The following is a 72,089-nucleotide window of genomic DNA, read 5'->3' on the forward strand; positions in this document are numbered from 1 at the left end:
CAATAACAGTGAGTATTCATGGAGTAAGAAGAAACTAAGATTTATTTCTCTGTATCTTGGGAATATCCCCCACTAGCTTCCTAGTTGCTTGTAAAGCATGATGTACCTTCCATGGCTTGAGATCTTTATTTGCAATAGTCTATTGATGGTCTTGCAAATAAAATTCAAAATATGACTCAAAATCTAATCCAAAGAGTGTGTAGAAACATTTCGAAGGTCTACCTTTAGAAGAGGTGAAAAAATGTGCAATTGGTTCCTCTTGGAATGCATGCAAGGGACCGTCAAACTTATCATTTTGTTGAAAATGTGAAATTGGGAAACACTTTTAGCTTGTTTCTGACATATAAAATTGTGATTTTTTTTATGTTTTTTCAACTTCAATTGTTGGAAACTCATATTTTCTTTGAGAATTTTTCTTTGTAGTAAAAACAAGATTTGTAGAGAATTGTCTTGCCTGTGTACTCATTTTTTTTCATTTTTTATGGACATATAATTGAAGCAATTTGGTGTTTACTAAATGCATATACTTGAAAATTTTAGGCAAGTATAATCAGTGACTTAACTACCCACCATGGTTTGTAGATAGTAATTCATTTTGAGAAAACAATTATACTATCACAATCTACATAGATTTCACTCAAGCATGGAATATTTTTGGGGAATTTTCAAATCCATTCACTATGATTTATGATTTAATGAAATATGGTAAGACAAAAAAAATGGTGATTTTTAAACACATTTGGTAATCCATCAATTTTCATTTTAATGTGATCGTCAATAACTCAATTGAGAATACCATTTTGAAGAAGACAGGGAGAGGAAGCACCAAGTGAATATTCAAATGATTTGGTGTTTTGATTTTGAGGTTATCAATTTTTCATTTTCGGTAATTTTACGAAGTCTCAAAATCTGTAGTGACACTGTTTAGTATAGCATTATTAATAAATATCAATTATACACGAAAATGAATAAAATATATATCATTTGAAACTAGATTCAGAATTGAATCTAATGGTACCAAAGGCATCACCTACTCTTAAATGTTGTAGGGATTCGGCTTCTCTAAAGTAACCTTTCCTGAAAATCTCCAATTTTTTCCTAATTTTCATTGACCAAAAGATCTCAGTTGAGAAAAAATCTTATCTGAGAGATCAAAAAGACTCTCAGAAAAGAACTAAAAAACCCTAGGTCAAGAGTTTATTGTATCTCTCATTTACATTAACCGCCTAGAGTTTTCTTTGAACTAACTCTCAGTCGAGAAAATGAACAACTTTCGATCGAGAGATTGGACACAGAATCTTTCTTTGCCCAAAGTCTTGACCAAGAATTTAGTGCTTTATGAACTCTCAGCCAAAAAATTAACAAGTTCTTAGCCAAGAGTTATGGAAAAGAATCTATACTTTGAAAAAACTCTTGACCGAGAGTTTAGTGCCAAGAAAACTCCCCGTTAAAAATTTACAAAACTCTCGACCAAGAGTTTTAGCGGAGAATCTACCCTCTAGCTGACCTGATAATTTTATTAACCGACACCCCTATTCATTGTACAAAAATTTCTGTTGAGAATCATATACATTCTCAGTTGAAATATTTCTTTGAAGAAAACAACTTGTGAAGTACGGAGTGCAGAGCGTGGAGTGCGAAGTAAGAAAATAATTCTACTCAAGGTATTTTAAACATTGTTTTTTTTTATAAAAGAAAAAAGAGATGTTTTTTTAACTATCGGAAAAGGATTTTTTTTTGGAGAAGGGGATTTATTTTATTTATTTTCTATGGAAATTGAATATTATTACTTTTTCTATAGAAAATAAATATTATTTTTTTCCTATGGAAAAGGATATTTTGAATGTTTTTTTCTAAAGTACAAACATTGTTATTTTTTTATGAAGGAGAAAAAGAGAATATATTTATATATATAAAGAGGAGAGCACTAAGGGAAAATAGAGAAGCTGAAAGAAATGTGGAGGTATCAAATAGAGAGCCTGAAGGAGATGTGGAGGTACCAAATAGAGAGTTTCAAGAAGTAGGGGTACAAAATAGAGAGCCTAAAGGAGATATGGAGGTACAAAACATAGAGTTTAAAGGAGATTTTGATTTACATGGGAATGATGAGGAAATGATATATGTTGAGGAAATTGTCAACGAGAATATCAGTAGTATTGGTGAGTCAATTAATATTTTAAATTTTTGAATTTTATAATATTTAGATTAAAATATATTTCAAAATCATCGTTATAATGTATTTTAATAATGTTCAATGCACACATGTCAACAAAATTACAAATTTATATTTTTTTTGTAGGGACAACATCTAACCCACAAAAAGACCCTACCACATATAAAAAACACGAAAATTAATTAGAAGTTACATGAACATTTTCTTCGATGATAATTTTCTAGAGAATATGGATCCAACTAAAATGGAAGAAATGGGGCCATCAATGAATGAACGAACAACTTGAAATAAAGTAAATGCGGTGATCAATTTTTTTTTTGAAGGTAAATCTATCATAGCACAAGCTCAAATGTTACATAAACTTTTAAAACACAAAGCTCTAAGAAATGCAATTCAATTACTGGGCATTAGAAATTCTAAAGAGGTGCAGGTAAATGAGTTGGTATCAAAAAATATGACATCGAGCCTTGGCACACTTGCAAAAAAATTGATTTCATGATGGTAGAAGTTCTCATATAGAATTGTTAACTGGTATTGTCAAGAAAGAGACTGCATCAAATCAGTCGATGTCAATGGTAGCAAGAATGTACAAAACATCAAGAAAAAGTCCATGGAGGCATAAAAAATTAGGATTCAAGTAAATGAGAATTATGATCTTGTATGTTGGACTAATATATGTAGGCAATCCCATTAAGATAGACTTCTCGATAATGTGAGAGACGGGGTGAAATATTTTTGGGAATTGAATTCCCGTGTGTCACGAAATCAAAAGGATATTGTGCGCCATTATATATCTAGATGGATTTACGATACTCATGCCAAACATATAACATGGCTCAATCAAGTGGAGTTATTATAGAATTTTATGGAGAGTAACATTGATGTGAATATTTTCCTTAACACATTTATGAAGCTTAAACCATGGTATGCAAGGCTTTTCATTATTTGTGACACATGTTGTTGTTAATAACACGTAGAATTCCAACTATATTATGAGACATTTCTAAAGCTTGGCATAAATATTGGTTTAATGATAGAAATCCTCCTTCAAGTGTCCATGAATTTTTATCTAAGATATTATTTGCACAAGAAAATGACCAATTATTTTATAAGAAAGAATGTGTTGGTGGAAGAAAATGAAAAATATGTTTTCATTTGGAACTCTTTGATTCTAAGTATCACATTGATCTAAGTGATTTGAAATTGTCAAATATCATTGTGAAGTGGAAAATATATGAATATGTTACATACATTATCATTACAAATTCAAAGAAAACATGAAGAAAGATTAAGTTACTTGAAAAGGTCATTTTCGTGACATATTTTATGGAGAAGTTCAAGGAGAAAATATATAAATATATTAAGCACTATCATATAGAAAAATGGCAAGAATTACATTTCAAGCAATCACGTAATGTTGGGAACAATATTATCATTGGTTGATTTTGTTGAGATTTACATGTTTTCTCCCCAAGGGGAAATACAAAGTGAATATTATCATTTAGACCAGGTCTCTATACCTATGCATATTTTGTATAGGCATGCAAAGCTTGGTATTGATGGTTCTAATAGTAATGAAAATAATTGTGAAGTGATTAAAGAGTATCATTTCTACATCAATGATGATCATACACACGCATGTCATGTTTTTCTCAACATTGTTTTTATATTATTTATAAGGATTTATTGAGACGGAAGATAACTTTTAAAGAGCATTGGGTATGGTCCAAAGGTTGTGCTAGTCAATTTAAATCATCATGATCATTCTTATGGTTGTTTCTCCTTCATAAGAGAACCATCATTCGTCATACATGGAATTTCTTTAAGATAGGGCATGGAAAAAGAGAGCACAACAATGTTGGGGCATGTGTAAAATGTGCACTTAAGATAGATCAATTGAATCGATAGTCTTCCAAACTTGTATATTCAAATGCTATTGTTAACTGGTGCAAACAAAGTTTAAGCCATGTATCGAATCCAAGGATAACTCATGTGCATAGGTAAGAGTGTGTGTGTGCGTGTGTGTGTGTGTGTGTGTGTGTGTGTGTGTATACATGTGCACATGTGTACATGTGTGTGGGTGTGCTTTTCTATCGAAAACATACATTTATAAATCTCTAACTTTGACTTACATGAGTTTTTGTTTTCAAGCATATACTTTTGGAATATTTCAATGGGTGATGTTAATAAATTGCTACCATATAATTATCAACAAATCCATGGAATAAGAGGTTTTCACTCCATTAGAAGTGAGAATATGAAAAATGTATTCTCAATTCAGAAATGAAAGTATTATTGTTTTTTTCCTACATGTATTGATGATATAGGGTCCACCAATGAGTGTGTAAACCATGATAACAAATATGTCAAACTTATTGAGCCTCAAAATTACTCTTTCCCTAGCAACTCTTCTCATTCCTTTTCTTTGTTTTTCCATGAGGAAGATGCATTCTCATTACCAATGACTAGTATATACTGTCTTGAGGAGGACATTTATTGATTTACATGTTATGCTTTTATGTTTTGTTGTTTGAATAAATTTTTGTATATTAGCTACGGAACGTAGCCTATTCTGCAGCTAATCGAATGTTCCGCAACTACCTTCATGCTCTAACAAGTTCCAGATGTCAGAAGGAGAAACTAGCTACATGGGCAACTTGGAAATCATCATGACATGGACCCTGTCCTATTCACTTAGCCCAGGTCGACAAAGAAGATGGCATAAGACTACGGTCAATGGATAAGTCAAACGCAAAGACCAAAGGTAACATGACTCTGTTTTGTGGTTAATTAACACATTTGACAGTGATGGGAAGCGTTATCCGGAACAACTACCTGTACCTACGAACTCCAACAACCACCAGTACAACCGAATCCAACAGCCACCATGTCTTGGATTTATGTCTCCTGCAGCCGAGGAAGAAATTCCGCATATCTGTCTTCTACGTGTTTCGATGTAGCATTTTTTTCTCCACAAAAAGTTATGTAGTTTTTCTTATAAATACATGTGTAAAGGACCAAAGAAGTTAGTGGTAATATTGATAGTTTTATTGTGAAATCGAAGTTCTAAACTCTGTAATTTCTGGGCATTTTGTGTCCCTATTTTTAATATGAAGGCTGCATGTTTTATGAAAATCTGAAGGAGTTTTCTTGGAGTTGATTGAGCAAGCGTAGCCTACTCAGTTGCAGAGGGCCCCTGCACTGAAGAATTTTTCATTTCATTTTATTTTTCTTCTTCTTGTTAACTATAAATTCATCATTTTCTTTCACAGTGTTTATAATCATTTTCTTGCTAACAATGCTTATAATGCAATTTTCATCATTTTCTTATTAATAGTGTTCATAATTCAGAGTAGCTTCCATTTTATTGATATCTTTCTAATTTTTATTAGTAGTTAGAAGATGAAACTCAGTAATGTAATCTAGTTTACTTCATTCACTATTTTACTAGTATTTAAATTCTCAATTAGACTGATCAGTGCCATTTACTATCTTCGCCATTTTATTTTTAGTTTACTGACTCATAGTATTAATAAATGTTTCTGAAAAACCCTTCAAGTTGAAAATCATCCTAAACTAGGTGGTTGAACATTTCATTTATGCAATGAGTCTTTGTTGCATCTTTGTATTTGTTTTCTCTTAGATTAATGAAGTACATAATTCCTCAAATTTCATCCCAAGGAGACTTTCTCCCAAAATTTAGAGGCAGAGTAACTAAGTATTTCATTTAGTTTTATTTCTATAATTAGTTAGACATCAGTTGCAAATTTCACTTTCAATTTTAATTCATGATTTGGAAATAATGGTAAAACAAGAATAGAAACTTTGTTTTCACTTCTTTCTTAAGTTTTTCTTCCAAGTCTTTCTTAGTTGTGTTTTCATTTCTTTTTTTAAAAAGCTCAATTTTCATTTTTATATTTTGAATAGTCATTATGAAAGTTAGACTTAATTTTTTGATAATTACATTGTAAATCATTAGGAATTAAAAGACCAAAAATCCCCAAAACAATATAAAACACAAAAACAACGAAGTAAGAAGGGTTATCTAGCACAAACAATGCACTACACTTCATTAGTTTACGATACCCGGATTGATAATTTATGTAGAGAAATTTAGGACACTAAATTGACCAAACATTTTGGCGCCGTTGCCGGGGAAGTGTAACTAGGTAGCCTTGTCTCTTACATTCAAAAAAAATTACATGCATAGAGAAAGAGACTCTAGGGGTAGATTTATAGCTAGAGGGAGAAGTTCAATTCCTATAACACCACCTACTCCACCAAGAACAAGAAAAGACACACCTCCATCCCAAACTCATACTCCCAACCATAGGAGTCTTGGAATTCCAATGGCAGAAATCCAATCAAAAGAATCTCCTACTTCATCTACCAAGTCAGTCCTAGGGGAGAAAAATTTTGAATCTCCAACAGCAGGAATAACCTTTTTCACCTCCACAAGAGAACACAATGTAATTGAAGAATTAGGAATACCTGGTGAGGAAGAAGAAGTAGAACCTCTCTCCCATATTCCATTAATAGAAGAACCAGAGGAGGAGGAATTAACCTTGCAGTTTGAACCCTATACTAACTCTGAAGAAACTATAATGGCAGAAGAAGAACAAGATGGATAATTCTCACTGTTTGGAGGAGGGGGTAGACGATGAGGTAGAGGAAATAATGGATAAGGTAGAGGAAATAATGGAGAAGATGGAGAAAATAATGGAGGAGGTAGAGGAAATAGGGAAATAGATAATTCTTTTGGATTCCCTATAGTGGATGAGGAAACAAATGCCACAATGAAAAATATTTCACCTTCTGCCCTCCCAAACTTCTATGGGTTGAAAAGTGAGGATCCTGAAACATTTTTGTTTGAGTTTGAAGTCTTGTGCAGAACTTATGACTATCTAGAAGACTCTCAAAAACTTAAATTGTTTCCTTCAACACTGAAAGGAGCTACTTTGAAATGGTTCATGGGGTTAGTCACTAAGTCCATTAGAACATGGAAGGACATGAAAAAAACGTTTTTGGATAGGTAGTTGGATTATTGAATGCCTACCAATCACAAAGATGTAGTGTTCAAAATGATGCAAAGAGAGGATGAAAACTTAGAAGATTTGATTGAGAGATTCAACTATAATTTGAAAAGAGCAAAGATGAAAAATTTAGATGAAGAAACCTTGAAAACTCTTTTATTAAAGGCCATCAAAGATGAGTGGATAGATATCCTTAACATGATGGGGAAGGAAGATATCTCTCAACTTCCATTAAATGATATAGGAGAATTGTGTGTTCATCTCTCAGGAGGGAAATCTAAAACAGGGAAAGGGCCAAGAGATCCTTCTCTTGTTAAAGTAAACAAATCTGTAACGAGATATGTAAGTAGGGCAGAAATTGGTAATATGCTTGATGAATTTAAAAGTTGACATTCTAGGGAGCCTTAGTGAGCAATTAGACACCCTTAAAATACAAAACAAGCAGAAAATCGAGGCTGATGCTTTAGCCATTTTTTGTCCAAAATGCAGGAAAAAAAAACATGCTCTAAGGGAATGCCCTTTAGATGAAAAAATTGTAGAAACTTGTATGATTTTCTCAGAAAGCCATGAGACCAAGGGTTGTCCTTCAATCCCAGGTCTTAAGGTTGTCTTTCAAGAGGAAACCGTCACAAATTCTGTAGAACCTCTTTGTTTTGTTGGTAGAAGACCTTGGCAAGGACCACAAAATCAAGGATTTAACAATCAAATGTATCTTCAGCCCCCACCAAACTAGAATTCTTGGCAGCAACCTTGGCCTCAACCTCAATCTCAATCTCAACCATGGGCACAAGGAGTACAAAATCCTTATGGGAGATTCTCTCAATATTACCAATACCCTCCATCACATCAAAATTATCCTCCCCCACACATTCAACAACAAAATTAGCAGCCACAACTTCAAAATCAGAACCCTCAACTTTCATTTCCATTTCCACAACAACCTCCAAAGTCCTCAACTCTCACTGCCATTTCAGCAGAAACCAAATTAGATACCTGCCCAACCATTACCAAACTCCAACAATAAAAAACCTCAGAATGCTTACATGATAGAAGGACAACAATTTCCAACTTACATGATTACTCCTCTAGATTTTAATGATGTTCAACTAAGATCTGGAAGGATATTAGAAAAGGAAACACCCTCTGTAGTTATTTAGGAACAGGACAGTTCTGAGGAAGATTCTCTAAAGGTCAATAAAAGTTTTGAGGGAACATCTCTCCAAAACCAAAACATCGAAAAAGAAAAACAAAAAGAATCAGTGAACACAACTCCTATCATTGAGTAGCCAGCATCTACTTCTACACCTCCTTTTCCTGAAAGACTACAAATTGATAGAGGGGTAGAAAAATAGATCTTGTTGCCCAACTATGATTTTCTATATGAATTGAAGAATGTCTATATCAAATTTCCTTTGCGACAATCCATTAGAGAAATTCCAATTCTAGCCAAAACAATAAAGGAGTTGAGCTTAAAAAAACTAGGAAGGAAAGCAAAAGAAACAAAAAGAATTTAATTGCCATACAAAAATATGTGGATCCAAGAAGTCCAATTGTGAAAACACATATCAATGGAGTTGAAATTCCAAATACATTGATTGACTTAGGGGCAACAATAAACATCATGAGCAAAAAAACTATGGAGCAGCTCAAGCTTCCTAATCTGCTCTACACACCTACCTTACTGCAACTAGCAGATAGATCAGTAATCAAACCAGATGGTGTGCTAGAAGATATTTTAGTATCCTTAGATTCTTGGGAATATCCTATTGATTTCATGATCTTAACTCCCAAGAACAATCTAGGAGGACATCCACTCATATTAGGAAGCCCTTGGCTGGCCACATCTGATGCTTTTATTAGTTGTAGATCCGGTGACATGTATATTTCTGATGGTAATTCAACAAAGAAATTTACTCTATATCCTCCAACAAAAGCAATCACAGAAATAGATGACAAATAATGGATTGATAATGAAAATGATATTCAACCTCTCTTTACTATTTCATAAATTAGTAAAGATAGTCAAATTTTGAATACATTGGAAAATTTTGAATCATCTTTAGAATATGACCTTGAGCAATTTCAAGAAAAATCTAATGTTGAATATTTATCATCTAGGCAGATGTCTCTCTATTCTATGGAAGAGTTTGGTAGCTTTACAATTGAAATTTTTCTAGGTAGGACATTGAACATAAACAAAAATTTGGAGAAACTACAACAAGAAGAGCTAATCAAAACATTACAAAAAAATTCTGCTACATTTGCATGGGAATACACTAACATGAAAGGCATTGACCTAATACTTGTATCCATCACATCTATATTGAGGAAAAATGTAAACATATTAGAGAACCTTAGAGAAGGATGAATTGAAATCTTAGAGAGATTGCGAAAGAAGAGCTCCAAAAATTACTGAATGTAGACTTCATTTACCCAATTTCAGATAGCCAATGGGTTTCTCCTTTGGTAAGTGTGCCTAAAAAGAATGGTAAATGGAGGGTGTGCATTGATTACTGAGAATTGAATAAAGAAACCCTTAAAGATCATTTTCCTTTGCCCCTTATAGATCAAGTGTTAGATACATTAGCAAGTAAGAAGTATTTCTCATTCTTGGATGGTTTTAGTGGTTATAATCAAATTCAGGTAGCACTTGAAGATCAGGATAAGACCACATTTACTTGTCCATGGGGGAATTATGCCTACTGAGTACTTCATTTTGGGTTATGTAATGCACCTGCAACATTCCAAAGAGCAGTACTAGGAATTTTTTCTGATCTGATACATGATTGTGTAGAGGTATATATGGATGATTTTACAGTCTATGGAAATACATTTGAAGAAGCTTTGGAAAATTTGGAAAAAGTTCTTAAAAGATGTAAGGAAACAAACCTTTCACTAAGCCATGAAAAATGTTTTATGATGTTTACAGAAGGTATTGTTTTAGGACATCACATTTCAGGAGATGGGATTAAAGTTGACAAATCTAAAGTTGAAGTCATCTCTAAATTATCAATTCCAAATTGCCAAAAGGATGTTAGAAGTTTTCTAGGATTTACAGGGTACTATAGAAGATTTATAGAAAACTTCACTAAAATAGCATCCCCACTCTTCAAATTTCTTACCAAAGATTGTGAATTCAATTGGAATTTTGATTGCCAATTGGCATTTGAAACCTTAAAAACAAAAATTTCTGAAGCACCCATTTTAAGAGGTCCAGATTGGAAACTCCCTTTCCATATTTCAATAGATGCTTCAAATATAGCTCTGGAAGTTGTATTGGAACAAAAAGATTTTATTCCTTATGCCATTTACTATACAAGTAATAATTTGACTCCCACTGAGTTGAATTATACTGTGACTGAAAAGGAATTTTTAGTTGTTGTTCATGCAATTAACAAGTTTAGACATTATATAGCAGGCTATAAAACCTTTGTTCATAAATATCACTCTACAATTAGATATTTGATGAATAAACCTATTACTAATGGCAGAGTTACAAGATGACTTTTACTTTTGCAAGAATTCAACATTATTGTGCTAGATACACCTGGAAAACAAAACACAGTTGCTGATTTTTGTAGTAACTACTCAAACTCCTTGGTTTACAGATGTTGCTAACTACTTGGTCACAGGAAAGTTACCTTCACATTTGTTTCCTAGAGAGAAAAGAAAAATTATTCAGGAAAGTGCAAGATATTCATGGATCACTAACGGATTGTATAAAACAGGGCCAGATCTTATGATCAAAAGGTGTGTCAGGGAAGATGAAATGCCTGAGATTATTAAGACATGTCATTATGAGCCGTGTGGTGGACACTTTGCTGACAAGAGGACAGCCTATAAAATCCTTTATTTAGGATATTATTAGCGATCCATCTTCAAAGATGCTAAAGAATATGTTAGGAGATGTGACAGTTGCCAAAGGGTAGGGAAACATGCTCCCTCAAATGAAATGCCATTATAAACTCAGGTACTCATCGAACCTTTTGAAAAGTGGGCCTTAGACTTTATTGGACCAATTAATCCTCCATCTAAGCAGAAAAAGTATATATTAGTATGCAATGATATGTCACTAAATGGGTAGAAGCCAAAGCATTACCTTTTGCTAATGAAAAATCTGTAGTTAATTTTATTTTTGAGGACTTCTTCACTTGTTTTGGTGTTCGAAGAGAAATTGTGATAGATCAGGGATCTCAATTCACATCTAACATGGTGGAAGGGCTTGTGGAATAATACAAGATTAAGCATAGGAAATCTACTCCCTATCATCCACAAGCAAATGGTTAGGTGGAATCTACAAATAATGTGATTGAAGGAATCTTCACCAAGACCGTGCATCTACATAGAAGAGATTGGGCAGAAAGGCTTCCTGAAGCCTTATGGGCCTATAGAACTACATGGAGGAACACAATGGGACATACACCCTATGAACTTGTTTATGGGAAACAAGTCCTGTTCCTTATAGAAGTCCAAATCAGAACTTTCAAGATGGCAGTCCAACTGGGACTAAATTTATCAGTGGCACAAAAGCATAGGCTGGAGCAATTAAATGAACTTGATGAAATTAGGAAAGAGACAGTTCAAAAGACTGGCATAGTCCAACAATAGAGGGCTAAATGGCATGACAAATATATCAAGGACAATAGGTTTCAAGTGGGAGATTGTGTGTTCTTATTCGATTCAAAGTTTAAAGATTTTCAAGGGAAGTTTCAAACTCATTGGCTTGGGGCATATGAGATTGAAAAAGTCTTTAGTAATGGAGCAGTGAGGATCAGAACAATAGATGAAAGTAAAACCCCTATTCTTGTGAATGGTCATAGATTAAAGATATATCAAAAACCAATTTCAAAAGAGGAGTTCATCAAGATTTTCCAAGACAACTCTAAAATGAAGTTAGTGAAGAAGAATCCTTCTTCTCCACTAACTTAATCTTTATTTTTCCTATGAAAAAAAAACTATATATATATATATATATATATATCTATATCTATATCTATATCTATATCTATATCTATATATATATATATATATATATATATATATTGTATAAGGTTGAAAACCAATCATTGATTGACATACTTATATAGAAAATACAGGGTGAAAATCAGAGGTTTCTGACACCCTATATTTTCCATTTTCTTTCTGTAATAAATAGTGACAAAAAGCTACAGTCACTCTATAGTTTAGATTCTGCAAAATTCATCATCTCATCTCACCTCACTCCGTTTTATTTTTACAGTTTCACTTCATCCCATTGTCATAATTTCATCAATAAATTTTTCCTTTTTCAATATTCATTCCATCTCAATTTCATTTATCATCTTGTCTTACATCTCATTTCATTTCACTTACATAGCCATTTCCATTTCATTCATGATCCATAAGCCATATTTCACTTTTTGTTTCATTTTCTGCAGCTGATTCTGTTCTGTAGCTAATCTGATTCTGCAGCAAAATTTTTTTTATCACTTCAGGAACAAGTGTACAATTCATAATAAAATAATTTATGCAAGGAATTAAAGAAAAATCAATTTTGAAGACCAATCATATTCAAGGTACTTGTGGATCAACATCAAAAAAAAAAAAATTAGCAAGCAGAAGGTAAAGGTTCCAAAGGTAAATGCAAAAATTTATTTCAAAAAGCAATTTGAAAACATAAGTTTGTATAGTATGTATAATCACATGTCTCCTTAACCAACCATCATTTGATTTGACCGCCACGGTGTCTCCAACATATCTTCCAATTTTAATGACAAATGGTCTTAATGATTCTTTCATAACAAATCTCTGCTTCAAACTCCATGACCTATACTCAAACGGTCCTCCACAACTACACCTGTTAACGGTCAAGATAACGATGTGACCTACCTATCTACGACTCTCTAAACCCTTACTTTCTATTTATTACATGCCAACTCTTAAGTTTTTCTCTCATATTCACACAGCCATTTCATATACACAGTCTTTCCATTTTCTATACACACAGTCATTCCATTTCCATACACATAGTCATTCCATTTCCTAAATAGAACTCGTTTTATAGACAATGAGAGTAATTTTGAGGTTAGTAAATTCTACAAAACAAAGACCATGGGACTCATTGTCAAGGCAAAGCCCGTAGGGGAAAAATTTATGGAAGGGTACCCCCAACTCAAGGAGATGCTACAGAAGACTGGATGGCTCAAGTTCATTGAAAAAATTGATGGATATCACAAGGAGATCACCAAATCTTTCTCTAGATCATTTTATGGTACAAAAGTGGAGATTAGGGACATTAAGTTTGCAATAACAGAATATTACATAGCATAGGCTACAGAACTGCCAAGACTTGGTGAGAGGTGGTTCACAAACAAAGAATTTCACAGTGAATCATGGAAGGTATTCCTTAGGAACCTAGGTATGGATGTCACTGTGTTTAGGAAAGGAATCCCTGTTTCAGCACTCAAAAATAAATGGAGAAGCATGCTTTTAATATTACAAAAATTTATTACCTATGAGGGAAGATTTGGATGTATGTATGTTTATCATATACATTTATTGATGAACTTTCTAGATAATGAAAACATCGACCTCCCTTTATTCCTTCTAAATGGTCTACGGAGAATGGCTTCAAATGTACAGAAGAAAATAGAATTTCTAGAAACAACCATGTACCACCATGGATTGGTCAAAATCCTGGTTGAATATCATCTAAAGAAAATAGGGGACACTTGGGAAAACATTCTGATAAGAAACTATTTCCAAGGGACACCAGAATCTCCTGAAAAATATAGTGTCAAAAAGAGTATGAGAAAAAAGACTAATCTCGCCATTCAAAGAAACCTTGAGCCTTTAGTACAGAAAAATGATGAAGAAGAACCAATCTTTGAAAAATTAACGAAGATTAGAAAGAAAATCAACCATAGGAAGAAGATAAAATAGAAAGCTGGTGGAATTACTAAGAACACACCTAAATCTCCATTACAACCAGATGACGAATAACCAATCTCTGAAAAATTGATAGAGATTAAGAGACAAATCAAGGGGAAGGAAAACATAGGAAAAGAGAAAAAGGGTGCAAAGGAGGAGAATATAAAACCCGTTAGAAGAAGCTCTAGGCTCAGAGGAATGGTAAAGAAGGTATCATCAAAGGAAACAGAGTTCATCAATCTAGAAGGAGAAACCCCAATATCATCTCTTGAAAATATTACATTTACATACAGTCCTCAAAACTCTCCTAGACAGTATTTTCAAGGTAGCCCCAGTAGAGGATTAGATCCAATATAACAACAAATATATGATTACATAGAATCACTAGAAAAGAAAAATGCCTCAAGGGATCCATGTTCCTCAGCCAATCCAAAACAACTTGTCAATCCACAAGAACCTTTGACTAACTCACTCAAACAAGAAATCTATGAGTTAGAGATATTGACCAGCCATATTAAGAAATAAAATGAAGCCCTAAAGGAACAAAGAAAATTGGATAAAGCCATTCATGACAATACCATAATACACCTAGGCCTATGGTACAAGAAAAATAGGAAGTTGTAGATAAAGAATAGAAACTTGAACAAGATAGTGATCAACCTTAAATACAGACTTCTCATGAAGAAACCAAGGATGGTTGTCACTTCAAAGATGAGCAAGAGAAGAAAGTTGGATGTGCTGGCAAAAGTGTCAGAATAGATGCAATAGGAGAAAGAAGTTCACATTTTTGAAAATTGCATGGGGACATGCAATGATTTTGCAATGGGGGTATGTTGAGCCTCAAAATTACTCTTTCCCTAGCAACTCTTCTCATTCCTTTTCTTTGTTTTTCCATGAGAAAGAGGCATTATCATTACCAATGACCAGTATATACTATCTTGAGGAGGACATTTAGTGATTTACGTGTTATGCTTTTATGTTTTGTTTTTTGAATAAATTTTTGTATATTAGCTACGGAACGCAGCCTATTCTATAGCTAATCGGCTATTCCGCAGCTACCTTCATGCTCTAACAGGTTCCAGGTGTTAGAAGGAGAAACTAGCTACATGGGTAGCTTGGAATTGTGACATGGACCCTATCCTATTCACTTAGCCCAGGTCGACAAAGAAGATGGCATAAGACTACGGTCAATGGATAAGTCAAATGCAGAGACCGAAGGTAACAAGACTCTGTTTCATGGTTAATTAACACGTTTCACAGTGATGGGAAGCATTATCCAGAACAACTACCTATACCTACAGACTCCAACAGCCACCTGTACAACTGAATCCAATAGCCACCATGTCTTGGATTTATGTCTCCAGCAGCCGAGGAAGAAATTCCGCATATCTGTCTTCTACGTGTTTGGCTGTAGCATGTTTTTCTCCACAAACAGTTATGTGGGTTTTCTTATAAATACCTATGTAAAGGACCAAAGAAGTTAGTGGTAATAGCAATAGTTTTGTTGTGAAATCAAAGTTCTAAACTCTGTAATTTCTAGGCATTTTGTGTCCTTGTTTTTAATATGAAGATCGCCTGTTTTATTAAAATCTGAAGGATTTTTCTTGGAGTTGATTGAGCAAGCATAGCCTACTTAGTTGCAGAGGGCCCCTACACTAAAGAAGGTTTCATTTCATTTTATTTTTCTTCTTCTTGTTAATTTTAAATTCATCATTTTCTTTCACAGTGTTTATAATCATTTTCTTACTAAAAATGTTTATAATGCAATTTTCATCATTTTCTTATTAATAGTGTTCATAATTCAGAGTAGTTTTCATTTTCTTGATCTCTTTCTAGTTTTTATCAGTAGTTAGAAGATGAAACTCAGTAATGTAATCTAGTTTACTTCATTCATTGTTTTACTAGTCTCTAAATTCTCCATTAGATTGATCAATGCCATTTACTATCTTTGCCATTTTATTTTTAGTTTACTGACTCATAGTGTTAATAAATGTTTCTGAAAAACCCTTCAAGTTGATAATTCATCCTAAACTAAGTGGTTGAACATTTATTTATGCAATGAGTCTTTGCTTCATCTCTGTATTTGTTTTCTCTTAGATTAATGAAGTACAGAATTCCTCAAATGTCATCCCAAGGAGACTTTCTCCCAAAATATAGAGGAAGAGTAACTAAGTATTTCATTTAGTTTTATTTCTGTAATTATTTAGACATCGGTTGCAAATTTCACTTTCAGTTTTAATTGATGGTTTGGAAATAATGGTAAAATAGGAATAGAAACTTTGTTTTCACTTCTTGCTTAAGCTTTGCTTCCAAGTCTTTCTTAGTTCTGTTTTCATTTCTTTTTTTAAAAAGCTCTATTTTCCTTTTTAGATTTTGAACAGCCTTTACGAAAGTTAGACTTAAGTTTTTGATAGTTACATTGTAAATCATAAGGAATTAAAAGACTAGAAACCCCCAAAACAACATAAAACACAAAAACAACGAAGTGTTGGCTTATTGGGCCCTGACCCAGGTTTGGAAGAATTATTAGCCAAACAAATCCCGCAGCTACTGGCCCTTTCGGTAATAGCCCGCAGAGTGTGGACTGGGTTCTCACCCAAGGTAGCAGGGGAGGGTGTTGGAACCAAGTTTCTACACCCTTGGGATGTCTTGATGTGGTCTGGAGGGGTCGCGAACCGTTCTGTGGCCTTGCACCACTCTGGACTAGTATCAGGCTTCCACGTAGATCCACGCAGGTGTACGTTCTTATTAATGTAATTATTATAGATCTGATCTTCTTATACATTATTTAAGAAAACATTTAACCATAAACCCAATGTGCGCAATCATGAAAAGATATAAGTTCATATAACAGATGCAAAAACTAGAATACAACAGATCTGCGATATTTCAGAAACAACTTATCTTTGTTTATATCTTATTTCCAGTAAAACCTTCTTTCTGCCTCGTGCACACAGCTGTAGGGGTCCGCGCACATAGCTTTGGACTCTATCAAGCCTCTACGCACACATCTGTGGAGCCTCTATCTACCCACTAATACCCTTGACTCGAACTTACGGACGCAAAACTTTGATTACTTTTACCAACCCATAACACTTTAGATTGAATCTAGAACCAAAACTACCTTCTACCCTTAGAGCCTCACTCTATTTATACATTCCCATGGTCCATGGACCATGGGCAGACTGACCTACTTCCTATTATTCTATATTATTTTTGGGCAGGAAACCCCTTGACTCAACCTATTACATTTCACACTCCGTGCATTTCGGATATTTATAATATTATTTCCCTAACTTCTAGTCTTTAAGCCCCAAAACCGTTACGCGGGGCCTCCACTACCCAATAGGCCCCCAACACAATCATTGTGACTCGTCCTGAGTCACTCGTCGGTGCAGCGATACGCGCTGCCTAGGCTTCGCAGTCCACCATCCCTGTGAGTGACACCCTTCATGCTGTTGCTCCCTCTTTGTCTCCTGCAACTCTTCTTCTAGCTCCTACTCCATTGCCTTCACTAATTCGCACAACTGATGATGCTCTTTCTACTCTGCTTAGTTAACACAGAGCACCCCCTCATAGGATTTTATCTCTAGCTGGGGTGCCACGTACGAGAATTCTTCATGCCAATGCAACAAGTCTCCAATTTCTAGTCGCCCATATGCAATGTCTTCTGCAGCCTGTGTTGCAATTTTGTAAGATAATTGTTGCTATCCACAAGATCCCAATCTTCAAGGTGTGTAAGAGATGAACTATTGACTACAATTCCATCATTTGGCTCCGTATCTATAGGTTGTCCCTTATCTTTGATGGTTCACCGACCAACCCATGGGCTAGGTAGCAGCATCCGGACCAGTTCTGCTTCATGTCTAAGAATTTTCAGCACATCCTCTACCATTGGTGCGGAACTCTGCACAGTGCCTGCGATCATCGACACCATACTATCCAGAAATTCTTGTATCGCCATTGGCCATATCACAACCCTTGCGCTTACTCCTTGAGCATAAATAATGAACAACTCCATCTAAGTGGGGAGGCACAATAGCTTACTTTCCTGAAAATCGCAAATTGTTTGGCAGATGCCCCCTATGATTTATCAGCATTTCAAAATTCAAATTCGTCGGTTCCCTCCTTTTTTTGTGTCATAACATTAATCCTGTGGTAGATTGTTCCAGATCTGGCTCGTACTGCATCTCTTAATTACCCGCAGCCCGCTCCCTTTTGCCATAACTCAGACATCTTGTCATGAATAGTGTCATCAATGGTCACCTTTTTGCTTGTCCACGTAGCAGCATAATCCCTTCTATGCAACCGCAGCCCTGGTGACATACCAATTCTCCGCGCCCTTTGATTTTCACGTAGCTTCCACATAGATTTATTTAATGTCCCGCGCTCTCTTTCAACTGCTTGGAGCGGTGAGACTGTCCTTCAGTCGGTTAGTCATGCAATCGGCCTGCCTGTGTAGAGCTTCAAGTGACTGCCATTTACTCTGCTTGGGAAAGGTTCTCCATTCAGCTTGGCAAGCTGGACCGCGCCCCCATCTGTGACTTCTTGTACTACATAGGGCCCCAACCAATGCATTCGAAGCTTTCTAGGGAATTTCTTGAACTTACTGTCGTAGAGTAAGACTAGATCATTTTCTTTGAATGTGCGCATCTTGATATGGCGATCATGCCAAGATTTTTCCCGCTGCTTCTGTACCTGTTGATGGAATCCTACCAGAAACCGTTCCTCCTCAAGTTCTTCCAGTTGCGCGATCCTCTCTTCCAAAGCCGCACGGTCTGCCATGCGTGTCGTCGCTGCTATGTGAAAACTGGGTACAATATATTCCATTGGCATGATGCATTCTTTTCCATAGATTAATCGGAAAGGTGTCTAACCCATCAGCTTCTTATACATTGTTCGATATGCCCATAGCACGGCAGGTATGCGCAAATCCCAATCATTCCGTTGCACATTACATACCTTTGTCAACGTAGTCTCCAAGATTTTGTTGAAAGCTTCAATGGTCCTGTTTGCCTACAGATGGTACGGTGTGCTTTGTTGATGATATATCTGGAACTCCTCAGTGAGCATGCTGATAGTCTCATTCAGGAAGTGCGTTCTGCGGTCGCTCATTAGTATTTTTGGACATCCAAACCGTGTTAACACATTCTTTGCTGCGTGTATCACTAGTTCCTTCTTATGCTACATTGAATACCCCTATGTTGCAATTCCTATGGTTAAGAAGTGGATTATATCCTCAAAGTTGCCATCCACGACATGCACTGCATAGAGTTGTGCATCAAGTAGTCCCTCCTCCAGATTCGTGGGTTCTTCACCATTCTCAATGCGGGACAGGTGGTCTGGGCTTGGGTTTAGATGCCCCAGCTTTACGATGACTTCAAAATCATATTCCTAAAACAATAACAACCATCTACAAATGTGCCACCCAACACAGGCTTATTCACTAGGTATTTTAGCGCAAAGTGATCAGTATACATCTTAAAGTTTCCTCTGAGTAGGTAGTGGTGGTATTTCTGGAGCACGTATACCATTGCCAATCCCTCACGCTCAGTAGTGGAGTAGTTCTTCTCAGCTTTGGACAAACGTCGACTTGCGAACACAATCGGGTGATCAATTCCTTCCGCCCCTTCCTGTGTGAGTACTGCACCCAGCGCGATACACGACGCATCAACATGAACGTGAAAGTCGATGTCCCATTTTGGAAAGACCAATATAGGAGCTGATGGCATCTTTTCCTTGAGTGTTTCCAGACTTTTGTTACATTTCCTCATTCCAACAATAAGTAGCGTTCTTTTTCAACAACTGTTCCATTGGTGTTGTGATATGTGCGTAGCTCTTGATGAATTTTCAATAGTAATCAATGTGTCCCAACGTGGCACACAGTTGCTTGACACTTTGCAGCGCTTGAAAATTGAGTATGATAGCAATCTCTGCCAGGTCGACCATCAGGCCTTGCCTGGAGACCACATGGCCGAGTAGGTTTCGAAGGGGACGAGGAAAGTACATTTCTTTATATTCAGCACAATCTGGTGCCATCGTAAGTATGCTGCATTAACCGTAAGCTCGCGGTATGTTTCCTAACAAGCCCAAATATGGTCCAATCATCCAGATATACCTCTAAGAACTTATGTATAAATTCCTTGAATGTAGCTACAACAACGCATGAGAATATCACCAGCGTGTTCTTTAGTCCAAAGGGCATCATCGTATACTGAAAACAGCCCCATTCGATAGCGAACATTGTTTTACTCCTATCCTCGAGTGCAATCTTGATCTGGTGGTGCCCTGAGAAACTGTCTGGTAAAGGAGTAGGCTCTTGTCCCCCAACATTTTCTAGGACTTCGTCTATAAATGGTGTTGGGAATGGATCGTTAACACATGTATCGTTGAGCTTCCTGAGATCCACACAGATGCGAATTTCTCCCTTCTATTTTTTCTCTTGTACAACCATAGGACTTACCCAGTCGGATTCCTCTACTGGTTCAATTGTTCCTGCTGCAAGCATTTTATCCAATTCTTTGCGGACCTTTGCTTTATATTTTGGATTCAACCAATAGGGCCACTACTTGACCGACTTCGTAGCTGGCTTTAGAGTTATATTCATCATCCCTAGGTCGCTGAGGATTCCTTTTAGCTCCGTAATTTTGGTCGGGAATAAATCCTAATATTCGCGATGTAACTCGACAACCTTATCCACCATTGCATCATCCCAATAGTCCCCAAGTGTTGCATACTTCGGTTCCTCCTCCATGCCATTGTTCACTTGTTTCATTTTCAGTGGTGCAGGGATGTCAGGGTCCTCGATCGCTGGTCTGCGCACCTTGCAACTCCCCTCTTTTTCTGGGATCATCCTCATCATCTTCAATCTATACGTTGTAACATTCAAGGGCCCGACTCAGCTAGTGCGACCAGTCTAGCTACACTATTTCTTCCGGTTCCAATGGTACTTTGAAAATGGCGGCCTTTACTACTTGCAATTCATCATCAACAGTGTCCATCCATTGGTCCTCAAATAAGAATGTTAATAAAAACCCTTTGCACAAGATATCATGTTCGCCTGTACCATTTCGGAGTTCCGTTTTAGTGTACCAGTTCCTTGGAATTACATACAGGGTATGATAAAATAAGTGTACCAACTCCAGTTGAGGCTCTTCTCCATAGGCTTGGACCCATCTAGTAAGGTGCATGCATGGGTCATCACATCCATCATATTTCTCAGTTATTCGTAATTCCGGCTTCCCAAATCTTATCTGCATCATGTGCTTGTATCCATGTCAGTCTTCGAAGGTTCCTTCATGTGTGCCCCACCAACGCGCAGGCATCACGAGCAATGTCCATTTTAATGCATCGAACCGTTGGTGCTCTGGTACAGCGCTTTCAAACTTGGTTAAGAAGTCATCTACTGTTGTCAGCCCATCATACATCGGTAGTTCGTGATCCTGAGCTCTTACGCAATACAACAACTTATTCACCGTATTGCAGTTTAATGTTGTTACTCCATTCAACTAATTATTCCATCGCTTGTCCTCCTCATCTGAATCTTCGTTGCAGGATTTTGCACGCTCCCACAAGATTCTTCCTTCCGCAGTTGGATTGACCCAATCTTGTGCAGTAATCTTGTAGATATAATCCATTTCATCATCACTTCCTTCGTCGTGCATGGGTTCAGTGTAACGTGGTCCTTCAACCGAGTCTAGCAGAATGACTATGTGGAGTGACTTCTTCTCAAATATCATTTTCTGCTTCTTTAAATTAATAACCCCATTCATATCAGTGGCCCAATCTATCCCTAACAACGCAAGGTAAGGGCTACTTTCATCCACGATTTCTATTACCTCAAAGTCCATTTGGGTGCTTGCGCCTTCGATATCTACTGTAATTCCTTACAGTCTTCCCATGGCCAAGATCTTCTATTGGTTAGCCATACACAATTGAATAGGAGACCATTGTAATGAGGGCTTGCCCATGCACTCCCAAGTTTGTTTAGGTAGTACATTTGCATCTGAGCCTAAGTCCAGAATGATTTTATCCATCTCATAGTCGCCAATCTGCACCGTTAATTGCATTTCCCATCCGGTACACGAAGCATGTTTCCCCAATTTTTGGACCACGCGAGGTTCACCTGACCCTGCGCACCTAGTTATCAACCCTTGTAATCCTTTAACTGCCCTATTGTCGTGAAGAAATTTCATGCATGTATCTAAAAAGGTAGTTAGCATCAAGGGATCCCTTTCCGTCTCAGGTTGATCCTTACTACCTGGGGTAGAGACCTCTGCGAAGCTCTTCCTAGTTTCCAGACATGTCCCCTTGTGAACCCCTGTGTCTTCCTTGGTTAGTTTCCCCTTATCCTCCCAAGTGGTCATGCCACTTCTGAGCATCATATTCGCGTTAAGGTCTTCCTCGCGCAGTTCGGATCTCATCATCTGGATGTTTTGCGTTGTCGTAGGTTGTGCTACCCTTTTCTCAAGGATCTACGCTATCAGTGTGGGGCAATCTATCATTTCATGATCGAACTACTCACAATAGGGGCACGATATTCTAGTTGAGTTGGTACAATCTCACGCGTAGTGCCCCGGTCCTTCGCAGTTGTAACAGATGAGTTGCCTGCGGCCCCTTCCTAGCCCCATTCCTCCCCGTCCTTGTCCTCACCCTTGGAACCCATTGCGCGCTATCGCTGCGGCTGGACCCTAACCTAGCGCCTCTGTCTACATCTTGTAGGCAGGAGTGCGATCCATCAGTAATTCATAACTCTGGCAGTCTCGTTAATCGTGGCCCACCGATCTGCAAAAATTTCAAATAAGCTGCTAGGGGGTCTGGGTAAACTTTTGCAGTAGATGACAGTTGTCCGTGTTGTGCTTTCCGACCACCTGATAGATTGCGCACCAGAGCGAGGGTGTCGCGCTTGGCCCCGCTTGCGCCTCTGGTCGCAATGGAATTGGTCCCCCCCGGTATCAAGTAGTTTGTGAATATTGGACAATGATCCTTATCGTGGCCCTAACCTTTACACTTCACGCACCACACCTCCTCACGTACTTCTGGCCTAGGTGCCTTTTCCTATTTCAAACTCTACATTTCCAAGCATAGACTTTGTATTTGCACATGGATCTGTTGAACTCCCAACCCAGGACCTGTCTTGGATCCTCATGCAACCTCATCACTATTTCTAAGGCTTCAACCCAGGTCGAGATCTTCTATTGTGACAGCGTTGTCCTCAGGTGTGGCATTAAAGATGCCACAAACCACGCGCGGTGTTGTGCATCTGTTAGTGTCATGTTAGCTTCTCGGATCGTACTCTTAAATATCTGATCCAGATCCCAAGGGGTTTCTCTTGGCAGCATCACGATCTCCTTAAATCCTATAATCGACTGCATTTCTGATTTCGGCCAACTAAACTCCTTTTTTAGCGCATCTTGGATCTCCGTTATTTCGGCATTGGGGTAATCACTATAGTACTTAATAAACCAAGTTAGCGTGTGATCTTGTAGTGCACTTACCAGGGTAGCCTTTTTAATATTATCGTCCATAATTCCATGCGCTTCCAGCACTGCCCTTACTACGAACCAAAACTGTTCTGAATCTTCACTTCCTACTCCTTTGAATATGAGCAACTTGATCACGTTTTCCATGCTAAACTTCTAGATGGCACACAGGTGTGCTAAGGCCACCTACGAACTCGTACCACTTCTAATCCACTCAGTCTGTAATCTCTTTCTTCGTAGGGTTCCAGACTCGCGACAACAACCATCCCTTAGACAGATCCCGGTCTCGGCAATGGAACCATTTGTTAGCTTATTGGGCCCTGACCCAGGTTCAGAAGAGTTATTAGCCAAACAAATCCCACAGCTACCAGCCCTTTCGGCAATAGCCCGCGGAGCGTGGACTAAGGTCTCACCCGAGGTAGCAGGGGAGGGTGTTGGAACCAGGTTTTCGCACCCTTGGGATGTCTTGATGTGGTTTGGAGGGGTCGTGAACCGTTCTGTGGCCTCGCACCACTCTGGACTAGTATCAGGCTTCCACGTAGATCCACGCAGGTGTATGTTCTTATTAATGAAATTATTATAGAACTAATCTTCTTATACAGTATTTAAGCAAACATTTAACCATAAACCCAGTGTGCGCAATCATGAAAAGATATAAATTCATATAACAGATGCATAAACTGGAATGCAACAGATCCGCGATATTTCAGAAACAACTTATATTTATTAATATCTTCTTTCCAGTACAACCTTCTTTCTGCCCCACGCACATGGCTACAAGGGTCCGCGCACACAGCTGCAGACTCTATTAGGCCTCCGCGCACATAGTTGTGGAGCCTCTACTACCCACTAACACCCTTGACTCGAACTTACAGACGCAAAACTCTGATTACTTTTACCAACCCATAACACATCAGATCACATCTAGAACCAAAAAATGCCTTATACCCTTAGAGCCTCGCTCTATTTACACATTCCCATGGTCCGCGACCATGGGCAGACCGACCTACTTCCTATTATTCTATATTATTTTTGGGCGGACAACCCCTTGACTCGAGGCAGACCGACCTACTTCCTATTATTCTATATTATTTTTGGGCAAACAAGCCCTTGACTTGACCTATTACATTTCACACTCCGCACATTTCAGATATTTATAATATTATTTCCCTAACTTCTAGGCTTTAAGCCCCAAAATCGTTACGCAGAGCCTTCGTTACCCAACACAAAGTAAGAAGGGTTATCTAGCACAAACAGTGCACTACACTTCATCAGTTTACGATACCCAGATTGATAATTTATGTAGAGCAATTTAGGACACTAAATTGACCAATCAAAACCATGGATACATGAAGAAATAATATCATTTCACCCATTTGCAAGGTTGACTGATGAGGAAATGGACAATGAAGTGGTTGTGATTGACAAGGATTTTGATTGTATTTATGATATGGTTAGAAAAGGTGATGTATTTGTTGTCATTGCACCAAAATATAATCCAAATAAAGTATGTTATTATTTATTATGATGCACTAAGTAAAAAAGGACATTGATACAAGAGTTTAATGATCCTTCAAAGTATACATATCTATTTGCTTCAGTGGTGTTAATGGGACATTTATTTGAAGAAGTAAAGAAATGTAAGGACCACATTCTTTTCAAGACTACAAGCTAGATGTCATATGTACCAAATATAATCATTTGGTCATAGCAACTCGGTTGTAGTTGAAATAAGTGGAATAGGAAAAAGAAAAGACAATGGAAATTATTAATAGAAGATCATGATGCCATTCTTAAAAATTTGCCACTAAAACATTTAATGTGAATGGAACACATTGTTTGATGAACAGTTGTTTATATATAGATGTACATGTGTAAATCATACTAAATATAGTTTTTTTTTTCTAGATAGTTATTATTGACGGTGTTAGATACCACCAACATACACAATATCTCCCCGATATAACATCCCAATTAGACCTCGCACCATTTGGTGTAGGATTCACATCCAGAATAGGGACCGATTGTCGTTTACTTAAATATATGCCTTGGATTTAGCTATTAGAATGGGAGAGAAAGACAAATGTCATTTTGAATGGGCAAGCAAGTGTGCCTTGTGAATTTTTGATTGCAGATGTATCAAGGTTCTCTAACTTCAAAGGGGAAAATAAAGTAGTACTACCCTAATGGAGACACACATGAATAAGAAATATTTGTCCAACATTTAGTGTAATAGTTTTCATAGATGCAATGATCATTATAAACATTACAACACCATTCCAATAAGTTAATCACTGAACATCGAAATAGTTCAATTACTCCAGTACAGGTGAAAGCAAACATGAACCATAAACATTCAAAGAATATTCTTAGAAACATTCACAATCCATGTGTGAAAATGTGTTGGCTTGGAAGGCTTCGATATTAAGCAAAAGTTCCAAGATACATAAATACAATAAACATCACTAGCTCTAATAGTGAAGCGTTAGAGCCACTACTGGCTCCTCAAAAGTACTTACTCTATCTCTCTAATGCCTTATGGGATAAGCCAAGGTTAAAATTCCTCTACATGAGAAATGAGGATCCTTTTATAACTTGAGGCATGACCTTTCACATCCCCATGACTCTTGACTTTCCAACTCCTAATGACCTTTGGACTTCTACAACCTTTGGACTTCCAAATGACTTTTGGAATTACATATGACTTTTGGTATTACATGTCTTTTGGACTTCCATGACTCTTTTTTCCATACATGACTCTTGGACTTCCACTTATTTGTATTTACAATGATTACAACATTACATCATGAATTCCACATCATCATATTATGAATACATGGAATGTCAATAACTTTAATGATTGGGACTGATAGTGACTGATGACATGGACTTTCTTCAGTGGTGACATGGCTGCCACTTGTGTCTTTGTTCTTCATGCAACTTCTGATCATTGATGCCTTCACCCTCCAAAGGGTCTTTGATCTTGGAGTCTTTAGGGTGCTTCGATCATCAAGCTTTCAGAGTGTTTTTGGTTCTTCAAGACTTCCTTTTTTTTATATTCTTTGCATGATATTCCTCATGCATGCTTTCCATGTTGTTCCCGAGGCACTGTGGCTGCAATCGCTCATGACAAGTAACCATTAGCCATAAAATCTCCTAGTCTAACATGTTTTATGAAAATTTTTTGTTCATGCCTTTTCAGTGCACTTTGTAAGAGAAAGGAAAGCTATTGGATGCAAGGAAGCACTTCAAAAAGCTGAAGGGGTGAAGGAGGAAGGCTGAAGGGCTTGGGCATGCACTCAAGAACACTTGAAACATATAGGATGATATGAAACGACAGTTGACGACCAAGGCGACACTTGACACAATGATAAAATAGGCTTACCCTATTGGACCAAAACTTTATAGCATAGGTATTATATGTTGTCTTGAATTTAAGGAAACAAAGACTTGTTATATTGTTATATATTTCTTATATTTTTATACAACAATATTAATGAATAATATATTCATTAATATTGTTATATTGAAATAAGAATATATTATTAGCTTGATTTCTTGTTATATTGAACTATATATTTCTTATATTGTTATATAACAATATTAATGAATAATAATAATAATATTCATTAATATTGTTATATTAAATAATAATATATTCTTATATTGAAATAATAATATACTATTATTTTGATTTTTTGTTATATATTTCCTATATTGTTATACTCTTCTATTGTAATATTGTAACAATATAACAATATTAATGAATAATGTTATAGGTAGTGCATACCTTATTGAATTTACAAATTGGGATGACATCGTTTCATTAAATTACTGGAGTACAGAACTGTCAACTATGAAATTCCAATTATTCATAAGAAATATTATTCATTTGTATTGTTATATTGTTATGTCTTATATTATTATTCATTAATATTTTTATAAATTCTTATATTGTTATATCTCTTAAATGTAGCATCATAATTTGACTTTCAAGTTAAATTGCATTTTATTTTTCACAGGATTAGACTATGGATTTAGAGCCAAGATGAAATATATGGTTGGATCTAGAGTTCCTATGATTGCCATCTCTAGCCTAGAGTGAGTCAATATTTCCAACCAATTCATTCACTTCATCATATAGGGTATCTCATAACAAAAATAAATGAATTAGATAATTATAAGTTGTTAGTAAAATATAGATATATTGGATGTACTTGAAATGAAAATAAAGTAATTTTAGTTATCTACAAAGTACTTATTAATGCACTGAGAAGAGAAGAAGAAGAGAGAGGAATAAGAATTCAAATTTAAATAAAAGTGTGGAAAAATAAAATTTGATTGTGAAATATTAAAAATATTTAAATTTAGAAAACTTTAAAGTAATGACTACATGTGAAAAACGCAAAATTGAGATATATGGAAAATGGAAAAGGACAATTCATCATTTTATATTTTTAAATAAGTAATTATTTGTGCAGTTGTCCATATCAATTATGCACGTGTGGGTGAAAAATAGGAATTAGTAATATAATAAATTATATTTGTGCAGGTCAATTGTTCAGTGGATAGAAACTATAAAAAAGAAAGCTTGAATATAAAGAAAAACATTTTTTGCATATTATTGTAAAACTTAACATTTTATTGGTAATTGTTGAAGAGTTTGGTTATAGAAGTGTAGTGAAGTGAGGAATTTCTTTTAAATGTTATTGCCTTCACTTTTCTTTTCTTTTCTTTGCTAAATTGATAACTTCTATTTATCCCCATTACAACTTGAGTATCTTTGAGGAAAAAGAGTGTAAATTGGAGTTTGTAAAGACAATTTATCGATGGGAAAATCTTTATTCAACAAAATGAAAAGATAAGAAATACCATGACAAGTTATCCAAGGAAGGAATGGGCTTTAATTTTAGAATTATTGACAAAAGTGTTGACAACTAAATAAGGAGGATGGAAAATGCACAAGCCCGAAAATAACTTTTTATGCATAGTTTCTCTTATACACATATGAAAAATGCAATAAAAATGGCCAAGCCGCCGACTTCAAATATTATATAATATCATTCCCGAACCCTTTCGGGTCCGAGCTGTATCGTTATCGACACTATCATGTGCTCCGTTGTATTTCGTTTAAACAATGAAATACATTAAAATACATTGAAAATGGCTTTAGCGCGGACCTCAAGTTTTATGCAATCTTATCTATATAACCGTCAGGTCCAGTTATCGGGTCGCACCCATATATATGTAAATGCCCTGCCCCATGTTTAGATCCAATAGTGATATAGTGATGCAACTTGTCGCAATCACTAATCGCTCAACACTCGGGTCCTTTATATAACATAACTATACTCCCCACCAATGTGACCCATTGATCCAATCATCAGCGATCGTTGATCGGCGGTGTCATGCACCCGCCTTTAAACTGTCCTCTCTGGTCAGCCGATTGCGATTAGCCGCCTAGATTTGGGCCATTGATCAGATAGATCTAACGGTAGTTGTGCCTCAACTGTTTAAGCCTACATTTGTGGGTTTTTCATGGTTTATTAAGTATTTTTGCCTCCCGATGGTGTATTTCCGCCCTTCCAAGGGCTCTCCTCTTGCACGGATTTTGATCATTAGATGATCTGTGAGCAAAATTTGAAGATTTCAAGGCCATTAATGGACTCATTGGCATGTTTTTAAGAAACTTTGGAGACTCTAAGAGCCTATATGGATCCATTTGTGGGCCTTTTGTCAGCAAGGCTAACACTGGCTCCTTCTGAGGATGAAATCCTCCCTGTGAGGTTTCAAGGATCGCAGATTAATGCCTTTCCTGTAAAAAAAAAAAAAAAAAAAAAAAAAAAAAACTTCCTTCTAGTGTTCCATTGGGCATGGAATCTATTTTGTAAAAAATAAAAACTGGAAAAAACATATTTACAATGACAAGGCTTTAAAGCCTTAACCGAAATAAAGTTTCAAGAACCGCCCATTTACTGGGGTACCAAAAGTATTTCCTCCTTCCAGACTGTGCAGAATGAATGCATTGTTCTGCTGGACTTGAGTGATGACAAAAGGACCTATCCACAAGGAGTTAAACTTGCCATGATTACCTCTCTTTTCCTTAAATGCATCCCATTTAAGCACCCAATCACCAACTTGGAAATTGTCCACTTTTGCCTTCCTGTCAAAGGTTTCTTTGATTGCCTTCTGATGAACTTTTGACTTCTCAATCGGTTGCTCTTTGATCTGATGTAGTTCGACTAGGTTATTCATTCTTCTTACCATGTCATTCTCTTCCTCTTGTTCTTCTTGCAAGATTTTAGCCACAGGGAGAAACAGCTGGATAGGGAAAACAACATCAACACCATAAACCAGTTTAAATGGTGAATTCCCTATGGACTTTTTTATGGTAACTCTATCAGCCCATAGTGCAAACTTCAACTTGGAATCCTAGCTCTTTTTGTTATCCTCTAACAGTTTTTTGATTACCCTTATCAGACTCTTATTAGATGATTCTGCTAGGCCATTGCTTTGAGGATAATATGAGGTAGAATGCACCACTTGAATGCCCATGGATTCAATCATGTCCTTCAATTCTTTTGCCTTGAAAGTTGTTGCATTATCAGTGACTAGTTTGGTTGGGCAACCAAATCTAGTGAAAATATTCTCATTCAAGAACTTTATGACAACTTGATGATTGGCATTATTAGTGGGTATAGCCTCAATCCACTTGGTGAAATAATCATTGGCTACTAAGATCCATTTGTGTTGGCCACTGGAATGTGGGTTGATCTCACCTATAAAGTCCAAGCCCCACTACTGGAAGGGACCATTGACATGTATTGGCTTTAAGGGCAGAGATTTTAGATGTTGTCTTCTTGCAAACCTCTGGCACTTGTCACAAGCTTTTACAAAAGAGAACACATCAGAGAATAGAGTAGGCCAATAATATCCATCCCTCAAGATTTTGTGAGCTATGGTTTTCCAATAATGATTCCCTCCATAGATGCTAGAATGGAACTGGTGCATGACTTCCAGAAATTGTTCTTTATATAGACACCTCAAGAGGGTTCCTGATGGGTCTTTCCAATAAAGCATATTTTTATCAATATAGAATTTGGCTGATTTGAGTTTAATGGCACGAGCTTGACTTGAGCTAAGCCCGGGAGGGACTTCTAGCTTTTGCAAAAAATGAACTATGTTGTAATACCATTCACATGTGGCTAGATTTTCAACCAAAGACTGATTTTGCTTTTGCTCTTCTGATGTTTCCTCTGTCTGCTCATCATTTGATTTTAAACTCATGGAATTTATATCTAACAAGCTGTAATTTTCTTCAGCCATAAGTTTAGCCAAGCCTTGGCCTTTGACAAGCTTAGTGGGCTTCACCTCTATGTTAAATTCTATGAATTTTGCAATCCATTTAGCTCTCTTCCCATCAACATCTGGCTGAGTTAAGACATATTTTACTGAAGCTGAAGATACATATGCAAATACTTTGGAATGCAGAATATAAATTTTGGATGCCTTTAAAGACTTTATGAGAGCATGATATTGTTTTTCGATAAGGTCATACCTTAATTTAGCATCCCTTAAAGTTTTGCTGAAAAAGGCCACGGGGTGCTCTATACCTTCATCATTTTTTTGCAACAGAACTACTGCAAGTGTATCATAAGAGGCAAAAGAGAAGATAAAAAACTCCTTGGTGTAATCTGGGCTGATTAGAGTGGGAGCTTCCATGATAGCTTGCTTGATGGCTTCAAAAGATCTTCTTGAATCATCTGTCCATTTTATTTTTGCTCCTTTCTTAAGCATGGAAGTGATGTGCTTTACAAGCTCTACAAAGTTTGGAATGAACCTCCTTACGAAGTTAATCTTACCCAAGAAGGATTGAATGTCCCTTTTTGACCTTGGGATGGACAATGTCTGAATGGATTGAACCCTTGCTGGATCAATCTTCACACCTTCAGCAGAAACAATATGTCCCAAAAGTTTGTCTTCTTCTAGAGCGAATTGTGACTTCTTTGGGTTGAGTGAAATTCTAAATTGTCTGCACTTTAGGAAGACCTTCAAATGTTGTAAATGGTCTTTATGGCTGCTGGAGAAGACTGTTATGTCATCAAGATAAATAAGGACAAATTTTTCCTTCTCTCCCAGGAAGGCTATGTCCATGGCCCTCTGAAAAGTAGAGCTGGCATTCATCAGTCCAAAAGGCATCTTAGAGTACATGAAAGTGCCCCAAGGAGTAGTGAAGGCGGTCTTTTCCTGATCTTCAGGGTGTGCAACAATCTAATTGTAACCTGAAAATCCATCTAAGAAAGACATGACTCTAGCCCCTGAAACTCTTTGCAGCAAGTGTTCCATATTAGGCAAGGGATATTTATCTTTTTTAGAGAACTTGTTCAGATTTCTGAAGTCAACACAAAGCCTGATTTCTCCATTTTTCTTTCTCACTACCACAAGGTTAGATATCCATTTTGAATACCTTAGGGGCACTATAATTTTGGCATCCAACAGCTTCTTGATCTCTTTCTCAATCAAAGGCAATAAGATAGGGTTGATAGGTCTTAGCTTCTGCTTAAAAGGGGTGGTATTCTTTTCTAGTGGAATCTTATGTTGTATGACGTCTACATCATAAGTTTTAAGATCGTTGTATTCCCAGGCAAAAATATCAGCGAATTGCTTCATGAGTGTGCAATACTCAGAATTCTGGGCAGAAGACAAATGAGGGGACAAATTAATAAATTTGGGATGGGTTGGGCTCCCTATGTTATGTTTACAGACAACAGACTCATTCTCTATTTTGGTCGGCTTATAGGGCACGTCATTATGATCGAAAAGCTTCTCTAGAGGCACCAATCCTTTTGCTATGTGATTACTGTGCAGCTGGACGATGCTTCCTTGGCCGGTCTCGCTTTTTAGCTTGGGCTGGCCGCATTCTCCCATGGCTTCATTTTCCTAATCGATGTGCGTTTCAGAAAATTCCTCCACGACTTGCAAAAACCTGTTAATTTCCTCATCGTCTTCAAAAACCCTCCAATATTTGACATTTTCAAGCAGATATGTTCGGTATTTTACCTAAACTTCATATGTAAATTTAGGAGGCAAAGGAGGAATGAACATGCTAGCAGAGACAGCAAGGGAGTCGGCAAGCTGGTTCTTCATTCTTGGAATATAAGAAATGTTGAAATCATTAAAAGAATCCTTGAGCCTCCATACCTCATCTCTGTATTCCTTCAGCCTTGGATGCTTAGCTTGGAAAGTTTTATTTACCTGCTGAATAATGAGGTCTGCGTCTCCAAACACTTTCAGGCCTTTGATACCCATTTCTTTAGCAGCGCTTAAGCCCAGAATCAAAGCTTCGTACTCTACGATGTTGTTTGTGACCTGGAAGATTAATTTGAAAGATAAATGAATGTGTTCCTGTATTGGGGACACAAGGACTACACCTGCCCCAGCAGCTTCCTTAGAGAAAGCTCCATCAAAGAACATGTCCCAAATCTGTGGGTTTTCTTCCTCTGCGCTCTGGAAAATTGGTTTCTTGAGTTGCGTGGAGGCCAACTGGGATTCTTCAATTTGAAGAATACAAGCTCCAAAATTAGTGTCAACAGCATAAATGGGATGATTGGTGGGATTATTTTCATCGCTGATTATATAAGCCAACTGCGCCTCTCTGTATAATCGCTTGCTCTCATCTCCGAAAACTGGGATAGTAGCATAGGACAAATCATTTTGTAATGATCCACCTAATCTCTCTATCCAACCTCTGGAAAGTAACATGCCAAAATTGGGAGGTACATCTGCTACCACAATATCCATCATCATGCTTTTCATAAGCAACTGAGACAAAGTGATGGCTAGGTCCTTGATTAATCCTAGACATTTCACTTTCATAGAGTCAAAAGAAAACAGGTCGTGATAAGGCTTAGTGATGTCAAGACCCAAATCATCCACGACAACCTTGGGCATTAGATTATGGTTGGCTCCTATGTCCATAAGGCAGTTGTGAAGGATTTATCACGAATAGTCAGGAAGATATAGAACGATGGGGAGTTGTCTTCACAATTTTCAATCATTGGGCTGAGAATAACAACTGGCTTATCATCTTGCAGATTTACATAATCAGTGGAGGCTTGGATGGCTTTAGGCTCAAGGGCCTCGAGGATGGATCTTTTGAAGGACTCGTTCTTCACTAGTTCAATCAAAGGCATAGGTATTCTCAGCTTCTGAATTTCTGATTGAAAACTGAAAGGAGAAGGAGACTTTTCAAGGCCTCTTACCTCATGAACTGGAGCTTTGAGGATGATGGGATCAACTGCCAGTTGTTTTTTATTATTAGTTTGTTGTACTGTAGGGACAACAACTATTTGAATAGGAGTTTCCTTGGCATTATTTATCTTTGACCTCAAATTATATCTTTGTTGATCTACAGTTTGTAGAATAGCTTTATCATCCCATTCTTGGCTTATCTAGTCATTGCATAATGGCTTTTCATAGGCAGCTAAGGTCAAAAAGGAAGCAATGTGTTTGTCTTCTAGACAATGGATCTCATCATCTTCTTCAAACTACTCTTCTTCCATGACTTCATTTTGAAAAGGAGCCTTCACCCTTTGGTCTTCGTTAGCATCTTTGTTTCTTTGCAAAATCTACTACTCATTTATTCTTCTATAAGGATTTGGATTTGGAGTTCTAGGAGCAAAGGTATTAGGCACTCTTCCTTTCCCCAGGTGCAGCTGCTCAACCTTCAATTTGGAGATTTCAGAGGCTAATGACTTGATCATTTTGGTCATTTTATCTATCTTAAGATCAGAGGAAGATGAAGATTCGCCCCTTTGTCTTCTTCTATCAACATTTCCCTTGAGCTTCTCTGCGGCCATGATGTTTGATTCCATTTCCAAGGTTGCATCCTGCATGTCAGCCAAAGTAGCACATCGCCTCTCCCTCAACAGTAGGCAGAAGTCAGAATCAAAAGCACTAGCATAGGTGAGTTTAGCAGAGGTAGTAGTGGGTTTTATTTCAGCTGGTATTTTGCTATACATACAGTTAAACCTCTTATTGAAATCAGACAACAACTCACCATTTTCTCTCTTTAAGTTTCCAAACTCAGTGTGGTAGTAGAGCAGATCCTTGTTATCACCCCAATGCTTTAGGAATGTATCATCTGAAGCTTCAATATCTGCTATAGATCTTGGGGTTAGTTCTCTGAACCATTTTCTAGCCTCTCCATCTAGGCTTTGGACAAAGACTCTCATCCACACATCATCTTCACTAATGTCCATATTATCAGCATAGCTATAGAATGACTCAAGATGTTCTTCAGTAGTAACACCTTTAGTCCCAGTGAACTTAGACCTATATTTCTGATATTCTCCAGTAGGCATGGCATTCAAAGGAGTGGGCAGTATTAGATGTCCATACCTGGCAGCTATGATTCTTTCCATTTTGGTAGGTGCTTGTGGACCTGCCATAATTATGGTGGCTAAAAGAGTACTGGTAGTCTGAATGATAGATGGCTGAGAAGTGACTGCCAGGACTAAAGGAGTATGATGGGTAGGAAGCGAGGTTTCCTTTGGGCTTAAAGCAAAAGGAGAACCTAAAGAATAAAGAGCTTTATGAATCTCTGGGAGTTTTTCTTCACTGTTGGTATTAGATGTTATACTCTCAACATGTATTTGTTCTATTACAAGCATTTCTTGAAGATACAGGAGATTGTTTAGGTTTACCTGAACCTAATGCTCCTTTCTGCAATACCTTTCTCTCTTTGATGATTTTTCCAGGGTCAGGTACTGGTCCAGCTTGTAACTTTTGAGGATTTCTCCGAGTATGCCTCACAAACTGAGCCAGAAATATGAAGTGGAGTCACCAAGAGGTTCGGCCTCCAGTAGAGTCGCCAGATAGATGATTACAACTAGAAAAGTACCCAGATATTTTCTATCATCAAAGCTAGATCTATGTCGTTTCCCAAGGAAGTTCAGCTTCAGTTTTCTTTCCCCGGCAACAGTGCCAATTATGTTATCACTCCAGGAAACTCTCCTTGGTTGTGTTAGGTTCCTATACCAATAGGTGTCATATTTCATGATTGACTATGGAAATGCCAAATATGATCATCCTTTCCATGCTGCAAAGACTCCATATTTTCAAAAAATCCAAAAAAAATTAAAAATGTAAAGAGGGTATGCCCTAAAAGAAAAATCAAAGGGAAAAAAGAATGAATTGGTCAAGAAAGAAATAAAATCAACCCCAAAGAAAAGACCAGGAAAGTGTGCTAGTTAAAATGCCACTACTATCCTATTTTTTGCACACAAGTTCAAATCATGCAATTAGTGACTTCTGTCACACTTTATGGATGGCCCAACAGCTCAATCTTGGCTAGTCCATGTTTAAATTTCTTGTTTTAGCATTAGAGAATAAGGTCTGTTCAAACAGTTTAAGCTTGGCAGATCAGTAGTTAGGTAGAGAAGCAAGGGTGCTCAACAGCTAAATCTGAGCCCCTGGAAGAGATAAGGGCAGACTTAGATAGGAGGACAGCTAAAAGAAAACAAAAGAGAAAGAGGGTTTGCTAGTTCAAATGCACCCAATCAAAAGGAAGAAAAAATGTTAGGTATATTAGGCTGGGTAAGCAGTTTGATGTTGCAGAAGCAAGTTTGTGATCAGTTTTGTCTTGTTGAATATGATCTATCTTATGAATATCATAAGTGCAATGGCACTTGTTTGGTCACAGTTCAAGTGGAGCATGACTAATTTCCCCTCTCATTTCCCCAAGAACACTTACTAACATCCCTTCAAGAACATTGGGATCTGCTCAGTGGTCCTAGTTCCTTTCATTTTATGAGAAAAACTAAGCAAAACTTTGTGGTTTCTTAGGCAGAGGAAGCCACATTTCTTGTGTAAAAATCCTTTTTCTTCCATTGTGTTAAGTCTCTATCTATCTTCTAAGCTTAAGTTTACCTTCAAAACTTAATGTTTTGTGTAAATCAACCTTTCATATTAATAATCTAACTCTATTATATAACTCCTATATATATTTCCCCTCCCATACTATATAAAACTTATACAAAAACCCCAAAGTTTCTACTATCCCGCCTCGGGATTATTAAAGCCATATGCCAACATTTTGGGGGTCCAAGGTTTACCCGAAACCTTGTTGACAACCCCTCCACTTACACAAACCTTGGGATTTAGTTAACATTTGGTTAATTAAATAACCAACCCGCAAAACCCAAAATTGAAATACACTGTGATTTTCTGCAAAAACCTTAAAAAACGATGGAATAACATGGCGAGTCCCATATATTACCCCTCTGCCTGCTTAACATGCCGCCAGCTGTTGGATCCAATCCCCTAGATCAGATGGCCCTCATGCATATTGCAAGCCGTCATATGCCGAACGATAGCATCTGGGGGATGGGCGGTATTGTCGCCGTACAGAGGACAGGTGTCAGGCGCCCGGCGTGATCGCTTCCCCCCCTGAAAAAACCACTTTGGCCCAAAGGTGGTGCGGGGGGCAAACTGCTTACCGCCTATGCCCCTGCCCCGCTGACGTCACCCTCTCACCACCCTCATGTCATCAGACATGTCACCCACCACCCTGCCTCTGTATCATCCGCCATGTCCGCCACATCATTGCCAAGTCGGCCTCCGTACCCCCGCTCTACGACAAAATCATGATGTCATGCTAACGTCACCCAACCAAAGCGCGCTAGAAACCCGCCAAAATCAAAATTTTTGTCAAAAATCCGTTAAACATAGTTTTTTGTCCATTTCACCTTGTTTCTTCTGCACGATGTTTGCATGATTTTCAACATCCAAAACGCCATTTTCGCTGCACAGTCCACCACCCAGGGAAATCAACTCCACTGCTCGGTCCCTCAGCTCGGTCTGCCACCCACATTGTGCACCAAGCGTCCATAAAATAGGTATTTACCCAAATTCTTCTCCCAAACCCTGTTTTTCCAAGTTTTTCTCCAAAAATTGCCCGTAGAACCAAATTTCGAATTAAAAACACAGTGTTGCCCCCGAACCTCTGCATTTTAACCTCTGCTCGGCCCACTTTTTCCGAGAAATTTCTCAAAATGTGACTCCCTCTGAAAATTCACCTGTTTAACTAAAAGATCAAGCTCGTTTCAGCCTGCAATTCCCACTGAAAGATCCCAAAAGCACTGTTTTACCTACTGTCGCTGTGAAAGCTCAAAATTTCAAGTTAAATAATCACAGAGGGACGAAGAATGGAGCCTCCAGTGGCCCTCAATGTTGCCCCCTTGAATGCACCACACAAGGAGCTGGAATTGTTTCCCTTAGCTGATAGGGACTTCCAAATACAAGACTTAATGGGTATCAAAAACCATCTCCAAACATTTTGTGAAATTAGAAGCAGCTATCTAAACAAGACTGATCTCTATGACATATGGGAGTCCAATCTGCCCATATATTATCTTCCATCAGTTAATGTGTTTCCAGATATAATCCGCTTGTGTTGTGCTAACTATGAGCCCACTCAAAGAGCAGTCATGTCCCCAAATGGCACTGTCTTGTTATATATCACTCCTGAATCAATCAATGGGATGTTGCATTTCAAGCATAATCAGCCTCTAGCTCCTCTTTCTATGAAACATTTGCTGGACCAAGGCTCCAAACTATCCTCTGCAGAAATAGGCCGAATTTCCAGGTTATTCATGAGCCCAGACTCCCATCCCAGAGACTCACCTCCTTTTTACCAGGTCTATTTCAATGAAGTTGGGAGAACTGTTATTGACATGATATCCTATGTCCTGGGCTTTAGAAAAAGTGAGTATGTTGATGAAACCATTCTAGCTTTGATGTCTATATTTATTCCAGGACACCCTCCTGCCATCAAATTTGACTTTGCTACCTTCATTAACAACAAAATCCATGAACAATTCATGAGCCTAAATAGAGAAGGGGTTTTCAAGTATACAACCTATATATATCATATGTTCTTATACTATCAAACAGATAGTTTTCAGTTCCCTATCAAGAAATTGGATGCAAAAGGAGAAAGGAGATCTGTCATATTTTGGACCCCAGTCTTCCATATAGTCCATAATTCTCCTTATACTTATTTTGAGTTCATTGATCTGTTCATATATCCAGTCTCATCTCTGCTGATGAGAATTCCCCCTCCCAGACCCTCAGCTAAAATGCAGAAAATCTTGTAGTTGTCCAAAAGTTATAAAATAGGTGACTAGTACTTTTACCAAAATCACACAGAGATCAGAATTTATGGTTGTCAATTGTGCCCCTACAAGCTGCGAAGATATGTGCCTATGAGATTGTCCCTTGAATACTTTAGGCAGTTTATTAGCTCAGATTTGACTCATTTTTATGAGGCCAAGAAAAAGGCTCAGCTGAAGCTAAGAAACCAACTAGGCCCCCTCATCGTTAACAAAAAGGAAGGGTGGAAAGATGTTGAAAAGATATTAAGTGAGCAGCTCAAACTAAAAAGGAGTTTTTGGTGGGTGCCCTATGACCCAAAAGGATTTATCCATGATAGAAAGACAAAATATAGGCTATATGGCTATAAACATTGTAAAATCCCTGATATAGAACAGTATGCTAATCAAGATGAATGGGTAGAAGGTACATTGGTAGAACAGATTACTGAGGAAGAGAAAATGGAGTAGGCAATGAAAGACCTTGAAAAAACTCTTGACCTAGACTCTTTTGGACAGGTCTCTTTCAAATTGCCTCAACACATTGGAGCGGGCACATCAGCTGCTACAACTTCACAACAACCTGCCCAAGAAAATACTCCTCCTGCAGGTACATCTAAAGGCAAAGAAGTGATGCATTCAGAACAACAAGAAATGACCGATCAGTCAACATCATCACAGCAGCAAGGCCAAGGGAAAATTCCTCCTTCCCAAACCCATGCACCAGAGATACCAGCATTGCAGACTCCTCTCAATGAGGAGAAGGGCAGAAAAAGGGACTGGGAAGAGGCCACACCCGTAAGTGCGCCAGCAGCACAGCCAGAAGCAAAGAGGCAGAGAGTGGATCCTCTACCTAAAGAGGAAGTTATTGAGGAGATCATTGAAAGTCCAAGAAGTGAAAGGGCAGCCAGCCCACTAACTTCCCCAGTGACAGAATCACCTACCAGTTCTCATGAACAGCAATTTGGAAAACAGCCTATTATGGAAATTTCGTCAGCACGGCCACAAAGCAAACAAAGTTCTAACATTAAGAGGCCATTCATAGAGATCAAGGCACAAAATGAGCCAATAAGAATGCAACTTTACAGTCAGTTTCTCAAAATGACTCCTGCCAAACAGCAAAGATTGATGTCTGCCTATGATATCAAGGAAGGGAAATTGATCTTGAGTCATTTCAAGCCCACAGTGCAGCAGCCACAGTCAGTTGCCGATTATATTAGAACAAATCTAGAGGCTCTTGCCAAAGACATTCACCCTTTGGACCAGGTTGAGCTGCACAAACAAACCGGTGAAATGGTTTATTCCACTTTAGCAGATAAAGCCATACTAGCTCAGCAATTGTAGAATTCACTAAACAATACATCTGCTCAATTAGAGTTGGAAAAGGTATCCTCTCTGGCCAAGGACAATAGGATAAAGTCCTTGGAAGAAATCATCATTGAGCTGGGACATAATCCCAAGGACCCCAAGGCAATAAAAGCACTCATAAAGAAAAAGGAGGATGACATAGCTGCCCTCAAGAAACAGTTAAAACTGCCAGTTACTATGCATCTGCAGACCATAGAGATGGTGAAAGAAAAAGAAGAAGAAGATATGATGGAGTTATTAATAAAAATGAATCAAAGGCTAAGTGAAACAGAGCAGGCTTTGGAGAAAGCATTGCAGGAAAAACAGGGAGAGTTGGCCTCTCAGCCAACTCAAACAGCCCCAATAGCTACAACTGCTCCTCCTACAGCAACAACATCAGTCCCTCCCACTGCCCCAGCATCAACAACAGGTACATCAGCCACAGATACTACAGCAACAGCAACAACAACAGTACCAGATACCAGCATGAGCATGGAAAAGATTATGGAGGAAATAAAGGCCTTAGAACTCCAAATGGCATAACTGAAGGAAGCCAAAGAAAAACTGGCCAAGTTAGAGGTAAGCTATGATAAATCCAAAATAACTGTGGCTGAAAAAACAAGAGAGGTAAAGGCCTTGGAAAATAAGGTAAAATCCTTGGAGAAAGATCTTACTCTTCATAAAACTCTATCAGAAATCAAAACAATTTTGTGGACTAAGATTGGCCAGTCCATCACTGATCAATGGAGATCAGTACAGACTATCCATGAGCAAATTGCATTGATAGAAATAGCTCTAGTGGAGATTCAAAAGGCCAGAGCACTATTGAGAAACATGCCCGAACAGGCCAATAGACTAATTCATTTTTTGAATACTCATACCAGAGAGCAACTAGCAGCTCTAGATATCGGGGACAGAACAGGTACAATTTTGACAATTAAAAAGGTGCTGACTATGAAGAATTTTGTACAAAATCTAGAGAGAAAGTGTCAAGAAATGCAGATAGAAATAAATGCTTTTACAGAAAAGTTTACAATCTTGCAGCAAAAGGGTCTACCCAGTCTGTTAACCAGCAATCAGAGGCTGTTGACACATGAACAATATGCTCACAGGGTGAACACATATGTTGCCAATCAGATCACAGCATCATCAAGCACTTCAGAAGACATAGTACCTCCCTCTGGACAAAGCTTATATGACAAGTTATAAAATCTGTTCTATACTGAGCATGAAATAACACATCTTTTTGAGCTACAGCCCAATTTCTATAGGTATACTGAAGCTGATGAAATATTGATAAAACTACAAAGACACCAGTTGCCAACAGACCAATGGTGGCAGAGCATGTTGGAGATTTTACCAAGGTAGTTTTAATCCTCTTTTAATCATCTGCATTTAATCAAATTCAAATGCACGTGTCACATATCAGAAAAATGAAAATAACAAAGGAAGGAATTCACGCTAAAATGTGTTAAAGCAGAATCAAGCACAGATGAAAGGGTCGGGACAGCAATGCAGGGATGAAAATTAAAGAGATAGCTACCAGCCGACTTGTTGAGTCAAAAACTCAAATATAGCAGACCACCTAAGGCAGCCAGTACAGCGGAAGTTACTCCTACATTCATTGCGCTCTGTTTTCAATGTCATTTACTACCTTTGAAGAAGTAGATGGATAAATTTATTGCTTGATATTTTCTCTATGAGATATTTTGTAACTCTTTTTGTATAAATGCCTCCTCTAGAGATGTATTTGGGGTTGGTTGGTGAATATAATTCTGGACCTGCGCTGTAAATTTTGAGAACTCTTCTGAATAAAGATTGTTGGAATGCTTTGCTGATGAACTTGTTGGTTGTGGAATTAATGGCAAAAGAATATGTTGCAGAATTCTCGTATTACCTCATGGATCAATAAGTCTTTCTAACTCTTGTTTTATTATTTCTGTGTTTTATATATATCATGTTGTAAATTGCGGGAAAAAAGAATAGCCCAGAATTTACTTTTTTGTACTCTATGTTCAATTCTTGTCAATTTCTTGTGTTTTCTTCAGGACTAGCATAGGCAGGAATTCTTGACTTCTCCTGTCTCCCTAGTTCTTACACTCTGAATACAATTAAGGAATTCTTAACTGCTCCTTGGTAGTATTTACTCATTTTCCCTCTATTAGCATAATGAAAGATTCTTAAGTGCCTTTCATTCCTTGACTCCATTTCATCCTATTCCAGCTTGAAGATTGTTCCATAGGTAATTATCTTGCTCTGTAGTTTCTCCTTTTGCCAAAGAAATCATACCGAAAAGTTTATTTTCATTTGACTCCATTAACCCAATGGTTTGAACCTCTCATACTTTGCAGCCTTATTTTATTGAATGTCACCTTCCAAACATTAAACAAATACTTGTGCCTCATAACTAGCCTAACATATAGCAAAACAAAGCTAAATCATAAAGAGAGAGCCCTCTCTGGTTGCAAATTGGCTAGAATCTGTAGCTAAAAGACTGGTTAGTGGTTACCTCGATCGTATTCCCTTTTCCACTTCTTTTGGGGAACAACTGAGTGATAACAGGTTGCAGCTTGGAGATGCCTGGTAACATATAATCTTCAATATTGTTCTCTAAACTATTGGAATAAATGAGGGTTTGGATCAAGTTAGATAACCATTTCAGCTCTATTCTCACTCAAGACATGCATGAACTCTCTCACCAATACAAAGCTTTAGACCACTAATGCTCAATAATTTATAGATTCAGTAGATATATAGAGAACACTGACAGTACCAGCAGATTGCGTACATGAACACATATGAATGGCTAGCTACTGGCAACAAATGAGCTTACTGACTATACTGGAAGATGCATATATAATAACACATATAAATGGCTAGCTATAGGCAGCAAAGAAGCTTGCAAATCTAATATATCAAAGCAGAGATAAGATGATGATTATCTGGCCTTAAACATAAAGAAAACCTGAACAAATTGTTCAAGTGCAAGCATAGAATAGAAGAGAAATGGACATTGGACATATAACAGCAAAAGAAGCTTGTATTACTAAAGAATGCAGATGAGAACCTAGAGGAGTAGAGTATCCACAGTCTCCAAAGGTTGAACCCTTGTTACATCTAGTTTTCAACCTTTTATAAGCCTTTATAATGCTCCTAAGCTCTCAAAGGCTCGGAGTGTCGTAATCCATCCTCCCTGTCTCCTTAACAACTTTGATGCCCTCTAGGCAAGCATGGCTTCGGAGGTTTCTTCTTCTGACAGAAGAGTAACCGCTTTCTGATATTTTGGGTGCGCTGGCAGGGATCTCTCTCTTGACAGAGATGCCCACAATCTCTTCTGTTGTTTTTGACTATGTCGCACTGTGTTGCTCCATGATGTATCTGATTTGGGCTGTGTTGTGCTGTATATGCCCATGATATTTCTGTTTTGGGCTAGTTGGGCATGTTGTGGCCCTTCCAATGATTTTAACAATGCATGCTTCTGTTATGGCGGAACAGCGCTGCCCTTATGGTGGACCTCTGTTGAAAACAATGTATATTTTTGTTTTAAACAAAAAACACAGCCATCACTGCTAAATCCCGCCTTCTCTGTCCTTTCGGACCTCAAAGGTCTTCAAAAATGGTTTATTCTCCTCTCAGGTCCGCCCTAGTCGCTATCGTAATTCACAAAAGCCTGCATCTTGTGTGTTTTCCTTGTATTTGGAAATCCGCCAAAAACACTGAAAAACACATGAAATCGGCTTTGGCGGACCTAGAACAGTATATATTTGAACTCTGAAACCCATCGGGTCTGGACTTCATCGCTATCGGTGCTGCCAAGGTTCCTGTGTATTTCGTTAAATAACGAAATATATGAAAAATGCAATAAAAATGGCCAAGCTGCGGACTTCAAATATTATATAATATCATTCTCGAACCCTTTTAGGTCCAGGCTGTATCGCTATCGGCGTTGTCATGTGCTCCTTTGTATTTTGTTTAAACAACGAAATACATTAAAATACATTGAAAATGGCTTTAGCGCAGACCTCAAGTTTTATGCAATCTTATCTATATAACTGTCGGGTCCGGTTATCGGGTCACACCCATATATATGTAAATGCCCCACCCCGTGGTTAGCGTCGATAGCGATATAGCGATGTGACTTGTCGCAATCGCTAATCGCTCAACACTCGTGTCCTTTATATAACATAACTATACTCCCCGCTGATGCGACCCGTTGATCTGATCATTGGCGATCACTGATCGGCGGTGTCATGCACCCGCCTTTAGACTGTCCTCTTTGCTCGGTCGATTGCAATTAGCTGCCTAGATCTGGGCTGTTGATCGGCTATATCTAACGGTAGCTATGCCTCGACCGTTTAAGCGTGCATTTGTGGGTTTTTCATGGTTTTTTAAGCATTTTTGCCTCCTAATGGTGTATTTCCGCCCTTCCAAGGGCTCTCCTCTTGTGTGGATTTTGATCATTAGATGATCTGTGAGAAAAATTTGAAGATTTCAAGGCAATTAATGGACTCATTGGCATGTTTTTAAGCAACTTTGGATACTCTAAAAGCCTATATGGATCCATTTGTGGGCCTTTTGTCAGCAAGGCTAACAAATACATCAGCCATTGTTGATGTGATTGAAGTTGAGACTGAGTAACCTTTAGTCAAAGGTGACTTTCAGCCCACATAGATCCTTGACATGTGGTACAAAACTCATCATGCTTAAGTTCAAGGGAGGACGAATAGACTTAGTAATCAATGAACTAATTCCAAAATATTTGGAAGTGTCAAACACTTTCATAAATTGACCTTAGAAGGCAACATCAATCATCTCAGATTGGGATTATATGATAAGGGCATCACAAAGATCACAGAAGGATGCCTTCATATCTGATTTAGAGACCTACGAATATACCTTCAGAAAATTCTTCATGCATAGGGGTGATATGCCCTAAATAGGCTATAAGAGGTGCCACAAAGAACTTCACTTTTGCATGTATTGTGCCTATATAACACAGTCAGAAAATCTTTTAAATCACAAAGAGAATACCCAAAAAATCATAGATATTTCATCTTTCTAGCTATATGGCGATGCATTGTTGTCGGGCTTGTTGTCACCTGACCTCAGATACCATGTTAGTTTTCAGTTAACTTTTCTTAAGAAAAATACTTCAATGTTCCACATAAGACCAAATTCACTTCTATTTATTTCATTAGAAATCATATAAATCTTTATCACATTGATAGTAATTGACGAAAGACCATAAATAACATATGTTGAAGACAAGCCAAGACAAAAGAACACGGAAATTGGCTCAAGCCGGGGAATAACCCCAAGATGGGGAAAGCCCTTTATCAATTATTCTTATTATTATAATTGAATGTTCAACAGAGAAAGAGAAAGAGAGAGTACAACCAAAGTTAGAAATAACTTGCCAAAAAGATGACCTGTACCATTTTCCAAATGACAAGGAAACTACCCAGACAAGTATGCAATTTTTCCTTCAAACAATAGACGAAAAATTATGCCCTAACTAGAGATCAGCAGTAGATAAAGTGGCTACAAAATATCGTCCCAAAAGAGATCAGTTCTTGCTCAAGTAATTTAGCCTCCTTTTCTAAATAGAATAAGCCCAAACAATTCCAAGAATGATCGGTCAAAACCAGGTCGATGACATGAGGGATCTTGCAGTCAAAAGTCTGCGATCAAGGTTTGTAGATATAGAGCCTAGGTTAGCCAAAATTTTATCTCAATAACTGCAGCCCTTCTTCATTTGCAAGATGCTTCAATTTGTTGCATTCTAACCTCCTTCTAGGCTTATAAACTACCTTATGTCTTTCTTTGATTAAGCTCTTCAAACTAGTGGCTTCCTGCTGAATGATATCACCCATCAAACATGAGGAATAAGGCCTGCAACCTAGATATATTAACCTCCTAGGGCTGCGGCCCACTAGAAGAAGAGGGATTCTATATAGAGCAGCTCCAACCTATCTCCTTAACTTAATTGAACCCTGTGGTTGCCTTCCTGTAGCATCTCGGCCCTGCAAGATACTAATAGACAAACCCAAAACAAATATAAACTCCACATCTTGCCTCCTTTTCTACTTGAATGCCTCAAGGATGCATATAACTAACCCAAAACATGCCCTTCGTCCTCCTACTTGATCTCGTAGGGAAGTGGTCAATTTTAGAGAAGAATATGAGATGTGAATGTGTACAATGAGGAAGGAGGACACTTCCTTTTATAGGAGTGGAAGAGGGGTTTAACTTGTTTAGATTAACCCCAAGCCAACCTTGATGAGTTACACATGAGTGGGCTTGATTCAAAACAAAAAAAATACCTTATCCAATTTTAGTGATCTTTAGGTCGATTTTGGTCCTCTCAGAAACAGGAAATCATTGCCACAACTATATTCTTCAAAAGAGCTATCCAAAGTGGAATTTGGCCCTAGTTTCCAATTTTAACAATCCCTCATTAGGGAGACAATCGCAGTTCTCCAAAATGAGGTTGGAATTCCTCTTGGAACTCCTGTGCTAAAAACCACTACTCTTCCTATGCTCAATAGTTGCAAGAGAGTTCAATTTCTAAAGTTAGATAGACAAAATATCCAAAATGAAGGCCTCCTTGTCTTATTTATAGTTGTTGGCCATGTCTGCCTTGGTGGACCCCATCTTCCACTAACTCACACATATTTTCTCTCTTTGATCCTCCACAAGTGTGAATTTCCTTTTGGGGGTTGAATTGCTTCCTTTTGTGGCCCCCACATTCCACTAAGGTTGTAATTTCTTCTTTTCTCCTAAGTCCCAATGCCAAAACTGTCTCCAATTCCAAAATTGTCAAAATTATGCTTTTCCTAAGCAATTTAGGAAATTGGGGATACCACACAAGGTTTCATTCGGCTGGGTTCCACCATCAGACAAAGAATTTTATTTCTCCACATACATATATTAGTTGTAGTCCAGGCCAACAAGATGATGGCCAATGGCCAATGTGGGGACCACCCGGAATGGTTCCATCAGGGCTAGGTTCTGTTAGCACTCCGTAAAATCCCTTTAGACTGAGAAAAGGGCTACAGAGGTAACCACAAACATCTTTGGACTATAAATTGGTCCTTTCTAGCCAAAAGGGGCTTCCTCACTCATGAATATAAAGACTTTAAAGTACAGATTTATAGCAGAGACCAGTTCTAACGAAGGAATTCTAAAAGTATTTGGTTGAAGTGTGAATGGTCGGATAAGTAATAACACATGATCAATTTAGCTTTTACTCATTTACTTATACAAGTAAACCGACAACTATTACAAGGGCTCGTAAGCATGACTTTGGGATACAATGATATATTGTAGCATAGGGGAGATAAACTAAAACAAAAAGAATTATTCCTCTGCAATAAGACAATGTTGTTTATATAGGAGAAAGAGAGACTAAACACACAAGATAACATGAATGAGTATAATAGCATTTTATTTGAAACTGAAATATGAAGACATTTGAAAAAGAGCAGTTACACTGAATTCTAGATCAATTGACATCAAATACTCGTAAAACACAGAGAGGAAATAAATATAACTAAACAGTAAACAAAAAAAATCCCATACACCATATCATAAGAATCCTTGTACAGCGAAATCGATAACCCTTAATACATAAGAAACATGCACCATGAATTGATCACACAAGCATGAATTTATGAAAATCGATACTTACACATCGCTCAACCATCAACAACCTATTATGTCTTCATTCATCAAAATATATAGCTGATACATAGGATCAAAATATGTTTAGGTTCACTGTATCTTCAATCCAACAAAGGATCAGTAAAAAACTAAAATCAAAATAGTAAATTGTTGTTTTTTCTAATGCCTTTCCTCGAGACATAAAACATAAATCATCTTTTGTCCCTTTTTAAAAAAGAAATTTTTTTTAATACATATTAAATTAATAAGTCTTCAAACTAATCATCATGACAAAAATAGAAAAAAACACAAAAGACTACTTTTCTAACTTTTCAAAAATCCTGCATAGCAGCTACGCAACACTCAAAACTTCATCCTTCTAGAAATAACATGTGGCAAGATGTTGAGGCGGTGATCTAGACACCACATGTACCCCACGTCAACCTATTTAAAACCTGACAGGTGGCTATCATCCATCATGTGTGTGAGAGTCTGGGCATGACCTCCATAGTGACTGTGCAGCGTCTGCGCATCGAAATTTCTGCAATTGTTCCCCAAGTGCCTTCCAGTCTTCCTAAATGCTATCATGATACCATATGCCGCTCAACATATAAAATTAAACATATTAAAATACCAAGAACTTAAGACAAAACTTGAAAATAGGAAAGGAGGATAGGTCGCTTCCTTTTCCTCTTGCTTGACACTTTACTGCTGGAAGCCTTGGTGCTGGGAGTTTTGGTCTTGGAATCTAGAGTAATGAAGTCATGTTTCTCAGCAGGTGGTGATAAGATTGTTGTGGCCTTAGTCATGAACTTAGGATCCAATTTAGGCATCTTCATGAGAGGAGGTATCACAACTACTCCCTCATATCTCTTTAACAATCTACGTGCCTGCTCCAAATCTTGCCTCATAATTCTCAATTGACCATTCACGACCAAGTTTCTAATGTACAAAATTTTGCATTGTCTCCTTATTGGTTGGGAACATTTGAAAAAATGTTTGCTCCTTTCGACAACCTTGGATGCTTCTCTGACTTCATGGTCACAGTTCTCAAGAATATGTTGAATGGAATTTTTATAGTCCAAATTTTGCTGCCTGAATTGATTCACCTAGTCTTTACTTTCCTGTAACTCCTCTAAGTACCTTTGATACTCCTTCCACTAATTGAAGGGGGGTCTTCTGGGAGCTTGAGCTATCTGATTCATTTGTTGCACATATTTAAACTTAGACTTTAAAACCCTAACTGATGGTCGACTAAGCCCCACTGCAACATTCTTGACTTGTTCAGCCAAATCAACATGTTTTTCTTTCCTTTGAAAACTGTTGCAGGTGACTCTGACTTGTCCTCTGTTGGTTTAATAGCTTGCTTTAAATCTCTATTCTTCTTCTCCAGAAATGTTATTCTCATCTGATTTTTTACAGTGCCTCTTTCATCTTTGTTATCATAGGGTCCTCTTCTTTGTATTGCATAGCACCTGTTTCAGGTGATGCTATCTCCTCCCCATAGTCTAGTTGCACCATTTCTGGGCCCTTGACTTCATCCACTTTGTCATCAACCTGTACATCTACTTGCTTGTCTTCATAAATTTCCACTACTGCTTGAGGGGTTGCCTCTTCCTAGGTCTTTTAGACTCTAGACCTCGTTTTGGGTCTCATCACAAACTCATCTTGCACTGTGTCTTCAATTTTGATTTTAAATTTGGCATGTTAAGTTGATGTCACCTACTCTTCTATTTCTTTGACTGCCTTGTCATCCTTCATGCTTTGCAATTTAGCTTTCTTTCTCAACTTGCCTAAAATTTTGTTGCTTAGCTTGTCACCTTCCTTCTTTATAGGTTTCATATTCATGACTGAATGGATGATGTCCTTCTTTGGGTTTTCCTACTTGGGCTCTTCCTTATCTATCTTCATTGATGGTGAACCAGTTTGTAGCAAAAGATAAATACTTGCAAGAAAATCAAACCACAACATTTTCTTCCTCTCAACAACATACTTAACTAAGATTTTGATTAAAGAAAAATGGAACAGACTTGAAGCATGATTGTCTTTTTGAATTTGTACTTTGGTAGCCATTCTTTCTAAACTCTTGAGCAAAAAATAAGGGAGGTTCATTGGCTTGTTTTCTATGAAATGCCATAATAACCTGAGATGGTATTGATATATTCTACTGAACCTGCCCTCACAGGTGAAGTATCTTTGAATAACCTTTAGAAGGTCGACATATTGTTCTTGAAGATAACTACTGGGAAAAGTGGAGGAAAACTTGTCTAGAAACTCCGACTTCACAATTTGTTTGTAAGCTAAAATGTCTAACTCATCCCCTTTAAACCACTTCTCCCCTGCTGTAGGGAGGTTCATTGCATCAACAATAAACTTCTCAGTCAATACAATCTCTAGGTCCCCTAGTTTTACTCTGTCATCTTGGAAATTAAGAGAAAACAAACTAGAAATTCTAGCACTGTGACATATTTTCTATATCTTCTGAAAAAAAGGAATGAACCCTGCATTTTCAAAGGCCACTCTAATGGAAAAGGATGAGTTCTGTAGGCTCAAGGTGTTGGGTTCGGTACAGAAAAGGTCTCCTCCCTTCTTGCTAGTAGCAGGGGCCATCCTATCTCAACACTTGGCATACTGAATTTGACTTTAATCTTAGGGCTATGTGTACAGATTTAAAGAAATGAATATGACCAAGGGTGATAGCATAATTCTGCTTCAACAGTTGTGACAGCAAGATGATGACAACAAATTTTTATGGGTTCAAATACAAGAAAGAGAATTTGAGGATTAAAAGACAACTAACCAACCCTTCAAGAAACATCCATTAGCATAACTTCCTACCTATAGAAATGTGACAGCACATTTAGAAGCGAAAATGTATTTGTCAAGCGAAACAGAGTGTGCACAACAAAATTTTTCTAGGAGGAATAGATATGATTTCGACAACATTAACCAGGTTAAATAGAAATGACAATTCAAGAAATGTGACTAACTTCCTACCTCTCCAATCCCTGCACTCAAACTGTGTGTTGATAGCTAGCTCGAGACAGAATCCCTCTCTGTGTAGAAAAGAGCAGCATAATGCTTGAATTCCTCTGCAACCTATAAAATTATCTGTGATCTCGACTTTAGAAAATAACCACTTCTCCCATTCTCAGAATGAAGAACGATCCCATCACCTGCAATCAATCATGAAGGAAATTGATAGCCTTTACAATGATTTCAAATAATTCCACTAATGTAGCGAGTTTGACAGTTAACCTGCGTTCCACTTGAAATTCACATGTTTAAGGTGATCACTGATTAAGTATTATATGATGGAGGAAAGTTTAGACATGATGGACTTGAAATCAAAGTTCGTCAGGGGTGCAAAAAGGACATGAGTCAATCATGGTATGTGATGATACTTAGGGAAGGGGTATTTTAGGCCTAGGGATGTGTAGTTAGGTTAAAATGAGGATGAGGGTTTAGGCCTAAAATGATAAATATGAATAATATAAACATTGGGGAATGAGGGAAAGTAATGTGATGAGGGAAAAAGGGGATAGGCAGAGGGGTACATATAATGTCTAACAAAGGCATAGATCAGAATATTTATGATTAGGACCCCTTCGAGATCCTTCCTTCAACTGCAAACACATTGACCATATAACCATTCTATCCTTACCTAATACCCAAACTCAGTGATTTATTACAATACCTTCCCATATAATAGACACCCCTTCCCAATGACTAACCTTGATGACCAGAGTGATGACCCAACTAATGATGACTCCTTTAGGCAGTGATAGGTCAAATCATGACAATGAACAAGTTTATGAATTTTACCTCCTTTAAAACAACAAAAATTAACTTGAAACACATTTTGACTAACAAACTACCCTACTCGAATAGGTTCCACCATCAATCCCAAGTGTTGGGCCTTGTTTATATGTGTATATGCAGACCATTTCACTCCACTAGACCTGGTGTCCATTAGAACTCGATTGTTAAGGGTTTTACAAAAAAAAGGGGTGACTTCTCCAAACCCCAATTTCATGTGTATTGAGGCACACAGTCCTAAGGTCCCAAAACCTCAAATTATAGTGAACATATATAACAAAGGGGTGACTACCTTGAATTCCATTTCTCCACGTGATAACGAACAATAGAGAACAAGTTCCATAACAACCAATATAAAAATTTCTAATACAAGAAGGGGAAATTCCCCAACACAAAAATTACACAGTTTTTCAATAGAACAACACCAAGACCTTTATTTTCAATTAATCCAACTCTCCTAAATAGATAGGAATATACATATTTATAATTCAATCATAAACATAATGTTGGATAGCACACCCCAAACTAACTAGCACAAACAAGTAATATCTTATAAAACATGATGTTGAATAACACAATCCCGGTTGACTAAGCATAATTATACAGGTTCATATCCAATCATGAACTAAATCATTGAAAAACATAGTCGAGACTTTCATTACAACCATAGATGTACAATATATATTTCAGTCATAAAAAATATTGATCACCACATTTCATAGTTCAAACATACAAATGCAATGCACTTATATGTGTGTTTTAAGATGGTTGGAAAGCAAAGCAGGGACTTCCACTCTCCACCCAACAATAGGTCAGCTACACCACAACTTTCTTGTAGTTGGCCACTCCCAAGTCTGATACAATATTTGAGGGGATGCTTACTCAGATAAATTCACACCAAAGGCTTGGTTATACACTCAAAAGATGGAGTCCATTGTCCATGTGGTTTATCAACTGCCCTCTAATAGTAAGCACCACAATGTCCCACTCATTCTCTCGAATTTATTCGTGGGGATTCACCCAAGGTCCAAATAGGGTATTTCTCAATCCAAGATTTGGAATCCATTCTCCAAGTGGTTTTTTTAGTTGTGTTTTCATAGCAAGCACTGTAAAGGTTCATAGTCCACTATATAGGTGATTTATTAGCTACTCAAAAATAACCATATTGACCTAGATTACCCTATCCAGATGGTTTATTAGCTATATAACAAGTAGCGATAGTGATTTAATCATCCACTAAGCCTCCCACTAACCACACAAACTCAGAAAACATAGTCTAGTGGCCTAACACAGTTCACAAGCATGATGAGATCTAATTATGTCTACTATGATGCCACAAAACCTAATTATAAGTCTTACACAATGAAGGAATGAATGTTCAGGCCACCTTTTCAAAAGAAATATTATAAATGAGCTTATGTTGTTTCCTTTATCTATTCATGAATCGTAAATAATACATATTTTGTATATTATGATGGTTCACATTTCTAGTTCTATTGTTTAATATCATTTGAAATATTTATAATGAATTCATGTTAGTATAGTCATCTATGTGAAGCTGTGGAAGTATTGTTATATCTCCCTATATCTTTAATAATCTTAGTTGTGCTTTAGGTGAGACCTTATTATGGAAAATTTTAGGGGCTAAATTTCTCCCATGGGCTATTTTTTCATGCTTTTTCTCAAAAAAAGTTATGATAAATTTCATTTTTGTAGAAATGATTCATCCAATTTCTATAGGAAAAAATTATTTAACCTTAAAAATAGCAAAAATCTTATCGAAAATATATAAAATCCTTAGAAATTTGGACGTTTTTACAAAAATATTAACAAACATTTTATAGTTTTCATATTAAGGACCAATAAGAATCACCAATATTTTTACAATTTAAGATAAATTTAAATCCTTACAAATTTTCTTGGGCCTGTAACCATCACTTCCTTTCCCTTGGAAAGATTAAGAATTCTAACACTCCTAAACTAGAATAGAGTCTTTTTTGTTATTTCATAAGAAACTCTATCTTTATTCAATGCCAGCAAATGGTTCAATGGACCTATTTTTTAAAGGGAGATATCTATCAAATGAACAGTATAATTTTAAGTACATGATTCAAAATTTGTGGGAGAAAAGTAAGATTTCGTAGCACAAGAGGCCAAATTGTGTTAATAGGACCATTGGATGTCTCAAAAATGTGTGTGTGTGTGTGTGTGTGTGTGTGTGTGTGTGTGTGTGAGAGAGAGAGAGAGAGAGAGAGAGAGAGAGATGGACCTTCAAAAGTCCAAAATGAGGTGTTTTGGTCTAAATTCCTTTAAGTTTAAAAATGTGATTGAAAAGAATTGAGGAAACACTAGAGTACAAGGATCAACATAGAAAAACTACTTAGCAGACCATTCTTAATCATGTTGTGTTACAATGAGTAGATCACTAGATTAATTGTGTTATGTATTTTTGGGTTGGGAATTCTATAGAATGGTTTATAATAAATTCATTATGCAAAATTGGTAATATTTTTCCAAACAAGAAGTGATGTTTAAAAAAGGAGCTTGAGGTAGATTGGTATAGGAAATACCTCTCTAGATAAAGATATTATTGGTATACTTAACGATTGTTTCCATTTACAACTATGGAAATCACTGATTAATTCCTCTAGACCATGGTGGAGTGAAGGAGGGGGTGGGTGGTAGTTTCAATTGTATCAGAAAGTTACAAAATGTACAAAAATAGTAAAATGGGGGGATGAATTGGAGACTATTGAGAAGGTTGAATGAGTTCTAATAGGAGGTTGACCATTTCTGAGGTTCTTAAGCACCTAACATTCATCCTCACTTGTATTTACCTAAGAGGATTCACTCTTCTCAAAATTAGTATGTAGTCCTATCTAATACTTTTATTTTCCTCATGGCTATGGATTGAATGCTCCTTCCATGCTACAAATCATGTTACCAACTAGGGAAAAATTATGGGCCAACACAAAGTTCAGTCCCTACTCGAGAAACTCAATTATGCATTCTCTAATTCATGAGATGAAAGGTTGACTATTTTGTTTGCTTCCTTGCTATCATTATCCATGTTTTTCTTCTCTAGCAAATGATCCAAGTTAATATTGTGTCCATGATACACCATATGCCCCTTTTTATCAGCCTTCAAAGCTACTTTTTAATCAACAATTAACCAAAAGTATTTGTATTATCAATATTATTTTTTAGTGTATATATATATATATATATATATATATATATATATATATATATATATAAAGCACCCCACTCTATAGAATGTAGGAAATGGTAAGATATTCTTCATAACTCAAGGAAATTCAACAATAAGGCTCAAAGAAATTACAACAATGTACATAATATGAGTGCATCATGTCACCTATGGTTATCGAACCTCAATGGGGGGGATAAAAACCATTCCTCCTAACCATCAGTGATAAACCCAATTTAATATGAATATGATTTTTTTCTTTTTTTTTGTCAAGTTGTCTATGATCCTCCAGGCTTGACCTGTGGCTTGAAGAGCCGCTACCCAGGGGAATATAGTTCTTCAAATTCACCCAGGGATTGCACTTGACCTAGGCCACACCAACCCTTAACTAAATAGATTTTTTAGCATGTATCCTCCCCCTAGCATAGGGCACAATCACCCCCCGTGATGTTTGACCCTGGGCCAACTTGTTGACAAGGCCCATCCTCAACCGATTGTGCTAGTGAGACTTGACATATGATTATGAAATTAAATATTAATATTATTAATCAATTTTATTAATTATTATATTTTTTGAATAGTTTAGGTTCTCTTTGTTTTTGTATTTTCTTGTTTGTGTTTTTTTTATTAATAATATTTTTTTCAATGTTAATCTCTATTTCTCTTTGTTTTCCTAACTATTATATTAATTATTAATGTATTTGTTTCCCCATTTTTATTTCTCTCTTAGTTATCTATATTAATTATTAATGTGATTTTTAATATAATATTATTTAACACTAACTACTATCAATATGATTCCCTAATGTGGGTGTCAGGCTGTGGAAGCCACCCGTCACGTGATGGATGATAGATGGGCAGTGTTTAATGCAGGGGAAGGCAAGACATCAATCCTTCCACCACACAATATTTATTACCATTGTGCTCGCATGTGTGAACCATTCATCTTCACCTGTGTGCAATTGCTTCGACGTGATTTGGGATTCAATGGCGCCACTCCACCTCTAGTTATATTGCCTTACTTGTAAAACTCTTTGGTTGTTTTATGCCTCCCTGTGTAATGTGCTCCCTCTCTTCTTTCATCTTCTCTAGCTCCTCGTTTAGGGTGGTGGTCCGTCCTATGTGCCTCGAGCGTGCCTCAAGCGACATTCTCTCGCTTACTCCTACTAATTGAGAAAATTTTCCTCTTAGCTATTCTTCGGAGGGCACGTATTCTTTGACTCTTCCTGGCGTCAATTTTAATTGTCTTTTTCTCTCGGGGTTTCTTTCCTTGGCCTCTTGCGGGGTGCTTATCGAGTGGTTTGTGCCAGATTTTTGTTTCTTATTTTCATAGTCTTGGGTCTACGGGAGGTGTTGTAGCCCTCGAGGTGGCGGTATTGGATCAAGGGTGGCGTTAGACTCTAAGTCTTCTCGCATCCTAACTCTTCTTTTCTAGGGTCTCTGGTCCCAATCCACCCTCCGGTGCTCTTATTGGCCTGTGTTCAGAGGTGATTTAGCCAAGCAAATCCCGATACTACTAGCCCTTTCAGCAATAGTCCGTGGAGTGCAGACTGAGGTCTCACCTGAAGTAGTATGGGAGGGTACGAGAACCAGGTTTTTGCACCCTTGGGATGTCTGATGGGATTCTAGAGGTTCGTTGTTTGACCTATCACTACACACACTTGCGATCCCCTCGCAACCTGCAGTGCGGCTTCCATGTAGCCCTACTCGGGGCGCGACCCGTATAATACCCAAGTCTCTTGCTACTTAACCGATTACTTAACTTGTGTGTGTAAGAGTTATGGTTATTACAGCATATTCAGCAATCATATCAATGCGCGCGATACATAACCCAATACAAACATAAAGAAGATAATGCACAACAAATACTTAGAAATAGGAATCAACTTCTCTTTTATTAATCTTCAATCATGCTTACAAACTCAACATCGCCCTACGCACTTAGCTGCAGGGGTCTGTGGACTCTACTAGGGCTTTGTGCACTTAGCTGCAGAGCCTCTTCCTACTACTATGACCCAATACACGTAGAATCCTACTCTAAGATCAAACCATTCCTTCGATACTTACTCTATCATCAACTATATTTACAACTTAGAGCCTCGCTCTACTTATACAATCCAATGGTCCGCGGACCATGGGTAGGCCAACATGACTTTACATTACATTACTTTAGGGCGAACAACCCTATGACTTAATCTCTACTTTGCACATTGCACCCGCAATTCACAGAGTCTTACAAAACCTTTGACCAAAACTTGGGCTTTGAGCCCCAAAACTTGTTGTGGGGGGATTCCATGCCTAACAGGTCCCCAACACAATCATCGTGACTCATCCCGAGTCACTCTGCTGGTGCGGCAATCTTGGCACAGAGCCCCTCCAACTGTTCCCGTACTGCCTGGAGGTCCGCAGCACATTGTTCTACTGTTTGCTGGACCTGCTGCATTCCTTCTTTTGAATCATCTACATCTGACTCGTGTCCTTTGTTTGGTATTGGCTTCTGGTGCTTGTGTTTATAGTCCCGGGCCCTTGTTTGGTTCCTTGGGTCATGAAGACTATGCTTCGGTCGATTAGTCAGATAGCCAGCCCACCTGTTTATGGCTTCAGGCGACTTTTGTTTACTTTTCCTGGGAAGGATTCTCCATTAATTTTGACTAGCTGGACCGCTCCTCCGTCTGTGACCTCCTTTACCATGTATGGTCCCAGCCAGTACATTTTGAATTTTCTCATAAATTTTTCAAACTTACTGTCATACAGTAGCACTAAGTCGTTTAGCTTGAAGGTGCGCAACTTGATATGGTAGCCATTCCGGGCCTTTTCACACTACTTTTGTACTTGTTGATGAAATCCAACCAAAAATCGTTCTTCCTCGAGTTCTTCTAATTGCGCAAGCCTTTCTTCCAGAGCTTCACGGTCCGTCATGCCTGTGAGCACTGCTATTCACAGACTAGGGACGATGTATTCCATCAGCCTAACTACTTCCGTACCATAGACCAACCAAAATGGTGTCTGTCCCATCAATTTCTTGCACATTGTCCTATACACCCATAACACAGCGGGTATGCACAGGTCCCAGTCGTTCCTTTGCACGTTACATACTTTGGTCAGTGTAGTCTCCAGTATTTTATTGAATGCCTCTACTATTCCATTGGCCTGTGGGTGGTACGGTGTATTTTTCTGATGATACACTTGGAACTCTTTTGTGAGTGCGCTAATGGTTTCATTCAAGAAATGTGTTCCGCGATAGCTCATTAAGATTTTCAAACAACCAAATTGTGTCAACACATTTTCGAACAAAAACTTTGCAGCCATAATGGCCGTGCAATCCTTGACCAGCTGTGCTTCCGCACATCATGTCAGGTATTCCGTAACGGTGATGATGTAGCACACACCCGTCTTTCCCTGAGGTTTGATTGGGCCCACGAAGTCGATCGCCCATTTCTCAAACGACTGCAGTGTTATTTGGGGATTTAGTGGCATCTCGTCCCTTCGTGATGGTTTTCCCGTCCTTTGAAATATATCACAGGCCTTACAGTGCGCTTTCGAATCTTGGTGCAGGGTCCACCACCATAATCCTACGCGAAGAAACTTTTGTGCAGTCGCGCGTCCTACATAGTGTCCTCCTGCAGCACCCCATGTGCTTCTGTGAAGATCTAACCGCGTTCAAATTCAAGTACATATCTTCGCAATATCTCATTGTTGCCCATTTTGTAGAGGTGCCCCGCAATGATAGAAAATTCCACCGCATGCACCACCAGTTCCTTCTTCTGTTGGATTAAGTACTCCTTCGGCACAGTCCCTGTTGTTAGAAAATGGATTATATCTTCAAAGTGTTTGTCCGTGACGCGCACTACAAAGAGTTGTGCATCAGGTATCCCTTCCTCCAAATTTGTTGGTTCCTCACCCGTCTCAATTTGTGACAAGCGGTCTGGTTTGGCGTTTAAGCATCCCAGGTGACTATGACCTCAAAATCATATTCTTGAAATAGTAAAATCCATCTGCATATGCGCCCCCCCAACACAGGCTTGTTCACTAGGTATTTCAACGTGGAATGGTTGGTATACATCTTGAAATGTCCTCCCAGTAAATAGCGTCGGTATTTTTGGAGTGCGTACACCATTGCAAACCCCTCCTGCTCGGTGGCAGAGTAGTTATTTTTGGCTTTGGAAAATCTTTGACTTGCAAACGAGATCAGGTGATCTACACCCTCCACGCCTTCCTGTGTGAGTACGGCTCCTAACGCAATACATGACGCATCAACATGTACATGAAATTCCACGTCCCATTTCGGGAAGACCAGGATTGGCGTGGAGGCCAGTTTCCCCTTCAGGACATCCAAACTCTTCATGCAATCATCATTCAAGAAATATGTAACATCTTTTTTCAATAGCTTTTCCATCAGAGAGGTTATCTAGGCATAAGTTTTGATGAACTTCCTATAGTATCCAGTGTGTCCCAAGGTAGCGCGCAATTGTTTAACACTTCGTGGTGCTTCCAAATTGAGGATAACGACAATATTTGTAGGGTCCACCATCAGTCCTTGTTTGCAGACCACATGTCCCAGCAGGTTTCCAAAGGGAATGAGGAATGTGCACTTCTTCAGGTTTAGCGCAATCTGGTGTCGACAGCAAGTATCCAGCATCAAGTGTAAGCTCGCTGAATGGTGCTTAAATAATCTAAAAACAGTCCAATCATCCAAATAGACCTCCAAAATTTTGTAGATGTATTCTTTGAACGTGGCTACCACGATGCGCAAAAATATAGGTGGTGCATTCTTAAGTCCAAATGGCATCATGGTGTATTGAAAGCATCCCCATTCTGTTGTGAAGGTCGTCTTGCTGCTATCTTCTGGCGCGACATTGATCTGATGGTACCCTAAGAACCCATCTGTGAACGAGTATGCTTCCTGACCACCAACATTCTCTAGTACTTCATTTGTGAATGGTGTTGGGAATGGATCGTGTACACAGGCATCATTCAGCTTCCTGAGGTCTACACATATTCTTATTTCACCCTTCTGCTTTTTCTCCTGTACCACCATAGAACTCACCCAATCAGATTCTTCCACTAGTTAAATAATTCTGGCTGCGAGCATTTTGTCTAATTCGTCACATACTTTTCTTTATACTTTCGATTCAAGCGGTAAGGCCACTGCTTAACTAGCTTCGCATCAGGTTTCAGGGTGATATTCATCATTCCTAAATCACCCACGATCCCTTTTAAGTCTGTAATTTTGGTCGGGAACAAGTCTTGGTATTCGCGGAGTAACTCAGTGACCTTATCGACCATGGCATCGTCCCAATAGTCCCCAAGCGTTGTGTATTTTGGTTCTGCCTCCATTCCAATGTTGACCTGCTTCGTCTTTAGCAGTGCGGTGATGTCGGGGTCTTCAAGTGATGGTCCGCGAATCTTGTGAGAGCCTTCTGTTTCTGAAATGTTAATGTTCTGTGGGTCCTCATCATCCTCCTCAACATTCACGTTATAACACTCCAGTGCGCTGCTTAACTGTATTGCCCATTCTGGCTAAAGTACTCCCATTGGCTCCTATGGTATTTTAAAGATAGCAACTTTCACTGCTTTTAGCGCATCGTCAACAGTATCCAACCAACGATCTTCAAATGTGAATGTTAATAAGAATCCCTTGCGCAAGACATCCCATTCGCCCGTACCATGGCATAGCTCTGTCTCCGTATACCAATTCATGGGTATGACATCCAGGGTATGGTAGAATAAGTGCACCCATTCAAGTTGTGGCTCTTCCGCGTAGACCTTGGTCCATTTCGTGAGGTGCGTGCATGGATCATCTCGTCCGTCATATTCGTCTACTAGTCGTACTTGGGGTTTTCCAAACTGTAGGCGCATCATCCTTCTGCATCCGTTCCAGTCTTCAAAAATTCCTTGATGCATACCCCACCATCATGTGGGTGTTGTGCACAGTGCCCACTTCAGCGCATCGAATTGCTGATGTTCTGGTACTGCACTTCCAAATCTACTCAGAAATTCATCCACCGCTGACAATCCATCATATGTCAACAGCTCCCTTGCCTCTGTTGTTACACAATGCAATGACCTGATCATCATGTTGCAGTTCAATGTTGTTACTTTGTGTAGTCGATTCTACGATCAATCTATCTCTTCGTCTGAATCTGAAGTGCAGGAGCTTTCGCGCTCCCACGAAATCCTTCCATCTGTAGTCGGATTCACCCAATCCTCTCCTTGTGTAGTTATCTTGTAGATACAGTCGAGATCGTCATCGCTATCGTCGTCATGCACCGGTTTGGTGTATCGCGCTCCTTCGGCTGGATCTAGCGGTAAGACTACGCGTAATGACTTTTTCTCAAAGATCATTTTGCGCTTCTTCAGATTTAAGACCCCGTTCATATCGGCAGCCCAATCTATTCTTAGTAGTGAAGGATAGGGATTGTTGTCATCGACAATCTCTATCACTTCAAAATCCGCCTGCATTTTCACACCTCCAATATCGACTGTCACCCCTTGCAATCTTCCCATGGGCAAAATCTTTTGTTGGTTCATCATTCGTAACTGAATAGGGGACCATTGTAACGCGGGTCTGCCCATGCGTTCCCATGTTTGCTTTGGTAGTACATTTGCATCTAAACCCAGATCCAGGATTACCTGATCCATTTCGTACTCGTCTATTTGCACAGTCAACCTCATCTCCCTTCCTGTGCGCAATGCATGCTTTCCAAGTTTTCGGACCACGCGCGGTTCTCCTGACCCCGCACACCTAGTGATAAGTTCTTGTAGCCCTTTGACTACCTTGTTGTCACACAGCAGTTTCATGCATGTCTCCAAAAAGGTAGTGAGAATTGAAGGATCCATCCCTAGTTCTAGTTGATCCTTACTACCTGAAGTGGAGCCCTCTGTGAAGCTCTTCTTAGCTCCCATGAATGTCTCCTTCACGCATTCTAAGTCAAACTCGGGTTCCTTTGTAGGAGCCTTGCGAACCCACGTGTTGTCTTCTGGTTGCTTCCCTTTATCATCTCCTGTGGCCATACCACTCCTAAGAATCATGTTTACATTTGGGTCTTCTTCGCGCGGTCCAGACCTCATCATTTGTAAATTCTAGGTTTGAGGGGGCTGGAGTACCCCCTTTTCGCGCATCTTCACTATCAGCGAAGGGAAATATTCTGCCTCAAGATCAAACTGATTACAGTACCAACATGATATCCTAGTCGGGTTCGTACAATCGCGGGCATAATGCCCTAGCCCTCCGCAATTGTAACAAATTATTTGTCCACGACCCCTTCCTGGTCCCATTCCACCTCGACCCCGACCGTGCCCCTGAAACCCAGTGCGTGTCGTCCCTGCATTTGGGTTGAGGGCTCGCGTTTCGGTCTATGCCTTGTAGGTAGGATTCTGATCCATCATTAGTTCATAGCTTCGACAGGTGCGTTCGTCATGGCCTACCGACTTGCAGAAATTACAAAACAATAGTTGGGACGTCTTCATATACTTTTGCAACAGATGACAATTATCTGTGGTATGTTTTCCTCCTATCTGGAAAATCGCGTACCATAATGCAGACACCGCGCTCGGCCTCGCCTATGCCTCCAGTCTTAATGGCATTGTTCCTCCCCCTGCCAAGTAGTTCGCGAACACTAGACAATGGTCCTTGTCATGCCCTTGGCCTTTTCATTTTATGCACCATACTTCCTCGCGCACCTCCGGCCAAGTTGTCCTGTCTTGTTTCAAACTTTGCATCTCCAAACACAGATTCTGCAGTTGCACATGGATTTTTTGGACTCCCAACCCAGGGTCTTGTATAGGGGTCTCATGCAATCTTATTTCCATCTCCAACGCTTCGGCCTGGGTGGAAATTTTTTGCTGTGACAGTGTTGTCCTTAAGTGTAATGTAAGTGAGGCCACATACCATGCACGATGTTGTGCATCTATTAACGTCATATTGGCTTCAATATTCTTCAGCCTTTGGTTCAGATCCCAGGGGGTCTCGCCCAAGAGTATTGTGATCTCCTTCAACCCGATGATTGATTGTGTCTTTGATTTTGTCCTGCTAAATTCCATGTTCAACGCGATCTGGATCTCTGCAATTCCTACATTCAAGTGGTCATTAAAATGCTTGATATACCATGTTAATGCACGATCCTACAATGCGCTCACTGGCATAGCCCTTTTAACATTATCATCCACGATGCCCTGTGCTTCCCATACTGCTCTTACCATGAACCAAAATTGGTCCGGATCTTCATTTCCTACTCCTCTGAACACTGGCAGTTTGATCGCACTTGCCATACTAAGCTGCGGTGGTGGCGGAGGTGGAGTGGGTGGAGATGGAGGTGAGGAGGGTGAAATGGGTGGGTGTGGGTGGGGGTGGTAAACGTAGAATTCTCTGTCTTATCAAACTGACCGCACTTCTTATAGAGACTTTCGCGAGCTCCTCCTCGCTTTCCCGTGAGGGTGAAATTAAGGGACTGTTTTCCAACTCCCCACTACTTCCGCTTCTGTAGATATTTCCATTTCGTGTAGTCCCAAACATTAATTTATTCGCATAACCTACTTTTCACATAATAGCATCTTAATCCAAGCATTCAAAGATTTAATATACTCACCTCACGGTCCCTTGAGAAAACGTCGCTCTGCCTCACTATAGCTGACAGTCGTGTCTACCACGAACTCGGTGATAAATCCTCCTATTATTCAGTCAAGCCAGTGGTCCACATCTCGCGCTATCTTATCTTCTGAGGCTTCTAGTCTGCGCACTAGTTCCGAAGTCCACACTATTGGTTTGTGAAGCCTACACCTTCCATGGCTATCTGCTAACTTCGTGATCCACTCATACAGCTCAAATGGAAAAGATGCAAAGAAAATTTCATGGATTTCAGTGTACAAGTAGCGATCCAACCACTGTTCCTTAGATACTCGTGGATTTATGTTTTCCTGCGCCATGAACTCGTGAATCTTCTTGTCCAACCACTCTTCAATTTCTTTCTTTGTAGTATTCTAGTGGCACAACATTAGACATCCTTTATGCAAATTTCGGTCCCGAAAACGAAACCATTTGTTGTCTTGTATGGGCCTGACCCAAGTTCAGAGGTGATTTAGCCTAGCAAATCCCGGTACTACTGGCCCTTTCAGCAACAGTACACGGAGCGCGGACTGAGGTCTCACCCGAAGTAGTATGGGAGGGTGCTAGAACCAGGTTTCTGCACCCTTGGGATGTCTGATGGGATTCTGGAGGTCCGCAGTCTGACCTGTCGCTACGTGCACTTGCGATCCCTTCGCAACCTACGGTGCAACTTCCGCGCAACCCTACTCGGTGCATGACCCATATAATACCCAAGTCTCTTGCTACTTAACCGATTACTTAACTTGTGTGTGTAAGAGTTATTGTTATTACAGCATATTCCGCAATCATATCAGTGCGCACGGTACATAACCCAATACAAACATAATGAAGATAATGCACAGCAAATACATAGAAATAGGAATCAACTTCTCTTTTATTAATCTTCAATCCTGCTTACAAACTCGACACCGCCCTGCGCACTCAGCTGTAGGGGTCCGCACACTCAACTGCGGACTCTACTAGGCCTCTCCGCACTCAGCTGCAAAGCCTCTTCCTACTACCACGACCCAATACACTTAGAATCCTACTATAAGCTCGAACCATTCCTTCAATAATTACTCTATCATCAACTATCTTTAAAACTTAGAGCCTCGCTCTATTTATACAATTGACCATGGGTAGGTCGACATGACTTTACATTACATTACATTACTTTAGGGCGGACAACCCTATGACTTAATCTCTACTTCGCGCTCCGCACCCACAATTCACGAAGTCTTACAAAACCTTTGACCAAAACTTGGGATTTGAGCCCCAAAACCTGTTGTGGGGGGATTCCATGCCCAACAGCTCTTCTATGGCTCTGGTGTCGGAATCGTAGTCGGGACATTTCCTTTCAATTTCATCTTGGGTGTTTTTTATTTTCTATTTGGTTCTTTCCGCTCGGGTCTCTTTCATCCACTCTAGTCTGACTCATCTCTACTGGGGTGGTGAATTCTCGGTGGTGTGAATTATGATGTTGGTTATCCTCTCCTCTCTGGTTTGTGGTGGGGTATGTTTGGTTCCGAGTGGCAGACGATAGTGTTTTGGGTGTCTCATTATTCGAGCTCGTCAACTTCCCTCTAAGCTCCAACATGAAGCCTAGACCCCCACTCCTTGCGCGCCTTGGCACCAGCAAAGTCTGAAGGCTCTCCCTCCTTCACTAGGTCACAAGGTGGAGTTGTAATTGTGCGTGGTAGGATCTCTAGGCGGAGAACGGGTCCTTCGAGAGGAATTGGACGTGGGGGCCGTGGAACTCATGGGGGTCACGATTCTTTAGTAGCTTTGATGGTGGGCAACCGCCCCAACTTGGCTATGCAATGTGATCGTGGTGCAAGCGAAGATGGACGTGGGTAGGGATGTAATCGTGATACAACGCCTTGGGGATGCAATAGTCAGGGTTGATCCGGGTCTATGGGTCGGGAACCTTCCAAGAGGCTAGGACTCTCCTTAACGGTCCTCAATCTAGTGAAATCTGTCTCTGCTCAATTGTATGCCCTTGATCGAGTTCGTAGGAAGGAGCACGAGGCCATCATAGCCAAACTTGAGCAGCTTCAATACTTCCAATGTCATGTTTGTGAAAGGGTGGTAGTGGTCTGGCACAAGTAGAATTTGCTGATGGAAAAGGTTGACAAACTAGAAACTTGGCTTGCTTACTTTGAGCACCATGTCAATTCTCTGTATCACCCTCCACCTCCCCCAGGTACAGAGTCGAACAACCCTGCTTCAACTACCTCTGACAACTAATTATGATCACTAGTGGGTTTCTTGTTATTTTAGTTGTTTGGAATGTTAGGCCTCTTAGGCTTTGGACCTCTCAGCTGGGGATTTTTCTTTTTGTATCTTGCATGGTTATCGCATTGGTCAACAAACTTGGTCAGGGTGAGACCACATGCATTTTGATATCCTTGTATATGATTTTTAATTAATAGAAACTCTGACTTACAAAAAAAAAAAATTACTATCAATATGATGTTTAATTATTACATTGAGAGGCACTCTGTAGTCTAATATGGCGGGGTGTCGAAATACAAAAATATAGATATTATTAAATAATAATTAATAATGATGAAACAACATGTCTCAAAATGACACGACTCTTAATGAAAGGGTACTCCCACCTAGATATATATATAGGGCCCTCATTTGTAATCATGATATCATTTTATCATACATTATTCAATAGATTCCTAAATGAATTTCTTTATTGTATTCTAAGTATTTTTTATATTTAACTCATGAGCTAGGTTTCACTATCACATTTGACATTACAATTTCATTTATGATTTCAGTCTTTGCCATACATATATTAGAGCCATTTTAATATAGTCATTGGTCATACATGATTTTAGCCACACTCAAAATTCTCATAAGTTTCTCTAATTCTGTAGTCTTTGAAAAATAATCTGGCCTTTGGCTATTTTCATTTTCAAAACTATGTTGTAAAAATAATCAATCCACTGTAAAATTTGAAGAAAAATATATCACACACAAAAAATAAGAACAATAATTGTGCGTAAGTGTTGTCTTGCGTCCATACAACAACACTCTCGTCCATATAGTTATTACCCACTGACATGTAGATAATTTTATACAAAACTCATATGACATGATTTCATACAACCATTGATTCTTGTTTTAAACGACCAACAACTAGTGCTTTGTTTAATTCATCCATATAATTATTATCTACTAACAGGCAGAGAATTTTATACAAAACTCATATGACATGATTTCATACAACCATCAACTATTGTTTTAATCAACCAACAACTATTCATACTAATTGCCACATATATCCAAATTAATCCATAGTACAAATGGTAAATGTGCCCATCCACCATAGAATCACTAAATATTATTTAAAAAAAACAACCACTTATTAGAAAAAGGAAAAAAAAAAACATCAATATTATGCTAGCTCCCTTTACGAACTACCTAGCCACCATGCATACTTGTCAACGATTGTGCCTTCCATACAAAGTCGTATTATTATTACATTTTGTATAGCCATCATTGTACGAGTCAACTATCACTCCCATATTTGTTGTTGATTTGTGCCTTGCTTTTGTGATTGTATCTGACCAGTGACCATCGATCCATACAATCGATCTAATTGAAAAAATATAAAGGCATTGTCTATTGAAGCTACAAATCCAGCTGGAAAGTTTTTTTGTTTTGCTAGAATCTAGTGATTTTTTTTTCAAAAAATCTGATCATAGAAGTGTTTGAATAGTTATTTTGATGGTGGAAATATATTTAGCACCATCCAAAATACTTTGAGCACCCAAAATTCTAAAATTTGACAACTATAACTTAAATTTCTCAAAATTTCTACCAGATTTTAGTAAAAATCTTACAATATTTTTCGAATAAATTTGTGGCCTCATTAAACTACTCTAAATAAAAGTCTACTCATAGAGTCCATATAACATTAAATGGTAAATTATAAAGTTCGTACATACTAATAGCTACAACTGCACCAATTGTACTTTGTCATGCATCTCCTTGTCATACACACCGCTTTAGCCTTCCATACAAGTCATCAGCAGTCGTACAATCATTATGTTAAAAAAATCGATTGGTTTATTAACTAGCCATACCATCCATACTATCGTCTGTACAACTCATTCCACATAAATTCCAGTGTAACCCATACATACGATCATGTCTCATCACAATTATTTAATCTCTTCTTTTGAAAATGGTTAGACGAGTTTTAATCTTAAAGTTAAAAAAATATATATATAATGAAAATTTAAAAATGAACATTTTCAATTGATAAAAATGAAAATTTAAAAATGAACATTTTCAATTGATAAAAAATGTAATTTTGTAAGCCTAAAAAGAGTTTATAAAAAAAAATTATGGTTTAGTATTGACGTAAAAAGATGACTTTGAGAGTATTTAAGTGTTAAAAAGATCTAAAATCAATTTTAATAAAATGAAAGAATGAATATTTTTTAATAAAATATTGTTCAATTTCATTATGTTTTGAATTATTTACTGTAAGGTAAAAGGGTTAATATTATTATTGGTATGAACCAAGAGAAAAATTACATTAATATTGATTTGGAAATTTAATTATTAATTCTAAAGTAATATAACTGAAAAAGAAGATATTTTTTGCAAGAGATATTATGCAATTAAAGACGTGCTATTAATAAATGATGATTATATGAATGTATATTTTAATTCATTGTTACAATTATGTATGAAGAAGAGATTGGTGCCTTCAGTGTCTTTTTATTGATTGGTCCTCTTTAATTGTGGATCGATGCTCTTCAAAATCCTCTTGAAAGATCTGAATTTATTAAATTGCAATTAGAATTCTTCGTGGGAGTAGTGGAAATTGACTTCGAACTCGAAGTTTTGAGCTAATTTTATTCAGTTCATATTTCAACCCCCAAATTTCTTTAAAGGTGGAAACCCCAAATTTAACGTTGTAAACCCCAAATTCTCATATAATGTAGAATCCAAGATTTGCATCGGTTTCATGTGCTCATAGTTCGGAGATCCAAATATTTGGATACCCTTTATAAGATGTGATCCAAATATCTAGAAGATCTTTTCTTAGCTAAAGATCTGAAAATCTAGATATCTAGATGATCCTTACAGTTCACAATCACTATTGATCTAGATACCTTTGTTAATCCAGATGTCCTTTCCATCTGGATATCTTCCACAATTCGGATATCTCTTCCAACACAATTAACACTTCGATCTAAGTATCTGGACTCCAACTCCTTGTTACAATTTTTATTTGGTTCAAAGCAGATAGATGGCAATCCATGACAACCTTTTTATATTCTTGTCAATTGATGAATCTTAGAAAATAATCCAAATTTTGGTAATGTTTGGTATTAAAAGATATTGAGCTTGATCTGAGCTAAAACACCAGATTATACTATAACTGGATTTGAAGTTATGAACCTTGAAATTAAACCTAAGAATCGGTGTAACATACCCCCTACTATCCCTAGCCCCAACTAAGGGTACAAGGAGGCAATTACTAGACTGACCCAACCTCTAAAGTCCAGCTATGGAATGGGGTCTAAATTTTTCAACCTTTTTTTACTTCCTCGAAACTAAAAACAAATGGCATTGTTGTATTCATCTCATTGACACCTTTCCAACGATATAAAATTTGCCCCGATATGACTCCCAAATCAAAAGATAAGGCTGATTAAGTCTTAGCCAATTAGAGAGTGCCACTTCATTAGGCTTTCCATGTGGTGCTCATGTAGTTCCCATGTGGCATCCATGTGGCTATCAGAGCCAACCACCATGTTGCCACTTGGTAACGTTACATTAATTTATGACCAATTCATATAGGAGTCACAAACTAACCTATCCCACCATCATATAACATTTATAATATATATATATATATATATATTGTGTGTGTGTGTGTATGTGTGTGCAGGTGCAGGACCCTCCAAGGCCACATCACCCTAGGAGTAAAATCCCAACATTATCCCATGTGGTCCCTCTTTTGAAACTTCTAAAGATAGTTATTCAAGGGTTACTTGGATTTCCTCGTGGACGCTTCCTCTGCCTTGGCTCCTCATTATTTATTATAGTAGTTCATGCATGGGCCCATCCATTCAACAACATATTGAAGATTAAATCTCAAGAATTTCTTTCATAGTCCCATGTCGATTCTTCCAGGGTGAACCTTCTAGTGGGTGTGGATCCTTCATGGACCCTGCCACTAATGTGTATCGATGCCATTAGCTACCGCAACATGTCCAAGCTCCACCATGACACATCGTCATAATTCCATTGTAAATCTTTAGGGACAAGGTGTTGGGGTGACATCAACACCCCTTTTTGTTGGGGTGACATCACCCTCCATGTGGCCCCACCTTAGGTGTACCACATGTCACCTAGTTCTGGGCCACTTAGACCCTCAAACCCTCAAATTTGTGTGACACATGTCCTACTTCTCGGGACGCCACATGGCTCTGATATTATGTCAATTTCCATGATAGACATGGGTCCCACCTAGTCCTCTAAGGCACGTTTAAATCGAATTTTCATGAGTTCCTTTGCCAGACGTGCCAGCACTTCATATTAGGCCCCCACTATGCCAAGTCATCCCAGGAATAAAATCCTAGGAGTTTCCCCTTGGGGCTCCCCTCGAAATATCTAGGGTACCAAACCTTTGGGAGACGTGGGTGACTCTAAGATTAAGACATCTGAAAGTTGGGATCTATCACACCTATGCCCTTGGACATGGCCCATGGCCATATGGTGTTTATAGCGCAAGTCTCTGTGCCCTTCGGCCCTAGATCCACAACATAAGTATAAGGTTTTGGGCTCTTCCACCCTCGGCGCATTCTTACAAGACCCGCACTTAGGGACAAGGCCAAGTCCCTTAGTACCCTAAACTTCAGCCCCGCTCATTTCCACGTATGTATAGATAAGCATAAACCTTGGATCAGTGGTTTTTCAAGGGCTTCTCCATTAATGCTTGATATTGTTGATGCACTTATGAAGAGCCCTTACTCATGTCTCTGACACACAGTTCATAAATATGTATAAACACACACATAAGCCCCTTCGAGCTATCCTCTTAAGATTGAACTACTTTGGTCCAAACTTAATCAATGAAGGCATAACTGAATTATGAGTTCATATATATATATATATATATATATATATATATATATATATATATCCAAGGTCATCTCTCCTGAGCTTAGCAATACATAGACATGGATTAAATAACCATTTCCCTTGATTCTATAATGCATAAACAAGGGCTTGCCATTCATTTTCATTATGGCCCTTTAGACAAGTTTTCAACTCATAACAGCTCACCAAGGTACATGATTCTCGATCAATAATAAATAGAAAACAAGCCCATGTGTACATACAAGGAACATTTTTGTTACTCAGGACATGTATACAATAATTCACCATTCCTTAAGCCAACAGGAAATCATACTTCATGTCATATCATAGGTATTAAACCAACACATTAAATCCATATCAACACAGACCTTAAGCCAACACAAGAACTTAAACCATTCCATATCCATTCCTTTAAAACAACAGTGCTCATTCAAGTAGCAATACTACATTCCTCAGCATTACAAGCCATGATAAAATAACACATTAAACAAGCATAAAGAATTCAATACATGAGAATCATGATCGGACACTTATCTTTGATAAACTGATCTAGGCAACTGAGATTGGGACTTCAACTCTCCACCCAACCTTTGAAACACTACAACGAAGTATTTCTTGTAGTAGTCACCCTAAGTCAGATTCAAAATCTTGAGGATGAGTGCTTCAAGAATTAAACCAAATCTGTTGGCTCAAATAGGGACTCCAAAGCACCATTCACCTCCACCCACTAGCTACTTCATGCAATCAATATCTCACAAGGAATCTAGAGGTCCACCACCTCCACCCTTCAAATCAACAAGGGAATCTAGAGGTTATACCTCCACCCTCAAATCAACAAGGGAATCCAGAGTTTGTGCCTCCACCCTAAAAATAGTAAGGGAGTCCAAAGGTTGTGCTTGCACCCTTAAATTAGCAAGGGAATCCAAAGCTTGTGCCTCCATTGTCAAAACAATAAGGAAATCCAAAGGTTGTTCCTCCAACCTCAAATGAACAAGGGAGTCCAGAGTCTATGCCTCCACCCTCAAAATAGCAAGGGAATCCAGAGGCTATGCCTCCACACTCAAATCAAGGGAGTCCAGAGCTCATTGTGCATCCACCCTCAAAACAACAAGGGATTCCAAAGGTTGTGCCTCCACCCTCAAATCAACAAGAGATTCCAAAGGCTATGCCTCTACCCTCAAATCAGCAAGGGAGTCCATAGGTTGTTCCTCCACTCTCAAACCAACAAGAGAATCTAGAGGTTGTGCCTCCACCTTCAAATTAGCAAGGGAGTCCAGAGTTCTCTGTGAAACCAAGAAAACAAACAGAGTGGGCTAAATAATTTCTCCCACCAAAAATCCAAGGAGCAAGCCTCCATGCAAGCTGTCAAGTGAATCTAGAGAAAACCATCTCCACCCTTTAGGCTTACAGGGAATGTAGAGACCACTATTCTCACTTGAGGGTTATTCTTCCACCTCCCAATGTTCAACCAAAGAATGGCTCTTCTCCCTGAGTTCAAATATCATTATCAAGTTATCCTTCCATTTTTTTCTTACTCAACTACCTTCTATTTTTCTCTATATCAGAAATTTGATTCTCTT

This window comes from Pinus tabuliformis, chromosome 5_1 (genome assembly GCF_031772625.1).
Source record: "Pinus tabuliformis cultivar Carrire ecotype Pingquan chromosome 5_1, CPIR1, whole genome shotgun sequence".
NCBI classification, from domain to species: Eukaryota; Viridiplantae; Streptophyta; class Pinopsida; order Pinales; family Pinaceae; genus Pinus; species Pinus tabuliformis.